Source organism: Hyla sarda, chromosome 3, assembly GCF_029499605.1.
Source record: "Hyla sarda isolate aHylSar1 chromosome 3, aHylSar1.hap1, whole genome shotgun sequence".
Taxonomy (NCBI): Eukaryota; Metazoa; Chordata; class Amphibia; order Anura; family Hylidae; genus Hyla; species Hyla sarda.
Window position 1 is genome coordinate 392,840,258 of NC_079191.1, and position 72,089 is coordinate 392,912,346.

Below are 72,089 nucleotides of genomic sequence, written 5' to 3' on the forward strand. Positions count from 1 at the left end.
AGGAAGCAGGGCTCTGTACGCTGAGGACAAGCGGGGCTCCTGACAACTCCATTTTAGGAACTGTCCAAAGCAGGATGGGTTTGCTATGGGGATTTATTCCTGCTCTGGACTGTTCCTGACATGGACAGAGGTGTCAGCAGAAAGCACTGTGGTCAGACAGAAAATAAATTATAAAAAAGTAAAGAACTTCCTGTGGAGCATACAGCAGCTGATAAGTACTGGAAGGATTAAGATTTTTAAATAGAAGTAATTTACAAACTGCACTGGCCCATATAAATTAGCAGATAGCTGCATTAGGGCCCTATTCTTTTCGGATAGCCTCCCAGTCTCTGGCTGGGAGCACATGGTGAGTGAACTTTTTACATCTGTTCACATTGGTGCGGTGCTGTGCGGCGTCCATTGCTGCCCCAGCGCCGTGTCAGTGGGGAGGAGTTGCCCAGGGACTGGTTTGAGTGGCATTGGAGCTGCTCTGCCAGTGGGTCGAACCTGCTACTTACAGGTGGCCATGACTTAGCTAGCACTTCATGATCATAAAGTACACTAACGACCTGTTTAATAAATGTTGGTGAGAAGCATTAGATCAATGTGCATGTTGCGGATGTGCGGCCATGTCTTTTTTTTTCTCTAGTGGAGTTCACATTTAAAATTGACACAGACAGTATGTTTAACTTTGCAAAGACAAAAGGGAAAAAAAAAAGGGAACACGCGCCCCTAGTGTGATACGTTTATAGACAGTGAATAAGTGCAATAGAGGTCACACTTACCACAATGTGTTGCGCTAAGGGCACAACACCATACAGCGTATTAATCAGGTTAGGTTGTCAGCAGCCACGATCCTCCGGTCTATCCTGGTTCACCGGTCCAAATAGCATCAATGAAAAAATAGCAAACATGGATCTTTGCTGGACAGCAGTGGATAAAAGTTCATGGAGTCTTCAATACATATAGATGTTTATTTTAAGCACATAAAAGCAACGCGTTTCCTGCCCGTAGCGGGCACTTCATCAGGCAAGTGTGCATGTATACAGGTATCAGAGAAAGCACATTTAAATAGAGGGTCCCTACGTACAATCAAAAGGTCAAATCAATTAAGCTATTCTGGACAGGATTACGGAGTCCACGTAACTGTGTTCACCTGGACTCCGTAATCCTGTCCAGAATAGCTTAATTGATTTGACCTTTTGATTGTACGTAGGGACCGTCTATTTAAATGTGCTTTCTCTGATACCTGTATACATGCACACTTACCTGATGAAGTGCCCGCTACAGGCAGGAAACGCGTTGCTTTTATGTGCTTAAAATAAACATCTATATGTATTTAAGACTCCATGAACTTTTATCCACTGCTGTCCATGCGCCTGCAAAGATCCATGTTTGCTATTTTTCATTGATGCTAGTATGTTTAACTTTATCAGTTGATTTAAAAAAATATTTTCCACTGGAGTACCCCTTTAAAAGCAGTTTTCTACTTTTTGGAGGAGGGTGACTTCATTACTTCCCAAGGAACATTATCTGAAATTCTACTCCCTTTCATTTGACTCTCCCTAAGGAGAATCATTATTCCAGGGAGGATATCTTAGTCTCTAAATTGGAGAGCTACATCTGCAACAGCAGATAATGGTCTCCAAGGGGATCATTAACCATTCTTACGCAACCTAAGAAAAAGATGTAGACAAATTGTATGGACACCACATTCTATTGGTAAAGAATTGCAGAACTTCACTTTTAGCCCATAACAGGACCTGTTTAATCCCAATAAGAAGCAGAATTCTGGGAGCCCAGTTGCAGGGGAATTTGATCAAATCTAGCAGGAATCTAGCTGCCAGAGAGTACGTATTTTCGTAGCCGTACACATGTGGCATTACAAGAAATCCATTCAAATTAATGGCTGACCATGAAATATGTAGCCATTTCAGGTCTACACTAGATTTGTCAACCACTCTATGCCATGTCTAATAAATGCTTTGGAAAGAAAGGTGTAGGGAACTCCATATTCCAAGCAGACGACTCAAAAGCCCTTATCAATGAGACAATTCCTTTAAAGCTGCCCATATGCAACCGAATAATGTTGGCAGCATTGACTGACCATGAGCAGGTGAGGGTTGAGTGAGATTTCATCCAACTCTACCCTGATTGCAGATGTTGAGAAAATAAGGATTGGGTGCTTAGGTTTTAACATACAGACTAAAAGTTCTCAGGGGAGATAAGCTGTCACCATACAGAACACATACATGCACATCTTAGAATGCAAGTGTATAGAGGGTGTTGGAAGAAACTACAATCTGATAGCTATTGGAAGTATATGGACATCCTAAAGTGCACCTGTCAACAAAAACTTTATATACAATGTAGATAATACCATTATATGTATATTTGTAATATACATTGGTTTAAAAATGTGGACAAGCAGGGCTCTGTGCACTGAGGCTCTATGACATGTTTATGGCTCATACATCAGGATGATTGACAGGCCAGGAGCCTGCACAGAGCCTTGTGTGTCCTGCCCTAACTTCCTGCTTTTGGACTCCTCAGAGACACACACAGACAATAGCTGCAGGGACAGCTTGTTTTCACCCAAAAATATACCCAATTTATAACCAATGTATATTACAAATAAACATAATGGTATTATCTACATTATATAAAAAAAAAAAGTGTATTTGTTGATGACAGGTACACTTTAAGATACAAATAGATACAAGTGCTGGTACACAAAGGGTTACTTGGCTAAACACCACTGTGAGGCAATGACCCGAGCCCCGGTCAGTCGAGCTTTTCTTCCTGGTGCTGGGGGTCAAAGACTCTGGAACACAGCCAGTAACTGGCCGCAGTGGTGTCCTGCCTCAGCCAGTGGTTGCGCAGCACTGTGAGATCGGCCCCCAGCACCAGGAAAAGGGAAGTACAGTAACCAGTGATACAGAGGTGGGATGGGGGAATTGTCAAGCAGAGGGAGGTATGTACTCCTCCCCCCCCCCCCCCCCCCACCCCCCAAAGTCCCACAGGATGGGCTTATTTGTCACACCCCCTGATGAAGGAGAACGCGAAACATACGTTGGGGTTGGAGGCAGTAGGTTGGCAGCACACACTGTAGGATGTCTTATGGAGTTTGTCATTTTTTTGGGGTAGTTCGTGCTTCCCCCCCAATGTGATTTTCTACTGTTTTATACACTGTGGCTTATTTCTATGTTGGCTACTAGAATAGTGTTTTTACCAGTGACATCCTTGAGTAAGGTGCCTGCTGGACTCTCTCCTGTATTTCTCTGTACCCTGTATTCCATGTGTATGTGCTTGTCCCACCATCTCCACTTTTCTGTATTGTCACATCAGTGCCTTAGTTTTAACATCTTATTTTTACATATCTGTCTTGTACTTTTTTTTTTTATATATGTTTATTAAACTTAATATTTAAAACTTTTGGTTCTTTTTGTTGGTGCATATCTTTGAAGTCAACCAACTGTGGTATATTTATCATTGGCTGCTGCTATCTGATGGAGGTATAATGGGCACATTTCCAGAGTAACCATTTAAAGGGGTACTCCGGTGCTTACACATCTTATCCCCTATCCAAAGGATAGGGGATAAGATGCCTGATCGCAGGAGTCCCGCAGCTGGGGACGCCCGGGATTATGCACACAGCACCCCATTTGTAATCAGTCAGGTGTCCTCTCCCTGAGGAAAGTACTGACCCCATTTAAAGCCACAGGCCTCTCACCACAGCCAAGCCAGATCACCCTGCTCTGTACTGACGAGGGGCAAACACCCCGAAACAGCTGTCTGTCTGCAGATGGGTGCTCTTTCCTTCTGGAGAGAGTTCTGGCTTGGCATAAATCCCAATCAGTTCTGAGACTTCTTAAATGGAGCCCGAGCTGTTTTGAAGGACACACTACCTGTGAAGGTGGTGTGGTGAGCTAATTTAAATATATATATCCTCATTAAAGAAGTTTATATTTTTTAAAGCTTTTATTGACCACATGAGTATATACAGATCGTAAGGAATCCTGAACACACTCCACTCTAGACAGTCATTCCTTTTTGTCCAAGTCTAAAAATACAAGAACAAAGGTTTCTCAGTGACGAATTCGATAATTTTTATTAACTGTTTCCAATTTAGTTTACAGGCCATAGAAAAGTCGTGCTTTCTAAATATTAAAACATTGGGTACAAATTGTATGCAATAGACTGTATAAGGAACAGTTCTGGTTCATAGACTAAAAATAAATAAAAACAGGCACTAGGAAGACAAGGGGAGTCGAAATTGTGAATAGTTTTTAATAATCACTGGGAGACAGAAGCTGCGGGAGGAACCCCAAATCCTTCAAGTTTCATAACTTTTTTACAAAACACCTAGGAATGTGGAAGAAAAAAAAAATAGGAACAAATTATTAAAGTAGCAAGATGCAGCCTGTAAATCTATATGAACAAGAAACTATAACTCAGATTACCAGCTCAGTAGTCACTAATAAAAATGAGGCACACAATGAGAACAAAGAAGAACAAAAAACAAAAAAAATAAAAATAAAAAAAACACATGGTCGCTACAGACAAAAAGGTGCGATTCGGAAGCTCCATAACAAAAAAGGCTGACTTTCTTGCAAATGGATAAAATAGAAAAAAAAAAAAATAATTTATAAAAAAAAACAAAAGTATATAAAGCTTATACACTAATAACCTGACAACAGATGGAAGGGCATAGAAGATTTTTGGGTGATATTTAATAAACTGATTTAGTGAAGAAAAAAATAAAATAAAAAATATACTATATATAATATATATTTAAATATATATTTATTATTATTATATTTAAATATATATTTATTACATTTATATATTTTATATATTAAAGAACTAAACTTGGACATATTTGACCAGAGTTAAAAAATGGTCATAACAGTAAAATGTTAGATGAGCAGTAATCCCCACCCCTCTGTTGTGTTGTCTGTCATACAGCAAAGAAGCCTATTGGACCATCCTATAGATATGTTCACATCAGATTACATAGAGGGATATGGAGTCGGATTATGCATTAACAAAGCGGAAAAATAAATAAACTTAAAAAACTGGCATGCTTTATCTGTTGGCATACTACAAAGTACTGCCCTGTAGTACCATCCTAAATGGACCCATTAATTGGCAGCACAAAATAAAGTGCCTACATGGCTCTGTGGTGCATTTTATCTTCCTTTTTTTGCTGCGATCGGTTTCAGTTTTTGCAAACAAAATATGGAGAAAAATACTGCAAAGACCACCACGATAAGTCGCCACAAAATAAAAAAATTTAATATTTCAGGAAATAAATATTCACTATTAAAACTGCAATAAATCTGTCTCCGCATAGAACAACATTACGGCAGGCTGAATTTTGAATTGAGATCTTTTACACAAGATGCCGTATTGCTAGGGTCCCATAGATTATTATTTCTGCAGCTCCTTAAATATATTTGCCGCATCCAGCCATTTAGTTGTATGTAGCCAGTCGGTGGCTGGAAGTGGCACTAAGCGGGAAGGGGGTTTTCCATCAAGCTAGTGATAAATAAATCTCATTTAGTAGCTTATAGTTTAAGTGCTTGCTTTGATGCATACCTCAGATCAGGAGTTTCCCCCAACCAATGTGACCCCACCCCAGCTGTTGCAAAACTACAACCCCCAGCATGCCTGGACAGCCTTCCCTCCTAAATGAGGTGGTAGATTCACCCCAACCGAGATTTCTAGGTCAATGTGGGTCTTAGGTAGTGTTTTCAAACCAGGGTGCCTCCAGCTGTTGCAAAACCAACTCCTAGCATGCCCGGACAGCCGAAGGCTGTCTGGGCATGCTGGGGATTGTAGTTTTGCAACAGCTGGAGGCACCCTGGTCGGAAAACACTGATCAATAGTTTAAGGATCTATTCACTTTTGCAACCAATGTTTTATTGCTTTAATGCAGCATGGAAACTGATGGGGAATAAAAACCTACTGCTCTTTGGTCCATACAGCTCCTACACATGCTCCTATTGGTTTGTTTTAATTCTCCTACTTTTCTGTAGAACAAGTGGCACCAGGTGGAAGAAAGCACAAGACAACAAGATCAGACTACCCGGAGGTTGTTTGTAGTCTGTAACCATGGAGATGCAAAGGGCTGTGTAGGAGTTTTATACACAAAATAGTAGGACATTTTTTTCAAAAAAAAAAAATTTATATATATTTTTTTTATTATTTTTTTATATTTTTCTTTTAAACCAACACTGCTTACTATTAAGTTACTCTGTTGCTTCATTTTATGTTATGAGCAGTTACATTTATTAAACGTATTATATACCAGGAAGAAAAAAAAAACTGCTACATAAAGACTTCTTATAAGTGATTATCATATGGATTAACGCAAGACTACAGCATGTTTCACGTCAGTTTGGAATTCGAGATCTCTGCTGCCTGGAGACACTTGCGTGTCCTTACATATGCACTTCATCTATGGATGCACTGCATGCTTAGTGTACATAACTGGCCCATGAAGTGAGCTGTATGCATGTGCAAACCATGAGGTTTCTGCATTTAGTGAGAAGCCCAAAAGACGGACAAACCTTTAGAGGCTATGGGGGAGATTTATCAAAGCCTGTGCAGCGGAAGAGTTGCCCATAGTAACCAATCAGATCGCTTATTTCCTTTTTAACAAGGCCTATGCAAAATAGAAGAAGCGATCTAATTAGTTGCAATGGGCAACATTTCCTTTGCACAGATGTTGATAAATCTCCCCCTAAATCTCCCCCTATGTCCTTGCTCAACCACATGTAAAAATAGTGTCTTCTAGTTCTCATGCAGATTTCTCATATCTTCAGAGAGTCTCCTTGGTATATATCAAGTATTATTAGTAGTAAGTGTCAGATAAAAGTTAGAAAATTGACTGCAGGAACAGACTACACAGGGGTTGTTTGTAGTCTGTAACCATGGGAACAGTTAGGTCTACATACAAGCTGTACACAAAATGGTTGTAGATTTCTTAAAAGCAAGACTGTTTGCAATGTTTATTAAGTATTGCTGAACCCATGGGGAAAAAAAAACGCTACTTGATTGCAAAGGTGAACATGGCATATAAAAACAAGACACAAACCTACTAAATTTCAAAACTTGCACAAAGTGTTCCCTTAAATGGGCACGGTCATTAAAATTTTATTCAAATGATACAGCAGGTAAAAATTAACATTTGTAAATTTTATCCCTGTAAAATAATATAAATATATTATATATATATATATATATATATATATATATATATATATATATATATATAAAAAAAATGTTTAGGTCGCTTTCATGGCCTTATAAATCTGCCCACTAGGGGTCTCCTTTCTGGTTCAGACTGCATTCTATCAGCTCAAAAGCACAGACTTTGGTCTCCTGGCAGGAGACCAAACTCCAGAAGTGCTGTCTGGCCGCATAGGCAGTAAATAGCACTGGCTCTCTGCCCACGTATGAAACCGAGCAAGCGAGTCCTATTCACTGCCTATGGCCAGAAAGCACTTCCTGAATTTGGGAGACCCCTAGTGGCCAGATTTATAGGGCCATGAAAGTGACAAGACTTATGTGTATATATATATATATATATATATATATATATATATTTTTTTTTTTTTTTTTTTTTTTTTACAGGGAGTGAATTACAAATGTTATTTATTTTACCTGCTGTATATTTTGCAAACAGAGCCCATTTAACCATTTGTTTTTTACTCTAAAATGGACCCCTCTTTGTAAGAATGTAGGGAAGGAAAATGCCCAAGATTTTGTTTAAATTAAAAAAAAAAAGATAATTGCCAATAATCTCGACTCCGCTATGCAAGAGTTGTTACTATCATATAGCACAGTGAAAACTTTTCATAAAGAGTAGACCCCACACAGACCCATTATCATGCTACAACTGACAGTGTTTCTATATGTAATATGACCTGTAAAAATACTGTATCTAGGAAATTTCCAAAAAAAAAGGAAAAAAGTAGATGGCTTAACAACGACACAACAGCACACAGTCATTTGGCTATAAAAAGCAAGGATCGCTTCTGCCCACTAGCATATACGCCAGGCAGGTAACTAGATTATATTGATATGTTGTAACACTTCCCACTGAACATTTGGACACAGATACTTCTAAAGGCCACTAGTGACACGGATTCACGTGATCATGTGATCATGCTACAAGTGTGGTAAAAACCTTTTCCTTCACTTTGCAGACAACATGCATGCTTCAGGCAAAATCCCTTAATCAACCCCTCCCCCTGTACCATGGAAAGCCTAACTCCACTCAGAACTACTCTGTTTGGTCACATTTATGCACAGTTTGCTATTTAGTTATAAACATGGGATTGTGGGGCTGCCTACAGGCATTGACCAGACAGAGGAAATATTGTAATCACCAGGGGTATTCCGGTGGGGAAAATAAAAAAAAGTTTTCAACTCAACTGGTGCCAGGAAGTTAAACAGATTTGTAATTTACTTCCAGTGCTGTGGAGTCGGATTCGGACGAAATTTTGGGTACCTGGAGTCAGAGTTGGCAAACATTGCACCGTCTACTACTACTAAATTTAGATTGGAATAAAAAATAAATAAAAAAATAAAAAAAAAAGTTTAAATATTCCAATTCACAAAAATGTATAATTAATGACTTCTCTACTGTAAGAATAAAGACCAATGCATGAAGTGCCTCAGGTAACCGCAAAACAAACACGTTAAGTGACCGTGAACAAGCTTTTCATGTGCTTCACTATATGGCACACAACGCACAATTAGGAGCGGCAATACTTATACTTTCCATAGTGTTGTGTTCTGCTGTTACAGGGAACCCATGGGTAACCTAGCCTCTCACTGATAAGGGGTTAAGTAAATATGTTTTTTGCAGGAGTAGAGACTTGTATAAGTGAAGGGAATGGAGGGTCAATAGTTCAAGACTGAAGCTGTAAACCATTGGAAAAACTGCTGTCATTCAGCTAAGGCTATAAAAACTTGTAAACTCTGTTAGCTTAAACTTTAAACATGACTATGGGATTCTACTAGGGAAATCATGTTTTATAATAAATGCCCCTTCCTGGATCCTCCCACTGCCCTATCTTCAGCAGCAGATCAGCACACAAAAAGGAGAAGGCAGCAGCTTCTGCCCAACTACCTCTCTGCTAGAAGAGCTTAGAAGAACTTTGTGGAACAGCTTTTTGGATTCAACTGTAAGTGTTTATAAATGCAATTGCATATTAATACAGAGGAGTCATAGTCTGAAGTAGAAAAACTGCGGAGTCGGAAAATGTATCTACCGACTCCACAGCCCTGATTACTTCCATTTAAAAATCTTAACCCCTCCAGTACTTAGCTGCCGTATACTACAGAGAAATTTGTGAAGTTCTTTCCAGCCTGACCACAGTGCTCTCTGCTGACCCCCCTGTCCTTGTCAGGAACTGTCCAGAGCAGGAGACGTTTTTCTATGGGGATATGCTTCTAATCTTGACTGTTCCTGACCTGGACAGAGGTGTCAGCAGAGAGCACTGTTCAACTGAAAAGAACTACACAATTTTCTCTGTAGCATACAGTAGCTGATCAGTACCGGAAGGATTAAGATTTTGAAATAGAAGTAACTTACAAATATAACTTTATGGCACCAGCTGATTTAAAAAACATTTGTTTTCCACTTGTTACCACCGGAGTTCCCCTTTAAGGACTCCTTATCTATCCATAGGATCCATTAAATAGTAACACCAACCATGTTCCTGACAGCAAGGATATGTCTGAAAATATCAGGGTTCGCTTCTGATCCAGTGACTTGCTTGCAAACTATCAGGATCTGGAGACAGGGTTGCGCCATCTCCAGATCACGACAGTCTACAAGCAAGTCATTGGATCAGAAGTGTCCCAATTTTTTTTTTTTTGTAACATTCTGCCTCCGGAGGCACGAATAGAGACTCCTTTTAAAAGGTTTCCATCTTTTTTTCCTTCCAATGATGCAGAACGCTATACTGTTCTGGCTGTGAACTAGCAGCCCTGAGTTAAACACCTTTACCGATTACCACAATGCTTCCTCAACAAGTCAATGCAATAGACACAGTGGCAGCTATAAAAATTAACTCTTCTGAGAACTTTACAAATAGTAAATTAAGGTCCCATACACATTATAAATAAAAAAAAAAGCAGTCTGGACTGGCTGATCACTAACATGTATGGAGGCTGATCGAGGGAAAGACAGACAAGGCATCTTGGATTTCACTTGCCCAATTCTTCGGTTTGAAAAAGAAGCCACCACCAGAATTGTCTAGTGATGCCTTACCCCCTCCTCTCTCCATTCAAAACACACAAACATTCATGTGTAGAGAGGGTTCGGGAGAGATAGCCATCATATGTGTATGGATACCTATATGTGTATGGATGCCTCAAAGTCCTCGGAAGGACTTTGAGGCATTGTGCTTTAAAGAACCATGCCAAAAACCACACAGCGAACTGATGCCAAATTAAAACACAAAAAAGGAAATTCCTTTTCAAAGCAGCAGATGTCATCGCAAAGGGAAGGAAGATGTTTTAGCAACCAAAAGCTTTCACACATCTTAGCAAGACCAAGGTTTACATGAGAGGGCCACTTTTAATAAATACATATAGTCAACAATTTTAGTACAGAAATGACTTCCACACCTAGGATGATAGAACCATCTGATAAGTATGGATTTCACAACCATGTGATCCCAAAAGAAAAAAAAAAAAGGGAACACGCGATATGTTTTAAAAAAAAACACAAAAACGTCCGTGGTTAAAAAAAAAAAAAAAAAAAATCTGCTCAAACAATTGGTTTCCATAAATTAAGACCAACTACTTTAGACAAAAACTGGAAAAAACATGTGGAAACAAATAAAAACAAAATATATAGATATACAGCCTTCTGGGTACGCAAAGTCTTTGGAAACATTCAGTGTGATAAGACATGTACTGTCCGCACAGGTCCTCACGTTATAAGCAGTGCAAATCAGAAATCCTTCCGCAGGGCGTAGACCTGTGTTCTCAAACTGTGGCCCTCCAGGTGTTGCAAAACTCCAACTCCCAGCATGCTGGGAGTTGAAGTTTTGCAAAATCTTGAGGGCCACAGTTTAAGACCACTGGCGTAGACCATGCACTTCCGTCTTAACAGTTCAAACTAGAGTCTTGCAACTTGGACCAAATCTTAATCATTTCTTGGGGTTTCCTAGGATGGACCAAAATTAAGTTGGAATAGGTACAAATGTTATTTTTTTGTTTCTCCTCTATATCAAAAGTCTTGAACCCCTTGTGTTTCTCTGGAGCAAGACCAAGCTTTTCAAGGCACATTCCAGTATATACATCATCAATAGGATACAAGAGAACTCTAGATGTTGCATTGTAAAGTCTTAAAGCAAGACTGCCCGAATAAAGGAAACCTCCGCCCCCAGCATAGGGTGGGTAGGAACCTTCAAACAGGCTCTCAGGAATATAGTACTTCAGCTTTTTGTCCCTATGAGGTCCAGCATCCTTGATCACATCTCCAACGAAGAGATCTTTGGCCTTTTCTGTGGACAACGTCTTCAAGTAATCCAGGATCTGATGGGTATTTACAAAGACATCGTCGTCACCTTTAAAGATGAACTGGACATCTGGACAGGAATGGCTTACCCACTTCAGAAAGAGCACTTCTTTAAGAGTTAAGTTAAAGAAAGTGTCCTTGTAATTCCAAAGGAGGATGTCCTTATACTTGTCACTTTCATATTTTACTAGACCGGAAAGGTCAGGATTATCATCTTCGGGAGGAGTATCTCCAAGGAGGAACACCCTGACAACAGTCATGTTGTTGACTTTCAGTTCTTTGCCCCAAGACTCCCGTATAGCTTGTCTTCTATCGAACTGCGGTGTAAGGGACTTTATGGCCAGCAGCAAGAAAGGTTTATCTTTACACTTATTTGGCTGGTCCAACACCAGAGAATAGTTCTTACATCTTAAATAATAAAGGAAGTCCTTGAATCTGACTGGCAAGTTCTCAAAGTCCTTTATTTCAGACTGAATATTTGTATCCATATCGCAGGAATTTAATAGACTCGCGTTGGAAGCCACCATCTCTTCCACGGTGACGTTATTTAGCAAGTTTAGAATTGGATTGTACAATCGGTCAAGCTTTTGTTGCTCTCTATTCCAATAAGCACCGCTGGATGCACGTTTCCTCCAGAACTTGCCAGTGGGTAACAGAACCTGGCGTTTTTCATTATCAACGTCACTGCCACTCTTCGATACTTCGACAATGACATAGATGAGAAAGTTTATCATCATTAGGATCCCCACCAATCTTAATCTTCTCCTTCCAACACTCATTTCTCATACCTGAAAGAAGAAAAGAGAAATCAGGTGATGTGCACAACACATAGGGGGAGATGTATTGAAACCTGTCCACAGGAAAAGTTGCAGAGTTGCCCACAGCAACCAGATGATCAAAAATGATAGAAGCGATCTGATTGGTTGCTATGGGCAACTCCGCAACTTTTCCTGTGGACAGGTTTTGATAAATCTCCCCATAAATATCTCTTTATAGGAGTAAGCTTTTCATCATTAAAGGGGTAGTCAGTACCTAGACATCTTATCCAAAAGGGACCCCCAAGATCTCTGTGCAGTACCTGATATTTGTTTAGAACGTTTGGAGTGGGCAGCGGGGTCTTGAAAGTCACTGTCACGCCCCTTGTGAAGTCACGCCCCCTCAATGCAAGTCTAAGGGAGGTGGCGTGGCAGCTGCCACGCCCCCTCCCATAGACTTGCATTGAGGTGGCACGGCAGTGACGTCAAGACCCCCGCCGCCTGCTTTAAGCATTTGGAACAATGATATTTTATCATCTTCCTTGAGGTGAAAAGGTCAGGACACATCAAGTTTTTAAGGCTAGGGCAACAAAGACATTGTGGTACGTACTGATTGTTGACTATACAGCTACTGTCCGAATACATACGTTGAGGCTTTGCTTACGCGTTTTGGAATATCCGCAAATAGCGGCACAAACTTTTTGCAACACCTGAAGATTCAGCTTTACGTAAACAACAGCTCCCAAGGCTACGAGTTCTTAGCCTAAATTGAAGATGGCCCAGCCACCAGCTTATCAATACAAGTCTAAATTAAGGAGTATTACACATACTGGCCATTCCAGTTTATTATATCAGAGTCCAGAGGAGACAGCCTTATAATCCATAAGGGCATTTAAAAAGGGTTTTAAAAATGGTCAGTGTTGCTCTAAAAAAAAATTCCTCCGTTTGATAGCCTAGATGATTTCTTACAAACTTTTAAGTCAATTTACCAAAAAGAACTAGTTACCATAGAAAAAAAAAAGCCCTTGGTCACTTGGAGGGAGATTCATCAAAACCTGTGCAAAGGAAACATTGCCCATAGCAACCAATCAGATCGCTTCTTTCCTTTTGCAAAGGCCTTGTTAAAAATGAAAGGCAAGCCGATTGGTTGCTATAGGCAACTGGGGAACTTTTCCTGTGCACAGGTTTTGTTAAATCTCCCCCCAGGTGTCTCACTTCCCTAGAATCTGCTGTTTACAGAACAACCGGCAATCTCTAGTAAGAGGCACCAAAACTGAACACAGGAAGTAGGGGTGAGGTATAGCTAGTGCAATGCACAAGGAAAGGAGACCACCAAAAATCGGTGAGCCTGTCTGCATTTTCCTGAGGATCTATGCTGTAAGTAAAAAAGGTAATCCAAGGCTTCCCTCTCCTCTTAACATAAAGGTCTGGCCAACTTATGTTTTAATAGTATGTGCATATTGTAAATACATCGCTTTGTCATCTGAATTTATTCTCCCCCTCCCTTTAGCCTGCAAGCTTATAAGTATCATCAGCAGCTCCATACTTCTGTAAACCCGGCGCACCAGTAACCCCCTCCTCCACTAACATGCCGACTATAGTAGTGTTCTGTGCAAGTAATTTTCCAGCACACTGTCAGTCTGTTCAGTCCTGTGTACTTTTATCAGCACTATTTCATAGCAAAGCAGAGAGGATGGTCATAAAGTACAGATCTGCTTGGGGAAAATCCCTCTAGAAGATTTGATTTCTACTGCACTTAAAGGGGTACTCGGGTGGATTTTTTTTTTTCTTTTTTAAATCAACTGATGCCAGAAAGTTAAACAAACAGATTTGAAATTATGGCAGACCAAAGATAAAGGATCCGGCACTGCTGAATCTATGGCAAGTAGGCAGTCACAGGTGTATATATGAAGCAAAATAAATTCGTAAGGTACTCAGTCCAGAAACATCAGATAAATCCAAATGAACGAAATATAGATTAGTGGACGGCACTCGCCCAGGTAGAAGCTTCAATTAATCCTTTATTAAAGGGACACCGCCACTCTGTCTAATAAAGGATTCATTGAAGCTTCTACCTGGGTGAGTGCCGCCCACTATTCTATATTTCGTTCATTTAGATTTGTAAATTACTTATATTAAAAAAATCCTTAATCCTTCCTGTACTTATTAGTTGCTGAATACTACAGAAGAAATTCTTTTCTTTTGGGATTTCTTTTCTGTCACGGCCACAGTGCTCTCTGCTGACACCTTTGTCTATTTTAGGAACTGTCCAGAACAGCATATGTTTGCTATGGGGATTTTCTCCGGCTCTGGACAGTTCCTGACATAGACAGAGGTGTCAGCTGAGAGCACTGTGGTCATGACAAAAGAAATCCAAAAAGAAAAGAATTTCCTCTGTAGTATACAGATGCTAATAAGTACTGGAAGGATTAAAAGGGGTATTCCAGGCAAAACCTTTTTTTTATGTATCTCAACTGGCTCCAGAAAGTTAAACAGATTTGTAAATTACTTCTATTAAAAAATCTTAATCCTTCCAATAGTTATTAGCTTCTGAAGTTTTCTGTCTAACTGCTCAATGATGATGTCACGTCCCGGGAGCTGTGCATGATGGGAGAATATCCCCATAGGAACTGCACAGCTCCCAGAACACAACAACTCAACTTCAGAAGCTAATAACTAGTGTAAGGATTAAGATTTTTTAATAGAAGTAATTTACAAAATCTGTTTAACTTTCTGGAGCCAGTTGAGATATAAAAAAAAGTTTGGGCCTGGAATACCCCTTTAAGATTATTTTTTTATAGAAGTAATGTACAAGTCTAACTTTCTGGCACCAGTAAAAAAAGAAATAAATAAAAAAAAAACACACGTTTTCAACCGGAGTACCCCTTTAAGGTCCTTTTATACTGATTTATCGACCCCTAAATTAGTATTCATAGTAATATTCTTAATGGCCAAGTAAAAGACCAGCAGTCAGTCTTGCCAATTGGCTGAATGCATTTTTATACAGGCTTAAAAATAGTTACATCTTCCGGTGTAAATGGGATATATACTGCCTAGAAGCGACTGTACAGGCATTTACTCCTGACACCGCCCTTTGTAAACTGTCCTTTCAGTGAGCACTCAGACTCACATCTAGTCAAATGGCAATCTTATCAGGCCATTGTTGGCCCCTTCTAAAGGGGACCTTAAAATGTGCATGTAGATTAGTCCTATTCTAGAGCAAGAGGGCTATTCCTTTCTTAGGTGTGGAATATTTCTGGAACATGGGACTAGGGCAAAAAATAACCTATTCACATGTATTGCTGACATTATTCTAGCACCGTGGTCTCCAACCTGCGGACCTCCAGATGTTGCAAAACTACAACTCCCAGCATGCCCGGACAGCCAACGGCTGTCCGGGCATGCTGGGAGTTGTAGTTTTGCAACATCTGGAGGTCCGCAGGTTGGAGACCACCGTGCTAGCAGATTGTTAGGACCTAGGTACAGAATTTGTGCCTATATCAAAGAATCCCAAAAAGGGAGTTCTCTGCTTTGAATAATCATTTCTAGTTGCAGTGACCCCCCAAGAGACTAAGACTGCAGCTGTTATCTGTCAGAAAACCAGACTGTTACATTTCCCTACAGCTCCTCCACAGGGAAAATTAAGCATTACACATTCAAAATAAAATCATGTAGGACAGTATAGGTCTTTCAAACCGATAGACACAAAGATAAAGGCTGGCGTTTTAAAGGGGTTATCCAGGAAAAAATTTTTTTTTATATATCAACTGGCTCCAGAAAGTTAAACAGATTTGTAAGTTACTTGTATTAGAAAATCTTAATCCTTTCAGTACTTATGAGCTGCTGAAGTTAATGTTGTTCTTTTCTGCCTAAGTGCTCTCTGATGACACCTGTCTCGGGAACTGCCCAGTTTAGAAGCAAATTCCCATAACAAACCTTCTAAACTGGGCGGTTCCCGAGACACGTGTCATCAGAGAGCACTTAGACAGAAAAGAACAACCTTAACTTCAGAAGCTCATAAGTACTGAAAGGATTAAGATTATTTTTATAGAAGTGATTTACAAATCTGTTTAACTTTCTGGAGCCAGTTGATCTATTAAAAATTTTTTTTTCCTGGATAACCCCTTTAAGTAGGAGTGCCCCTGAAAGCGGTTGTCCAAGATTAGAAAGACAGGGCAGTTTCTTTAAAAAAATAAAAAAAAAAAACAGCACTATTCTTGTTCTCAGGTTGTGTGTGGTATTGCAACTCTGTTCAACTGAAGTGAATGAAGTAATACCACACACAACCTGATGACAGGTGTTTTTTTTTTTTAAGAAATTAGCTCTGTCTGTTCTATTTCTGGACAACACCTTTAACTTTGCTATTATCATGGGATAACCCATTTGTCACCTAGTGTCAGAACAGAGGTCAGTTATATTTGGAAGCCAAAGTGGGAACAATTGTCCCCCCATTTTCAGGATCGATATGGGTCCCTGAGGTCAGACCTCCACTGATCAGCTACTTCTTCCCTTTCCTGTGGATAGGGGGTAACTTTGGACCTTGGGATAACCCCTTTGAACGTGCGAACAACCAAAAACCATGTTCTTGCCTCATTTATCGTGTTGTCAAGGCAACTAAAGAGAAATTTAGGTCACTAAATTCAACAATATCCACCTATGTATTTGGCACAGGTCTCCATGACAACACTGCACAGTCTAGGTCATGTGGTCATCTGAATCTCCCGGTAGTGAAGCTTCAGGCTTTAGGCCTGTAACCCCAAATGTCTCAGAAATACATAAATACATCATAAACATAAGACATTATGAAGAACTTTTTTTTTTTTTTTAAGGCCTCTGCAGTCATTGGCGGAGTTAAAACAATGTTTCAGGTCTACTTTATATATAAAAAATAGCTTATACTGGAGGCCATAATCTGCTCAGAATAATAAGGGGAGAGAGCTGGGCCAAAAAGGGTCAAACATGCCAGGAATGTATTACATCAGTACACTAGCTGCCGATCCTAATCCACCAGACTGCAGGCAGCATCCATTACGCTTTTCCTCACATTTGTCCTGCAGGTCACCTTCAGCTCTGGCTCACAACCGGTATGGAAACTGCCGGAATGGACCGTATCACTGTTGTCCACAATAACCAGACTGCAGTTTATTTTTTTATAAACTGGTTGCTAGGGGCGACACTAACAGTATCCATGGGGATTGGCGCTATTGAAATCCAATGGAGGCAATATGCCAGCGTTTTCCAACCAGGGTGCCTCCAGCTGTTGCAAAACTACAACTCCCAGCATGCCCGGACAGCCGAAGGCTGTCCGGGCATGCTGGGAGTTGTAGTTTTGCAACAGCTGGAGGCACCCTGGTTGGAAAAAAACACTGCCTAAGACCCACATTGACCTAGAAATCTGGGGTGGGGTGAATCTACCACCACATTTAGGAGGGAAGGAAAATGAGGCTTAAAATAACCCATGAAAAATCACAGTTGTCTGTCGAGCTCCTTCCAAAGCAGGTGGTATGCAAATATTCAGACACGAACCAGGTTATCACTGTCAGGGCTGCAGACATTGGGCACAAACACTAGCAAATGAAGGAATGTAAACTGGGTTTTTAGGATCCTCTCAGGCATTGAAAAAACATCTATTCGCAGAACTAAACCAGCTTTTCCCATGGCTTGGGGGGGGGGGAAAGTGATCTGAATGTTCTGGCACCAGATATGGAAATAACACAAGATTCAAGATCGCCTAGTAATATTATAAGTAGTTGTCCTTTGACCCAGGCTCTAAGACTATGTTCCCACAGCATTTCATGGGGGGAACCTGAGCTGTTTGCCGGACACACTACCTGTGAAGGTGGTGTGAGGAGCTGATTTGCATATTTTTTTTACCCAGGAGCCCGTGGAGTGCTATATGGCCTACTTGAATCTCCGTTTTACACCAGAAGTGGTGTCCTCTCCTGAGGAAAGTACTGAAAATATATTTAAAAAAATTATTAAATTTTTTTATTCATCATTAAATTTTTTCTCATATATATTATATATATATATACACATACATACATAAACATGCATTACACATGTTCTTCCGTGTGTGTGTGTATATATATGACCGTGTACACAGTGAACTGAATTGTTTTACGTGTACTTCAATTTTCGGCGGGGCAGGGTATTCTGTGTGAAAATAACATGGTTAAAGCTGGAGGCGGATTTACCTCAATGAATGGGGTTCAACTTGTCCCTGTCCTTTAGAAAAAGTTAAAGGGGTACTCCTCCCCTTTAATCTTGAAAGATTGGGAATGGGGCCAAAACCCTTTTATTTTCAACTTGTGGCAAGGGTTCGTATTAATAGAGCTCTGACAAAAAGTTTTCAATTCCATAAAGAAACAAGACAGGGATTACTACCACCAAAACTACAACAACCACCAACACAAGACAGGGATTACTACTACTAATACAACAACAACAACCACCACTACCACCAAAACTACAACAACCACCAACACAAGACAGGGATTACTACTACTAATACAACAACAACAACCACCACTACCACCAAAACTACAACAACCACCAACACAAGACAGGGATTACTACTACTAGTAATACAACAACAACCCCCACTACCACCAAAACTACAACAACCACCAACACAAGACAGGGATTACTACTACTACTAACACAACAACAACCACCACTACCACCAAAACTACAACAACCACCAAAACTACAACAACTACTAATATTCTTATTACTATTACTACTATTACTATTATTATTATTACCTCTAGTACTTTTGTTGAAAGATATATAGTTCCCTATGAGGGATTTGGAGTAAAAAATATTTCCCAAAAAGTTCTTGCTTACGCAGATGACATTTTTCATTGTCAAAAACCTGCACAATAATCTCATTTCAGTTATAGCAGCAATTGAAGGGTTTGACAGGGTCTCAGGAATGGTAATCAACTGGAATAAATCAAATTTACTTCCCCCCCCCCCCCCCCCCTTGAGAATGAGATAAGGGAAGGCTTTGGCCCTCCATAGTTCCATAGCTCCATAGTATAGAGTACTTGGGTGTGAAGATCTCCTCTAATCATGGATTACTATTGACTTAATTTAAAACCAGCTATGTTGGTATATATGGAAGGGGAAATAAAATCAATAAATAGAGGTATGGTTAAAGATTCCATTTTCTATGGCTGATAGAATAGCATTATCTCATATTCTCAATCAAGAAGTTGGAGAGGGAGAGGGAGCCCGAGAGAGAGAGAGGCGCAGGCAGAGAGGGCCAGAGAGAGAGGTGCAGGCAGAGAGGGCCCGAGAGAGAGAGACGCAGGCAGAGAGGGCCCGAGAGAGAGGGACGCAGGCAGAGAGGGCCCGAGAGAGAGGGAGGCGCAGGCAGAGAGCGAGCAAAATATCTCCAAAACCCAATTCAGTTGCACCTGCCTAACTTCACCCTCTGACAAAATCCCTCTTGACCCATACAGAAAGTATCACAAACATGACATTGCTGTATTTCTGGTTAAACTAGTTTTCTCTTATGGGCGATCGTTCATCTTCCCTAAACAATCTCAAATAGGAGTGGTAGGGAGGGAATGTGCCCAAAAATTAAAATTACAAGATACAAGACAAAACATGTTTGACCAACAAAATTAAAGGTGTTCCAACACTTGGGCAACAATGTGATGCAAAATAAACCACTTGCATAGCTCTACGTGGAAGAAACCCAGCATCATGTGTAAAACGCTGGGCCAAGTGAAAATGACTATTTGTTCAGCTGTGAGCCTGTTCTTTTCGTCACAATCCCCATTATTGCAGATTGAAAATATCAGGATATGAAAACTTCAAGATTTCTTATTTTAGTATCGCTATGATGGAGATGGATATCAGAAAGATGGAGTCTATAGTCTGAACTGTCCTTTCATCACATGTTAAAGGGGTTTGCAGAAGTGGTCACATGAATGATGTACAAGAGTGAAGGCATCGCTGTAGGATTGGGAGGTGGTGTTTGGGTTTATGACTGTGTGATGGTTATTTCTACATCTCACATCATTTTCTGCTGTTAGGCAACCTTCTAAAAAAAAAAACAGGGAACCCGTGATCACATTCATGGTACCTAAACCAGGAAGTGTTGGGGACTTGACAGATTGATCTCTACCTGTTTGAATACAGGCAGTTAGAATGTACTTCATCTTTATAGTCTAATTATAGAAGCTATGAAGCTTTGCAACCTATATATTTACAATGATACCATTGACATATTAGTGACATACCTCTAAAAGCCCTTTTTAGGAGATTTCTACTTCATAATAGGATCACGCCACTTTTTATTTTTAGTGTCAGTACTAAGGCTAAGTTTCGACTTGCTTTTTGTGGCCCAAAAAAAATAAAATAAAAGAAATAAAGAAAATGCAAGAAACTGTTTGGAGTTTTTTTTCTTGCGTTTTTTGCCTTTGAGCAGAAATTGCATTTTTTATGGCCCCTTTGATGTTTTTGCTAAAATTGTTGGGTACCAAAAGGATGCAGTAGTGATAGAAAAAATTAACTTAACGAAATTTTTATTTTTTATAACGAATTTTAATTAATTTTTAAACAGGGATAAATTTATGTGGGTGGGCAGGGCACTAAATGTAGTCTACAATTAACACTGTTCCATGATGGGAGTAGTAGTTCCTGTACTAATAGACAGATGGCCCTGGGTGTCACTCCTGACACCCAATGCGATCATCCATAATATTGCAGAGAATCGGAGCAGCTCTATACAGCGCTCGCATCTCTGCACTGTACTCCGGGCCGGCCATTGATGTGAATAGAAGTTCACTCATTCATATTTTACGCCCGGAGTGGGGATTGGCCAGATGGTAGCAGCCAATCCCCACTCTCAGCGGGAAATATGAATGGCGGGTGGCTGGCCGGAGTACAGAGCAGTGATAAGAGCGCAGGAGAAAGCCACTCCACATCTCCGGGATGAAGGATGATTGCAGTGGGTGTCAGGAGTGAAACCCGCTGTGATCTGTCCTTAACTGCAGGTACTACTACTTCCAACATGGAGCACACACACACACTTTTCCATGCTGGGAGTTGTAGTGCCCGCATTAATAGACAGAACGCAGCTAGTGTCACTCCTGACACCAGCTGTGATCCTCCTGTATAAATGTGGCCAGACACTCTATAGTCCCCTGCACTGACGTATATACCCCCAATTCATATTTCCCACAGAGATGTGATTGGCTGGAACAATCTGGCCAATCACAGCTCTCTGAAGTAGGAAATATGGAATATGTGTATATATACACACACATCAGTGCAGGGGACCATAGAAGAGCAGCCGGCCGCATCTATACATTATACAGGAGGATCGCAATGTGTGTCAGAAGTGACACCCAGGGCGCTCTGTCAATTAGTACAGGTACTACTACTCCCATCATGGATCAGTGCGTTCCATGCTGGGAGTAGTAGTACAACCTATTAAAAAAAAAATATATATATATAATTATATATTATATAATATATATATATATATATATTAAAAAGACACACGTACACTACAAATTCCATAGATTCTATATGTTGCAAAACTGGCAAAGAGCAAAAAAAAGCCAAACTGAATAACACAAAGTGGAAAACTAATTTTGTGATTTTTCATTGATTTACAGCCAACATCTGGCTGCAGCATGAAAACTTTAAAAACGCCATGGGGACTTTTTTTTTAGGGGGGGGGGGGGGGGGGGAGGGTTCTTGCAACTTTCTGCTTTGTGGCTTTACATTTTTTGTACCTGTCATCAACAAAAACTTTTAATATGTTGTTCATAATCATTAATGAAGAGATATTGTAATATATCTTCATTAAAAAATATTAATATTTATACCAGTTTTTTCATTTTATACTTTTGGCCACTAGGGGTCACTCTTCTATGCCTGGTCTGCAAGCAGCATCCTATGCTTTTCATAGTATGTGTACAGCTTTTAGGACTAATGCTGAAAGGGCTCTGGTCCTTCCACCGGAAGTTCAGTACTCTCAGCTCACTGTGAGCTACAAGCCTGCACATGTCTCTCATATAACAGTCAGTCACCTCCCCCCTGCTCTGTGTTCTCTCTGCCTCTCACCACACGTTATCTCTCACTGCACTCCCTGCTCTGTGCCCCATACCCCCCCCCCCCCCCCCAGTTGCAAAACTACAACTCCCAGCATGTCTGGACAGCTGTTGGCTGTCTGGGCATGCTGGGAGTTGTAGTTTTGCAACAGCTGGAGGTACCCTGGTTGGGAAACACTGCTGCAGAGGGAGAGCAGCATACAGGAAGACTGGCAGAAGCAGAGTCCCAGCCAAGCTTCATGTGACATCATGCCTGCCGGGACCCGCCTCCTTCCACCCCTCAGAAAGACAGTGTTCCTGAGCTAATGAAGAGGGATAAAAAAAAAAAAAAAAAAAAAGGTTTTTCCACAGTGTTTTAAACCTCAATAAACACAGGGATAGGCATAGTTAGAGAAAGGGACAGATGGGAAGGGGGGATCAGGGAAAGTTTAGATGATGACGGGTACTCTTTAAGAACTTTTAGTTTGGCCCCAATGAGTCAACAACCCATGAGTCATAACGCATCCTACTTATATTATTCAGAGATCCGGGTGTATATACACTTTACACACAACTGTATACTACAGCTACATAATAGAAAAAAAAATTATATATATATATATATATATATATATTATATATACAGTTTTTTTCTCTTTTCCAGTCCCCCTAGGGAACTTGAGATTCCTTGAAAGGTTATACCATTACACCATACTCTGCAATACTTTTCTATGGCGGCATATTTGGTTCTATTGGTATCCCCATCATACCCTGTCCATCACATGACACAGATGTTCATGTTCTTTCCAAGCATCTAGACCAGTGTTTCCAAACCAGTGTGCCTCCAATTGTTGCAAAAATACCCGGACAGTGTCTGGCTAAACAAGTCCGAGGTACTGTTGCAAATTCCTTTCTATCTAACATTCCTGGTATAGATGTACAGCCACGAGATGGAATAAGTATAAAAATCATATACATAGGCTTCAATCTGCAATAAAATACAAAAGGAAGAGAACACCAAAGTATTTTATGACAATAAAATGATAAACGTGTCCTATGAGATATCTATCTCAATGAGGGACATTTATCAATGTTTGCTTATTTTTTTGCAATTTTTTCCTTACTTTTTTGCTTATGTGTGACTTATTTATCAACTGCTTTCAGCCTGTTGATAATTTTCTTTCACGTAAGCAATTTTTCCTTTTTTTTTTACTTTGGTAGTAGCTTTTTCTGCTCCATGTTTCAGCTGGAGTAAATTTAGTAAATTTTTAACCCTGTTGCGACTTTTTTTTAGCGCAGTTGCGACTGTCGCAGTTAATAAATACCTGACTACCCGTAGTCCATTTTAAAATTACTACGTAGTTAATTTTTGGAAAACTTGCTTTTCTCGCTTTCCAGTCAAAATGTCGCACGAAAAATCGCGGAGTCGCAGTTGCGACAATTTTGCAACAATTATAGTAAAGAAAACCTGACTAAACCCATTGATAAATGTCCATAAATATCTCTACACACAGCAAATATAGAGAAAAGGATTTTGAAGCTTTCTCATGCTTCACTCCACCCTATGCCTGTACTGGAAAGCAAAGTCATCCACCTGTCCAAAAAATAGCAAAATCCTGGAACCTGAAACTCAACAGGACCAGCAAAACAGGTTCTATGCGGTCCTTGTGCATCTGTACAGAAAAGCGGCCTCCCACTGTAACCTTACCCAGCACCATTCAGGGTGGTCCACAAGTCTCAGAGTGTGACATAAGCAGAACAGATCCAAGGGGCCCTTGTTCTGTCCCACAGTTTTGCTAACGTCATCTGGCATGGAGCAGACTGCTTTAATCCACCGAAGGCTCATTAGAAAGATGCTTATTTGGCAACCTACTAAAAAAATACAACAAAAAACGAATTCCTTCCAGTTGGCACCACAATGTACAATCTCATACAGCCTCTACTAAACAGATCTCCATTGAGGATCACCAGGACTAGTCAGATTTACATTTTCCATTGCAAAGCCAGAAATTCGATCTCAAAAAGCAGCAAATCCTTTATTATATACTAGCTGAATACCCGGCGTTGCCCGGTTTTTCCTTCCTAATCCTTGTTGGGGAGGAAAATAAACATAGGAGTAAGCTTTTGACTTCATATCCAGTCCTCATATATTGTTGTCACATCCCGACCTCCCATCCCGTCCCGTAATATGTGTACCAGGTATTGAAATATCTCCAGCCGTATGGAAGTTATAGGGGAACATACATTTCCCATTGATTTGCATGGGACTTTAACCCCTTAAGGACCAAGGACGTACCGGTACGTCCTTGGTCCTGCTCTTCTGATATAACGCGGGGTTACACAGTAACCCTGCGTCATATCATGGCGGGCCCGGCGTCATAGTGAAGCCGGGACCTGCCTCTAATAGCGCGCAGCGCCGATCGCGGCGCCGCGCGCTATTAACCCTTTAGCCGCGCGCTCAAAGCTGAGCCGCGCGGCTAAAAGTGAAAGTGAAAGTTCCCGGCTAGCTCAGTCGGGCTGTTCGGGATAGCCGCGGCTAATCGCAGCATCCCAAACAGCTGACAGGACAGCGGGAGGGCCCCTTCCTGCCTCCTCGCTGTCCGATCGCCGAATGACTGCTCAGTGCCTGAGATCCAGGCATGAGCAGTCATCCGGCAGAATCGTTGATCACTGGTTTCTTATGAGAAACCAGTGATCAACATAGAAGATCAGTGTGTGCAGTGTTATAGGTCCCTATGGGACCTATAACACTGCAAAAAAAAAGTGGAAAAAAAAAGTGAATAAAGATCATTTAACTCCTCCCCTATTAAAAGTTTGAATCACCCCCTTTTCCAATAAAAAAAAAAAACAGTGTAAATAAAAATAAAAATAAACATGTGGTATCACCGCGTGCGGAAATGTCCGAATTATAAAAATATATCATTAATTAAACCGCTCGGTCAATGGCGTGCGCGCAAAAAAATTCCAAAGTCCAAAATAGTGCATTTTTGGTCACTTTTTATATCATTTAAAAATGAATAAAAAGTGATCAATAAGTCCTATCAATGCAAAAATGGTACCGTTAAAAACTTCAGATCACGGCGCAAAAAATGAGCCCTCATACCGCCCCATACACGGAAAAATAAAAAGTTATAGGGGTCAGAAGATGACAATTTTAAACGTATTAATTTTCCTGCATGTAGTTATGATTTTTTCCAGAAGTCCGAAAAAATCAAACCTATATAAGTAGGGTATCATTTTAATCGTATGGACCTACAGAATACATATCAGGTGTCATTTTTACCGAAAAATGTACTACATAGAAACGGAAGCCCCCAAAAGTTACAAAACAGCGTTTTTTTTTCAATTTTGTCGCACAATGATTTTTTTTCCCGCTTCACCATAGATTTTTGGGCAAAATGACTGACGTCATTACAAAGTAGAATAGGTTGCGCAAAAAAAATTTTTAGGTGTAAATTTGAAAGAGTTATGATTTTTTAAAGGCAAGGAGCAAAAAACGAAAATGCAAAAACGGAAAAACCTCCGGTCCTTAAGGGGTTAAACAAAAACCCCGACCCTCACAAATGGGGGTAGTTAAGGGTTAAATTAACTATCCTATATTTTACATGGACATATAAGTAACATGTGACCAAGTATTATCGAAATATCTCCAGCCGTTTGGAAGTTATGCAATAACATATATTTCCCATTGACTTGTATGAGACTTTAAACATAAACCCCGCCCCTGGCAAATGGGGGTGAGTAAGGGTTAAATCACCTATCCTATGTTTGTTGTTGACATATAAGTAACATGTGTACCAAGTTTCATGTTAATATCTTTAGCTGTTTGGACGTTTTTGTGGAACATACATACACGTTGAGTTTTTATACTATAAAAAAAAAAAAAAAAAAAAATTATATTATATATATATATATATATATATATATATATATATATATATATATATATATATATATATACACACACACATATATATACATTTAGATTTTTATTATATCCTTTATTTTTTTTCAATATAAATTTAAGGCTTTTTTAGAAGATAAGAATGCTATACATCCAGTGCACGCCTTTAGGGGCGAGACAAGGTGACCATGGAATATCTTTATTTAAAAAGGGGGACTTTGGTGGAAATCCATTTTTTTCTAATGAACTGGTGGCAGAAAGTTAAACATATTTGTAAATTACTTATATATAAAAATCTTAACCCTTCCAGTACTTCCAGCTGCTGTATACTGCAGAAAGTTGTATAGTTCTTTTCAGCCTGACCACAGTGCTCTCTGCTGACACCTCTGTCCGTGTCAGGAACTGTCCAGAGCAGGAGCAAATCCCCATAGCAAACCTCTCCTGCTCTGGACAGTTCCTGACACGGACAGAGGTGTCAGCAGAGAGCACTGTGGTCAGACAGAAAATAACTATTCAGCTTCCTCTGGACCATACTGCAGCTGTTAAGACATTTTTAAAGAGAAGCAATTTACAAATCTGTGTTACTTTCTGGCACCAGTTGATTCAAATTTTTTTTTTTTTTTTTTTTTATCGGAGTACCCCTTTAAAGCATACCTTTTATTACAGATGACTTTCCAGGAAAAGCTGCACTGTGTTTGTGGGTACATAAGGATCAGCATCATTTATGGACATTTTATAAGTTGTATATGGTATTTTTCTACAGATTGCTGCTCTGCAGGCTCTCTCTAATTTGCAGTTCTCCCAGATCTGGTCGACAGTGCTCCCCTCTCCCTCCTCCATAGACTTGTATTGCAGACAGGACAAAGCTGAGCCGAGTTTCAGTCAAGAAGGTTTAAGATCTATTGCAAAATGTATTATTCTTTTCGCTTGTACTGTTGATCTATGCAAAGTTTGTTCAAATGACAATTCTATTAAGCGGATACTACGTAGCTTTTAGAATTATCCTCCTTGGAACCACACTCTAAAGCCTTAACCCTTTCCTGACCCATGACATACACGTACGTCATGGGTCAGCTCCCATTCTATAACACGGGGCCACGACATAGCGGGTCGGGCCCGGCACCTAGCAACAGCCTGGACCCGTGCGCTGTCGCGCTCTAACCCTTTAGCTGCGTCGTTCAAAGTTGATTGCCGCATCTAAAGTTAAAAGTTAATAAATGCAGGTTAGCTCAGGGAGCTGTTTGGGATCTCTGCGGTGAAATCCCCTATGGAGGCTATAACATTGCAAAAAAGAAAAGTGAAAAAATAAAGTTAAGATCATTTAACCTCTTCCCTAATAAAAGAATCACCCCCCTTTTCCCAATAAAAAAAAAAAAAAAAAAAAAAAAACATATGTGGTATCGCTGCGTGCGAAAAATTCCAAAGTCCAAAAAAAAGCGTATTTTTGGTCATTTATATCATGAAAAAAAAAAAAATCAATCAAAAGCATTTAAAATGGTCAGATCAATATAAATATGTTACCACTAAAAACTTCAGATCACCCTCCCTCTCATAGACTTGCATTGAGGGGCCGTGGCCTTGACATCACAAGGGGCGAGGCCGACCCCTCGCAGTGTGAAAACAGCGTTCGGAATATTTAATTTCAAACAGTGGCCAGTGGAGTACCCCTTTAAAGAGCCACTTAAAAAGTAAAAAAAATAAAATAAAGGCAGTGGTCGTGGAGTTTACTGACTGGTGTCACAGCTAAAGTAGGACACGGTCTACTAATCTATAGCCAGCGTCTGTGTGGACAGGTATGACCGCTGTCAGGGTTCAGTGACCTCCATGACAATCTGCTGGTGGTTCCCATACATACGGCTCTTATCAGTGAAACTGCTGTCAACTTCTTTGTGTGCACCTGCTCAAGGTCCAAAAAGTCAAGCCTTACCCATTCAGTACACGGTTGTAGGCTCCGAGCAATCACACTCCTTTTCTTGCTGCCTGAATGACAGGATTTTCATTCTGCCTGGACTACAGAATATCAGGGTGGTCCCTGGAGGCTTCTTCTTCAATCCCCGCCATCAGTGAATGATAGACCTCTCCCTACATCCAAACAGGAAGAGATCTATCAAGGATGGCGGGGCAGGAAGACGCCACCAAGCACTGCCATGACTCACCTGTGTACTCACCTGCTGCCAATCCTCCGCTGTGCCATTCCAACATTGCCTTCACGGTTATAAATTCCTTTTGGCTTCCTGACAGCATTGCCGACATGGCACAGTCAGAGGACTGGAAGCAGGAGAGTATAGTTTTTTGTTTTTATTCCCCACCCTGAGCAGTTTAAAGCTTAGAAATAATAGGGTATGTTCACTTGTCTGGATCTATTGTGGATTTTCCCAATTTACGTTAATAGGGAAGTTAAAATTTGAAGCAAATCAACATGTGTGACCATAGCTTTAAAAATGAGTTTTCCTGTATTATGTATGTAAACGTCAGAAAGGCTCTCATCATATGTGCAACTTTATTAATTGCAATAATCAGAAACAGACCAGAATGGAACCATGGGGAAAAAAAACATTGCAAGCTATATATTAAGAAAAAAAACAAACAAAAAAACAAAACTAGATAAATGTTTGACTACTACTATGGCGGTCACTATATTGGCCACTGTCATTGTTCACTGTCTCCGTCTTCATTTTAGCCGCTAGCTTTCAAATCTACCAGCCATTTATACTAGGGATCGACCGATATTTTTTTAGGGCCGATACCGATAATCGGTGGAGGTTAGGGCCGATAGCCGATAACTTATACCGATATTCCGGTATAAGTTATCGGCTATTTATCCCCCCGCGACACTGCTGCGGATCATTGATATAAAGCGGTGGCTTTTGCGGTGCCATAGGCCGCCGCCGCCACCCACTTCTCTCCCCCTGCCTGTCCGGGGGTCCTGAAACCTATCACCGCCACGCCGCACCGCACCCGCCCCATTGCCTCCCCCAACCATGGTTTTATAATTACCTGTTCCCGGGGTCCACTCCACATCTGGCTCCGGTGGCGTCCTCCTGAACTGTCACTGTGCGCACTGACGGTGACGTCACGCACGTCACTCGTCATTGCGCACAGTGTAACGCAGGACGCAGCAGGAGCAAGAAGTATCGTGGGCTCCGGGGACAGGTAATTATAAAACCGGGGATGGGGAAGGCAATGGGGCCAGGGCGGTGGGGTAGTGCTGGGAGATATGACCAAAAATGAGTATCACGGTATTTTTCTAAAGTATCACGGTATTTCACAGTATTTTTTTTTACATTGAGGCTTGCATTAAGGTGGCGTAGCGGAACTAAATGGGATTTTGGAACTAAATGATCTGAACACTGGGGCAGTGGAGTACCCTTTTAAATAGATGTAACAAACAACCCTACAGCCTCCAGCTGTTGCAAAACTACAACTCCAGCATGTTGGACTTATAGTAGTCTATAGTATAGGTCAGTGTTTCCCAACTAGGGGTGCCTCCAGCTATTGCAAAACTACTACTCCCAGCATGCTGGGAGTTGTAGTTTTGCAACAGCTGGAGGGCCTCAACAGCTGGAGGGCCTACTGTAGGTATAGTATATTATACAGACCCCTGTCCATCCCAGAACCCTGACCCACCTTCCCAGTTGCTGCAGGGACCGTCCAGGGAGGGTGGTCCGGGCCATCCATCCTTCCTGTAGTGTCCGGTGGCATTCAGGGTGGAGGGTGAACCGGTCCGGGCTGTCCTTCGGGGATCCTCTTCTCCACTCCGGGCAGGCTCCGGCCTAGTAACGCTGCATAGACGCCGCTGCGCAGCGACGCCCGTGCGCAGCGACGCACCTGACGTCACGGACGTAGCAGCGTCTATGCAGCGTTACCGGAGTGAAGAAGAGGACCCCCGGAGGAGAAGGAAAGCCCGGATCGGTTCACCCTCCACCCGGAATGCCGACGGACACTACAGGAAGGATTGATGGCCTGGACCACCCCCATTACGGGTAAGTTTAATTTTTTTTATTGACTCAGAGGGTGGGGGAGGGGCCCGACCAGTATAGCGGTATGGGCAAAAATCCATACCGTGGGAGAAAAAAAAAAATATTATATATATATATCTCTAATCTCTAATCGATTAGAGGCTAGAGGCTAGAGGCTAGAGGCTAGAGGCTAGATAGATAGATAGGTATATATATAAAAACGGTATCCGGTTCATACCGGTATACCGCCCAGCACTACGGTGGGGGGTGCGACGTGGTGCGGTGGGTCGGGGTTGCGGTCACGGTACGGTGGGGGCGGTGCATTATCCGCTTATCGTCAAGGTAATTGCCGATACCGATAATGCCCAAAATCGTGATTATCGGCTGATAATATCGGCCATACCGATAATCGGTCGATCCCTAATTAAATACCTCACCAAGATTCTATCCACATCACTCTTCCATCACCCATGTGCAGCTCACATACACCTTATTCTCTTAGTGACCTTAAGGCTGAGGACACATGGTGGTTTCTGGAAGATTGTCAGTAATTTTTTGGGATTAGGCTAAAAACAAAACCTAAATTAGGAAGCAACACAAAATGTTCAACATTCTTCCAAAAAAGGAGGTAACTAACCCAACCAAACGAGTTTTCACACCTAAGACTTCGTTTGGTTGGGTTAGTGTGCCTGGATGGCAGATTGTACCTTTTTAGGGTAGGGTCACACACAGTGCATCCGCATCGTATTTGACGTCACACACAGTGCATCCGCATCGTATTTGACGCTGCAGATGCACACTGGCAGGCAGTGTGACTGCAGAGTGAGCTCCCTGTAGCTCAGGGTGTCCGCTCATAGTGGCAGATCTCCTGCCAGAAGTCACAAGCTGACACACAGAGCTACCCGGCAGCAGTAGGGAGTTTGCTGCGCAGTTGCTCTGTGACTGCTGGCAAAGCATCTGCAGTGTCAAATACGCGGCGAATGCGCTGTATTCCTACCCTTAATATGTAGACTTATGCAAAGAAAAGGTCAGCTTTAATTGACATCCAGAGGTAACTTGCTATCACGGCAGGCATCAGCTGCAATCTCAACTTTTGGCATGTGGCTGTCAGAGCAACATGTCAAAAGTTGTTTTAAAGGGTACCTCTCATCAAGTAAACTTTTGATATATTTTAGATTAATGAATGTTGAATAACTTTCCAATAGCATGTTAATGAAAAATATGCTTCTTTCTATTGAATTTTTCCCGATCAGTCCTGGCAGCAACCATTTCTGACTCATGCTGGAGTCCTAAACACTCAGAGCTGCCAGCCTGCTTTGTTCACAGCCAAACAGGCTGTGAACAAAGCAGGCTGGCAGCTCTGAGTGTTCTCCTTTGTGAACAAAGCAGACTGGCAGCTTGTAGTGTTTAGGACTCCAGCATGAGTCTGAAATGCTTGCTGCCAGGACTGGTAGGGAGACCCCTAGTGGTCATTTCTTCAAAGTGGAAAATTAAATAGAAAGAAGCATATTTTTTAATAACATGCAATTATAAAGTTATTCTGCATACATTAATCTATAATATATCAAAAGTTTTTTTGACGAGAGGTACCCTTTAAATAACAGCAAAACTAATAATATAGTGACCGGAATTCACAACTTGTCTCAGACTCCCTTAACCCATCAGGCTCTCACAAATAACAGTCTGGTATCACTTTACCGATTGTGGTCTACAGTTCTTATACCCACAGACCTGATAATAGGCTGGATGGAGGAGTCACACATCATTCAAGAACCTTCTCCGCGTGTCCTCACTCACACTTTCATTTTGGAGGTCCACAATCTCAGACTCTCCTTATGACAGGTGGTTGTTCCCACAGCCCCCATGAATTGTGGTATCTTTGCCACTCGCTCCCATAGAGAATGCATGGAACATTTAGCGACACATGCACAGGGAGAGCTGGGGCCCCTAGTCTGAAGATAAGGGGTCTCAGTGGTCAGACCCCCAGCTATCAGAAAACTATTCTCTCGCCTGTCTAACTATAAACAGGAAAGTGTTGAATTAAACTATACAAAAAACAACTCCCCTTTCTCGTTGCCCCATCACCGCCAGAATCAGAGAGCTCCCATCACTGCAGCACTTTAGAGTTTGTAAACATGACATCACAGGCCCACCCAACCTATTAGTGGCTGAGGCTGAACACCGCTGCAACCACTGATTGGCTGATAAGCTTATGACATCAAGTCTACAAGCCCAGAAGCACTGCGTACAGAGACTGGAGCGGGGAAGTGTGAAAAGGGCAATCAGCTTTTCTTTTTATGTATATTTATTTAACTTATTTAAGAATAGTAACAAAGGGCAGTATGCAGATCCAGTAGTCAGTATTTATATTCATCCGGAGTCCTTGTCAGTAACCGTGATTGGCGCTACTTAAATAGTATCAAACACTACAGCCTTATAAAAGACAGAGGGGGACATTTATCATTAGGTGTCTATTGTAGACAGTCCTACCCCTTTACACAGCTTGTCTAATTTGCGCACCCTTTGAAAAATTTTGCACAAATATAGAAACATACCTCCCCCCCCCCCCCCCTCACTCTACCGTGCACTCCTTCTCTACCTCACACTTCAGAGCTGCACCATTTTCCTGAGATACACTGCTCACATAGCTAGAAGTGCCGGAGCAGCAGTGTGTGCCGAACACACAGAATGTCTGGGTTTAAAAAAATATGTAATTTTGCTAAACAATCTGTCCCCTTACCTCTATATCAGTGTTTACCAACAAGAATGCCTCCAAGTCTTGCAAATCTTGGCATGCTGGGAGTTGCAGTTTTGCAACAGCTGGAGGCACCCTGGTTGGTAAACACTGTGTACATGTACCAGAGTTGAATGTGTGATTATGTGTATGCATGACCACGCACACTCAGCTCTGCCGCATACACCCACGTTCACACACTCAGCTCTGCCGCATACACACAATCACATATATCCATAGAACAAGCTGTATCTCCTTCTCCCTCCCTACACATACAGTGGTATTCTTAACTGTACGGTCACCATGGTTACACTGCACAGGTACAATCTCCTGCACTCATCAACAGTGGGAGTTAGAATTTTACACGGTTCTCCAGATCGGAGTATAATCTAAATATGTATTACATATTGCTGGACATAGACTTATTCTTATAACATTTTAAGTGTCCTCCTTGATGGTGTACATTAGCGCAAAAAAATTAGGACACAGTTGATAAATTGATGTCCACCACATAATCCGCTCTACCGTACACGGATTTAGAATGCCACTTGTAAAGTGTAAACTATATATTTTATATTTATATTTTTTTGTAGTATGAAACCTACAAGGAGGACGTCTCAAGGGTTTGGAGCCACAATCCACAAAATTCACTAACTAAAAGCCTAAATTTTCACATAAAACATGTACAACTCAATCTTAGCAGAACAAATGTGCTTTAATATATCAGTTTTATAAATATTAGGCTTTATTGTTAGTTAAAATAGTTTTTTTTCTATTGGTTTTGATTTGCAATTTGTTAATTGTAATAATGTTTTCATTTTCTTCATTATTATAATAAACATTAGAAATATTTAACTAATGTTCGGATGGAAAGCAAAACATCCATTTGTGTTTTTTTTTAGTTTTTTTTTTTTATCTGCAAGGGGAAAAAGGAAAAAAGGAGGATGGTCCTGGTTAACATGGGGGACCTGGCTAGTAGACATTATGTACTGGGTGGATATGTATAGTGTGGTAATCCCCTACAAGCGAGGAAGGGGGGGGGGGTGTAGGGGATCTGACAAAAACTATTTACATAATATGAGTTATGTGCCTTTAGAGGGGATATTGCAAATAAAGGACATTAACTACAGGGAGCACTAACCTAATGGAAGAAACTACTCACAGTGGGTAGCCAAGAGTAGAAGTTACCAACAGGGGTAACCCGCTCAGCATATGATGAAAACTACCTAAAGGCACCTAATAAAGAAACCTATCAAATGTGGATTGACATCTTTGGGGAAATGCTGTTTCAAAAACTCCTGAAAGAGACTTAAAATTGAATGTCTTTGTGACCTCTGTCATGTCTTCACTGTCCTTTGGTGACTACATGTCCTGTTAGAGAAGGGGGTTGGTTCACATCACCCCTTTTCAATGCATGATCAGTTTTTTTTTTTTTTTTTTGAGTGCTGCACCACAATTGTACTAACAATTGCGCCACATGAATAAATTCACAGGGAATGACTACAGTTTGCTCGAAAGCACAAAAATAAAACAAAAGGCAGTCTTATGACTCAATTTCTACCATTGACCATAAAGCAGTGATCATAAGGGGCAGAGGTCAATAATTCCACTAAGAAAATGGATAAGTGCCAGTTTGCCAGGAAATAAAGAGGGTTTTGGATATCATTAAACCATTGAAAATGCTAAACCATATCCAAAGTAGGGCTGCAATGATCAAGCAACATAACTGATTAAGAAATTATAATGGGGGTGTGGCCTCGATCGTTAGAGGGTGTGTCCTAGCAACTAATCGTATACATAATATTGTTACCCCTTTCCCTGCTTCTTAGCCAGTCACCCTCTACTCTCCAGTGCCTCCGAAGCCTTTGTGAAGTGGGCGCCGCATCCTTCATTTCCTATCACAACAAACTTTCAGTCTTGCCGGAGTAGCCCAGTTCCAGCACCTGCCAGAGGCTCCATTGCAGTGACAGAACTTCCTGGTGCAGGGAGGATGTCATCCCTAAGGTTGGATCACATGGTATACTTAAAGGGGTCCCCGGGAGATAACTCAGTTGTGAAGCAATAACTTTCCGGGCAGTTCATACCTCAGTAGACCTCATCAATCTTTTATATACTGCTATAGTTTAAGCAGCCTACGCTGAATTATACTCCAGTTACTTCTGTGTTGCGCCTGTCAGTGTGAGGTGACCAAAGATTAATGACTCACACATTTTTACCAGATAAGAGAAACATTTTAGAGACTTCCTCTAATTCACTTCCAGTTCCAGTTGCACTCTATGGCTCGGCGCCAATAGTGATGACACTTTCACGCACAGTAGTCACAAGTCACCAGATGAACAGTAGCCACCGCCATAGTCTTCCACAATCCTAGCAGGGATCATTATTAATACAGCATAAGACTTCCAGTTATTAAAAAATTAGTCAACTGTGTTTATGAAACAAGAATACTGGTCAAGTAGAATATTACCACACCACGGCATCCAAAAAAAACCACTGCTAACATTGTGTGTCTCTGTGGCACAGATATGTCGAGAAACTGTCAAAATGACATGCGGACGTATTCAATGGCCAATGTTGTGGTCACTTTCTGAGTGTATAAAAGTTTTGGCTCGAACTAAGAAGCCTGGTTTGCAGTACCTTTAAAGGGGTACTCTGGTGAAAACCTTTTTTCTTTTAAATCAACTGGTGGCAGAAAGTTAAACATATTTGTAAATTACTTCTATTAAAAAAATCTTAATCCTTCCTGTACTTATTAGCTGCTGAATGCTACAGAGGAAATTCCTTTCTTTTTGGAACACTGATGACATCACGAGCACAGTGCTCTCTGCTGACATCTCTGTCCATTTTGGCAACCATGCATAGCAGATGTATGCTAAGGGCAGCATGGTGGCTCAGTGGTTAGCACTGCTGCCTTGCAGTGCTGGGGACTTGGGTTCAAATCCCACTAAGGACAACAATAAATAAAGCGCATTATTTATTATTATTATTAATATTATTAATAATAATAATAACAACACACTATTTATTGTTGTCCTTAGTGGGATTTGAACCCAAGTCCCCAGCACTGCAAGGCAACAGTGCTAACCACTGAGCCACCATGCTGCCCTTAGTATACATCTGCTATGCATGGTTGCTAAAATGGACAGAGATGTCAGCAGAGAGCACTGTGCTCATGATGTCATCAGTGTTCCAAAAAGAAAGGCATTTCCTCTGTAGCATTCAGCAGCTAATAAGTACAGGAAGGATTAAGATTTTTTTAATAGAAGTAATTTACAAATATGTTTAACTTTCTGCCACCAGTTGATTTAAAAGAAAAAAAGGTTTTGACCGGAGTACCCCTTTAAGTCCGAGCCAAGACTTTTATATGTGCGGGGAAAAAAGGACCTGAACATTTGCCACTGGATGGATGGGGATCCTGTCAGAGCACGGATAAGTCTGCTCGTCATTTTGACCATTTCCTGACAAAGCCGTGCCTCCGAGGGAAAAATCATGATGTGAACCATGCCTATGATATTTTTGATATTACAGATTTGCCCCATTTAAAGAGGGTCTTTCTGGAAAATCCAGTTGTTGCAACCACAGAGGAGAGCAGAGGAGCCAGACATCAGAAGCAAAAAGATCACAGCAGCAGAGACCTGAAGATCTGACTGCAGCACTGGAGGAGTAGGGGAGGAAAGTATGGCAGCTTTTGTTGTTTTAATGCACAGACAGGCAGATACTTAACCATAAGGTTTTGGTAAAAAAAAAAAAAAAAAAGACACTGGGGTAGATTCATCAAAACCTGTCCAGAGGAAAGTTGCTGAGTTGCCCATAGCAACCAATCAGATCGCTTCTTTCATTTTTCAGAGGCTTTTTAAAATGAAAGCAGCAATCTGATTGTTTGCTATGGGCAACTAAGCAAATTTTCCTCTGGACAGGATTTGATATATCTCTATTGTCTATATCCAGATATAAGTGGTACTGTTTCTAGAATGTAGTAGGCTATACATTCTGTTCACCGCACCTGCTCTGAGGCACAGGCACCAATGCTTCAATATACAGTGGCACTCATTTATGCCACAGTGATAAATGTGCCCGTGCCATCACCAGCAGGTATACAGCAAGGTTATTATAGCCAAGACCAGAGGCAATAGAAGCCTCTGATAAAAGGTTATCCCTCATTCACTGGGTAGGGGTCTGACCGCTGACCATGGTCGACATGTGACTGCCAATCCTTTGAGATCTTGTAAGTTTCATGCTGCCAAAGCACCGGCAGCATGAAAATGGAAAGGGAATGGGGTGGTCACAGCTGAATCTATAGCAGAACAAAAAAGGTGAAACTTTAAAATTACCAAATTACCCATGCCTGGTAAAGGAGGTGCTAATGAGACACACACACACACCCTCTTTTTTAAAATAGGCCTAGGAGCTGGAAAACAGTCTGGCACTGGCACCGAGCTTCTTGTGCTTCTATAGATTAGGCAGTAACACCACATAACACTAGAGGTTATGCAAGACACAACCACCCAACCCTTTTTATATGTACAGAGCAAATATAGCAAAGAAAGCTTTGCCAATCGTGCGCAAAAACCTGACACAAAATGACTTGTGAATATATCCTAAAGACTCCATTTGTCCTATTAAATCATATGGCCATCCTCTACTCTAGAACCCTCTCTAAGAGAAAGACCATCTGAGTGGCCCTTCAGCTGTTCACACGCCAGATTTTATGTATGTAATGCCCTATAAAAAATCAGCATGAATGTATAGCCAATATACTGTAATGTGATTCCACTGCCCCATCACAAAGCAGAATTTCAGCTGTAGAATTCCATTGAAGTGAATGGGCAATTTCTGCAGAATTTACTGCAAAACTTTCATGCAGCATTCCACACATAAATGGTGCCGTGTGAACATAGCCTTACTCTAGTGAACTGGCATTGTGATGCGGCTGTAAAAGAAATATTCAGGATGGTCACCATTTAATGCTACTTTAAAATGAAGAAAAAAAATCCCCTGCTGACCTCTGCTGTCCATAGCAGCATATATGTTTGCTATGGGGATTTTCTCCTGCTCTGAACAGTTCCTGAAATGGACAGCAGAGGTCAGCAGAGAGCACTGTGGTCATGACATCAGAGGAAATGCATTTCTTTTTAGTATACAGCCCCTAAAAAGTACTGGAAGGATTAAGATTTTTTTTTTACTAGAAGTGATTTACAAATCTGTTTAACTTTCTGGCACCAGTTGATTTAAAAAAATAAAAAATAAATAAGTTTTCCACAGGAGTACCCCTTTAATGCAGGTACTACAGCTCCCAGCATGGAGCTGCTCCATGTTGGGAGTAGTAGTACCTGCAGATCAAAGCCAGCCGAAGATTTCCAAAGCTAGAGTTGGGGCAGAGCGAAGGCAGAGCAGGGGCAGAGAGGAGTACATGGCCCCCCTCATCTCCCCTCTCCCTTCGGAGGATGTAGGTCTGTACAGGAGAAAACACAGAGCAGGGGAGAGAGTATGTACACGTTTCCCTCTTCTCCTCCCCTCCCCCTGCTCTACCTGTGTTCACTGAACGGAACGCAAGGATGACAAAGTGAACGGGCTGGGGATTTATAGACTGCAGGGGCTGGGGAGTAAATTTCGGGCCGGCAATGATTTCTATGTAGGGGTGGGTGGGGGGGGGGGGGGGGGGGGGAGGGTAATGGGACTCCTGAATGACATGCTGGGAGTTGTAGTCCCTGTTATGTGAGTGTATGCTAGTGTTTCCCAACCAGGGCTGAGTTATATAAGTGAGTATAACGCAGGTTTCCACCTCACACCGGACAGTGTTATGAATAGAACATCACTCATACACATTCATATTTCCCTCTGAGAGCAGTGATTGGCTGTAACCATCCGGCCAATCCCTACTCTGAGCAGAAAATATGAATGAGTGATGTTCTATTAACATCACTGGCTGGATTACAGTGCAGAAATGTGAGCGATGTATAGAGCCGCTCTGCATCTCCGCTATATTATGGACGATAACATCGGGTGTCAGAAGTAACACCCGGGGCAAGATGTCTATTAGTACAGGTACTACTACTCCCATCATAGAACAGTCTGTTCAATGCTGGGATTAGTAGTGCTACCAAAAAAAATTAAAATTTAAAAAAATAAATAAAGGCAAATTCCACACACAAAAAGGTAAAAACACCAGAAGGCAGGGGGAAAAAAAACAGTGGCAGTTTTTCAGGTGTTTTTTGAGCCAAAAAAATAAAAAAAATAAATAAAAAGTGCAAAACCTCAGTGAAATCCTAGCCTTAGGCTAAGTTCACACTGTGGAATCTCCGGGCAGAAAGTTTCCTCCTGGAGATTCCAAGTGCGGCCAGCACCGCCTGAATCAGTAGGCACTAGAACCGCACGGACACTGCAATCTCCAATAGACTGCGATGTGTTACAAGAGCATTTCCACCTGAAGAATGAGCACCGCCATTCTTCAGGCGGAAATATCCAAGTGGATTTTCCCTTCACAAATTCCGAAGTGTGAACAGAAACCCATTTACTATACAGTACATTTTAGTAAGCAGAATTTCTGCCTGCAATTTCAAAGTGTAATTGCAGGCGGAAATTCCGTAGTGCGAACCTAGCCCTAGGGTCTATTCACATGGTGGAATTTCCGCTTGCAGAATTCCGCCTTAAATTAAAGCCCATAGACTACTATGGGATTCTGCACTCCCGTAGTGTGAATGGGAGTGCGGAATCCCATAGTAGTCTATGGGCATTAATTTATTCACATAAAAAAAAAAAAAATTTAAAAACGCTTTTTAACTTTTTCTGTGATATTATAAAAATGTACAGTTTTTTTTTTTTTTTTTTTTTTTACATCATTTACCGTACAGGATACATAATGTTATATTTTTATATAGGACAAAAGAAAAACAGTAGAAAAAAATACTAGCAGCAGAAGGTATCTATGATTTAGGTTCCTTTTAGCATTTTTTCTTCCTTCTGCTGCTAGTACGTTTATGTAAAGGTATTCACTTATAGCATCAAGAAAAATTTATTTTTGTTGTATTTTTCCTTTTTTTTCTGTTTCTTTCTGTGACACCGCACTTTGGATCATGTGACCACTCATCTGCACTATATAATTGCACGGCGCGATGACGCCAACGAGGCCGGCAGTCGCCTCTGAGCACCCCACACTATCTTTGCTTGACATGCCGGATTTGCCAGCCCGAGATGGGGGCTGTATTAGCAGAATTTTGACGGTGAGTGCAGGACGCCCGTTTTTCTTTTGTCCTATACTTGCATTCACTAGGTCTCCTATTGTCCTAGCACCCCCGTCAGCTGATTCGATCTGGTTTTGTGCCCGAGTTTTATACTATCCATCTAGTGGAGCTGAATTCACACAGGTACCAGTGCCACCACATTTGTTTATTTTTTTGTGGAGTTATACTTTTATAGTTTGTACAATTGCGCACACAGAGATACTAAATATGTTTATTATTACTATTGTTTTTTTTATATAGGTAAAGGGGGCGATTTGAACTTTTAACATGGAAGCTGGTTAGTAGACTTCTGGAGGAATCTTTAGATTCCTCATACAGGTCAATAGAGCCTAGTCCAGCCAGGATCTATCAATGACAGAGCCACGGATACCAGGGAGCAGCGGTAAGCCCTCCGGCTACCTCTATATTGGATTGCCCCCTTGCGATCACGCTCTTTGGGGGGGGGGGGGGTGATCCACCCCACCAGGGAGCCTTCACATGTCCCTTTTGACGCCACCAAAAATTTACCTGCCCGGCTCCTGGAACTGCATGTCCTGGGCGTCTGGTGATAGGCATTCCACATCCCTGCACTCCGATTCACACTTCGGAATTTCCACATGCTGAATTTCTGCACCGATTCCGCACACGCCAGAAACCACCCAAGGAAGCGGAATTGGTACGGAAATTCGACCGTGTGAATAGACCCTTAGTGAGCCATAAGACCGGCCAGAACTACACTGACATATTGTAGCACTACAAAACCGGTTTAAAGTGGATCTGTGGGAATAATAAAATAATAAATAGCGTAGTTGTAGTTTTGCCACAGCTGGAGGCACCCTGGTTGGGAAACACTGCTCTAAGTATCAGTAATCTGGGTCAGTGTGTTCCATTGGACAGCTGCTGTATATGCACAGCTAGATCTGGAAGATCTCAGTACAAAAAGTCTGTGTCTGAACCATGACAAATCTGAATCAGAACCTCTTGATGAAGACTCCGATCATCTGACTCCTCAATAACCCTCTTCACATTTTTCCCCTCCCCGCTCATATGATCGCTGCTAAACATTAAGTTAATTATTGATCAAGTAACTTGAGGTTAAGTGGAAACAGCCTAGAAAATGTAACACCGAAAAGACTTGTTCTCTCTCTGCTGCTATCGCCCAGGAGGCTGGAGCTCAGCGCTATGCAAACAGCTTCCACCATCAGGTGAGGCCTACATGGAAAACGATCGCAGCATGACATTAATGTCACGTGGCCAAAGTCACTGCATAGCCTAAGGAGAGATTTATACAAATCACTTACTGCGGGATGGATAGATGGATAGATGGATAGATGGATAGATGGATAGATGGATAGATGGATAGATGGATAGATGGATAGATGGATAGATGGATAGATGGATAGATGGATAGATGGATAGATGGATAGATGGATAGATGGATAGATATATAGCAGTTTCACAAAAACTAGGGGGGGGGGGGAGGGTAAGAATTAGTGATGAGCGAACTTACAGTAAATTTTATTTGTCACAAACTTCTCGGCTCGGCAGTTGATGACTTATTCTGCAATAATTAGTTCAGCTTTCCGGTGCTCCCGTGGGCTCGAAAAAGTGGATACATTCCTAAGAGACTCTTTCCTAGGACTGTATCCACCTTTTCCAGCCCACCGGAGCACCTGAAGGCTGAACTAATTTACGCAGGATAAGTCATCAACTGCCGAGCCGAGAAGTTCATGACGAATCGAATTTACTGTAAGTTCGCTCATCTCTAATAAGAATCTAAGAAATGTCTGCAGTCTAGAGATCTATTCACACTAAACTGATCAAGTATTTTGCAATAGAAAAATACAATGGTACACATGAAAATACAATGGGCCCCACGTGACTAAGTGCTGAGGGTATATCCAAATAACTGATTACTGTATGGAGAACAAAAAGAGAAATAAAAAATGCAGACACAAAACACATTGAGGCTCCATTCATCGTGCATCAGGCCTCATTGAAAACTGGATGCGGACGTGTTGTATTAGAGGACAGGGGACGGCATTCATTTCAGTGCCCCGAATGGACCCTGTTCGGGCGGTATGCACTATTCAGCAGACTCAAGATCATGGACTGCTACACATTGATGGACCTACTTAGTGACTCTGCTTGGGCCACTGAAATGAATGGTTCCCACTCAACTTCAACGCAGTATACATCACATCCTGTTTGCGGCAGGATGCTGACAGATACATTTAAAGGGGTACTCCACTGCCCCAGCTTTCAGAACATTTTGTTCTAAACACATGGAGCAAGCGGTGGGGGTCGTGACATCATGGCCACGCCCCTCATGAGGTCATGCCATGCCCCCTCAAAGCAAGTTTAAGGGAGGGGGCATGGCAGCGACGTGACATCACGGGGGGGCATAGCCGCAATATCACAACCCCCTACGCCTGCACCCACCTGGCTGCACAGAGATCGGGGGAGTCCCAGCAGCAGGATCCTCTGTGATCAGACATCTTATCCCCTATCCTTTGGATAGAGGATAAGATTAGAGATGAACGAACTTACAGTAAATTCGATTCGTCACGAACTTCTCGGCTCGGCAGTTTATAACTTATCCTGCGTAAAATTAGTTCAGCTTTCAGGTGCTCCGGTGGGCTGGAAAAGGTGGATACATTCCTAGGAAAGAGTCTCCTAGGACTGTATCCACCTTTTCCAGCCCACCGGAGCACCTGAAAGCTGAACTAATTTATGCAGGAAGAGTCATCAACTACCAAGCTGAGAAGATCGTGACGAATCAAATTTACTGTAAGTTCGCTCATCTCTAGATAAGATGTCTAGGAGCAGAGTGCCCCTTTAATGCAAAACGCAGTGTGGATAGAGCCTTAGGCCATGTTCTCATGGTGGAAGCTCTGCCAGAAACTTCCGGTGCTAAGACCACTTGGAAATGCACCATCTTCATAGACAGCAATGCATTTCCAAGCGTATTCTGCTGAAAGAACTGACGTGTCAATTCTTTCGGCGGAGGTCGGAATCTGTATTTCCATGGCAGATGTTTCCACCATGTGCACGGAGCAGCAGAAAGCAATGACATTCTGCTGCAACTATTTCTGGGCAGGATTTTTCCACTGGATTCCGCTTGGAAATTCTGTCGTGTGAACCTGGCCTTACTGTGAATTGTTGTGGTTTTGTAATGTGGTTATTGGCCATGTGTTTTTTTTTTTTTTTTTCAATTTTTTTTTAAATAATCTCTGCTTTTTCTTAGCAGTGAAAAATTTGCCCAATTTGGTGTGGATTTTCTGGCAGATCTCCTTGCGGATTACGGGTGGCATATGGATAAATCAGCAACAATGAGAACACTATGGACCTAAAAAAAAAAAAAAAAAAAAAAAAAAAAACTGCGTTTTGAAAACTCCAACACCTTACATCACGTCCGAAACTAAGGAATGAAAGACTGTTTATAGCAGTGGTCTTCAACCTGTGGTCCTCAAGATGTTGCAAAACTACAACTCCCAGCATGCCCGGACAGCCAACGGCTGTCAGGGCATGCTGGGAGTTGTAGTTTTGCAACATCTGGAGGTCCGCAGGTTGAAGACCACTGGTTTATAGGATACTTTTTGTTAGGAAAGTGAAAAAATTTATTGACATTAGAGATGAGCGAACTTACAGTAAATTCGATTCGGCACCAACTTCTCGGCTCGGCAGTTGATGACTTATCCTGCGTAAAATTAGTTCAGCCTTCAGGTGCTCCGGTGGGCTGGAAAAGGTGGATACAGTCCTAGGAAAGAGTCTCCTAGGACTGTATCCACCTTTTCCAGCCCACCGGAGCACCTGAAAGCTGAACTAATTTATGCAGGAAAAGTCATCAACTGCCGAGCCGAGAAGTTCGTGACGAATTGAATTTACTGTAAGTTCGCTCATCCCTAATTGACATATCCAAGTGTATCCTAGGATTTCATGACTCACATTTGCATCACATGCGGCTTCATCATTTCCTACGGGGATGAGTTGCTGTGACAGCCGATCGCTACGCCCCAGACAACAGTTGCCTAGAACATACATGTAACTCAATTATACATGCTGGGGAAGCTCTACATAGTCCTGGACACACACACACAGTCTGATTGGTAAAAAATGGTGATAAAAGTAAAAAAAAATAAAAAAAAAAATAAAAAAATAAAAAATAAAATAAAATATTCTAATTTTTGGATTGATTTTGCACACAAACAAAAAGAAAAAAAAATAATAATCTTTTGCAATAGATAACAAGCTATTACCTGCTTCAACAATAACAACCATGTTCCCGAGGGTCAGTCCTGGGCCGGTCTGACAGGTCAGTCCTGGGCCGGTCTGACAGGTCAGTCTAGTAAAGCACATAAGCAACACACACACACACACATATACACGCACACATACATATATACACGCACACATACATATATACACGCACACACACACACACACACATATACACACACACACACACACACACACACATATACACACACACACACACACACACACACATATACACACACACACACACACACACATATATACACACACACACACACATATATACACGAGAGATTTCAGAACAAATAAATAAAATAATAGCAAAAGTTGCTTTGGGACTTTCCATAGGCATAAGATTAGTGATAATACTCTGCCCGCAATTACTTAACACTATGAGATTACTGCAGGTAAATAACAGTGTAGAGATCAACAGATGCAACTCTATTGTGCTAGCAACTTGCTATAAACATTAATTCGAGAGACACATGCAGGGTCCCCGGAGAGCTATTCCGAGGAGGCGCCATCCATTATTATCAAACACAGCTAATGAAACCTTACAGTCATACGTAGACCACAATATTCCAGGCCTTTCCGTGAAGCCTTCCAGATATTGCAGCTACAAATCAACTGAACAATGTTGGATTTTTGGTGAACAGTAGAGATGAGCGAACTTACAGTAAATTTGATTCGTCCCGAACTTCTCGGCTCGGCGGTTGCTGACTTTTCCTGCATAAATTAGTTCAGCTTTCCGGTGCTCCCATGGGCTGGAAAAGGTGGATACAGTCCTAGGAGACTCTTTCCTAGGACTGTATCCACCTTTTCCAGCCCACCGGAAAGCTGAACTAATTTATGCAGGAAAAGTCAGCAACCGCCGAACTGAGAAGTTCGTGACGAATCAAATTTACTGTAAGTTCGCTCATCTCTAGTGAACAGGAAAGGTCACATGCACTTTTACAGTCTATAGGGTTTTATAAGAACTTCATGCATTTTAGACAGTTTAACATAGGACTATGTTTCCCAACCAGGGTGCCTCCAGATGTTGCAAAACTACAACTCCCAGCATGCCTGGACAGCCAAAGGCTGTCCAGGCATGTTGGGAGTTGTAGTTTTGCAACATCTGGAGGCACCATGGTTGGGAAACACTAACCTAGGAGGATCCACTGCTAACTTGCCTGTCTTTCAGGCTATGTTACCAACGCTTTTTCTGCCTTTTTTTTTTATCATCATTTTTTACACACTTGTGAAAATTGCTTTTTTGGCAGTTTTTCACTGCTTTCAGAATGACGCGTTTCTATTTCTGTTGAGGATTTAGCAAAATAGGAAGTGATAATGTCAAACCCACAGTATTTTACAAAAAATTTTTTTTACACACACACACACACACACACACACACACACATACATACATACATATATATATATATATCCCATTTTGTTCTTTTTTTAAGCAAATTGTTCCCCCCTCCCCCTTAAAAACTCCAACACACCACAAATGGAAACACAGCCTCAGGGTGCGTTCACACGCTGTTTGTTCTTGCAGGTTTTCCGCTGCGTTCGGTCGGCTCATTTTAGCGCCGCATGCGCTTTCTCCCCGGACCTAAAACTGGTCAACCACGGTTTTCGGTCCGGTTGTAAAAGCGCATACGGTGCAAAAATTAGCCGACCGGACCAAACTTTACACTCCGGCCGGCTCATAGAAAGGCATGCGGGAGCGCGAGGTTTTAGCTCCCCCCTGCCGTATGCGCTCCCGTATGGGAGAAAATGTAATGTGAACCCAGCCTCACTTCGCTCATCTCTACTTATTTGCTTCTTAGCACAAATTAAAAGTTATCCCATATTCCACTAGAGCCCTTTAACACCGCTCTGATTATCCAGGCTTCCTAACAGGGAGCCCTGTCGCACCTTAGGGAGTCCACTCAGACCGAGTTCTAGCAGTAGCACAATTAGACAGTCTCCGTTATCGGGGAGGGAGCACCTGAAAGCTGAACTCATTTATGCAGGCCAAAGTCATCAACTGCCGAGCCGAGAAGTTTGTGACGAATAGAATCACTAAGTTTGCTCATCTCGAATTACTTTGATATCTTTCGGTCACTTCTTGCTATAAAGCCCCTTTCTTAGGGAGATTCTATTTTTTGTTCTATTTTTTTTTCCTATTTTTAATCTATTTTAATTTTTTTTTTTTGTTTATTTGTTTTTTGTTTAACAACCTCCACAACAGTGGTTCTCAACCTAGGGTAAAAGTACCCCTAGGGATACTTCGTTATCCAAGGGGTATTTTGGAAAAAAAATAAATAAATAAATGTAATGGCAGCCACAGCCACTGGTTACTGGTCTGGACCACATTGAAAGAAAGGTTAGTCTGACGTCACTGCACCGAGGAGCGGAGCAGGAGGACAAAGGGGAAGCGCGGGCACTGGGCTGCTGTGGGCAGTAACTACCATCAGCTTTGTTGCTCCACGGCCCCTACAGACCAGGGACCTACTACTATGAGCCAGAACAATAGGTCCCCAGACCAGAGGAGCACCAAAGTGGGACAGTATGGTGGCCTACAGCTATATATGGGGGCAGTTTTGGGGGCCTACAGCTATATTTGGGGGTACAGAGGGGGCCTAACAACTTTATGGGGACGCAAAGCGGGTACTATTACTGTGTGTGACAATAAACATGGGGAGTTTGTAAATAGGTGGGTATTGTACTGCAGAAAAGAGCCTAAATATGTTTGGCTGTTTCTTTTGTATGGGAGAAATCTTAACGACGGTCTAGGCCAGATAGTGAAGAAAAGTAATCAACTCCAGTTAGAGAAGACGTCACCTGTAAATCGGGGGACTGGGGAGATAAGGAGAGGAACAGGGGGGCTGTTATAGAGGAAAGTAAAGCATATGAATTATACTATAATCACTACAAAAGGTCTCTAATATGGGGGTACAATTTTTTGGGGAATGGGCTGTCAAGGGGTACTCGGGCAAAAAAGGTTGAGAACCACTTCTCTACAAGGTAAAAAGCTCAGTGATCCATATCTGTACACATTGTTCTACTTTTGAAAGGAAATCCTTTAATAATACACTACAGATAGTGACAAAACACAGAGGTTGATTTCATAACACGTTATAACAAGTGCCCTGTCTACAGTATATTGTGCAACGATTTTAACATTGCAGAAATAATGGACATTACGGAGTATCCAACAACCAAACGTAAGACACAGGAAGGGACCTGGCATTGTCCAAGCTACTTGTGTTTTGCTTTGTCAGGTTCAATTGACTTAACCCCTTCTGAACACGCCGCGCCCTCCTCCTCACATAACATTTCGGGTTGGCACAGCTTTGTTGTCTTGATTCATTTCCAGAAGGAAATACACAGCCTGCACTCACTAGTTATTGAGCAGACAGTGGCACAGACGGCTGTACCCACTTTGCCTCTGCCAAACTGTTCAGGCTCCGGTTTCATACAGATTTCACAGACTCACCAGCTGTTCGCACATCGTAGAACACTGCCCTAAGGGGGCATACGAGAAAAAAACTCACAGGATACCAGATAAAGCCAGAAAAGCCATAGGAATACAGATCTGATCAATAGTCCTGTGCAACTTTTACAATCACTAATTCTATATATGCATAGTCCTCTCATTTCTAATACCCAACAGAACAAACTGCTAAGACATTGGGGGGACATCAAAATCTGTGTAGAGGAAAAGTGGTGCAGTTGCCCACAGCAACCAGATGGCTTCATTCATTTTTAAAATTAAAAATAAAATAAATTGAAAGAAGCGATCTGATTAGTCGCTATTGGCAACTGCACCACTCTTCCTCTATACAGGTTTTGATAAATCTCCCCCATTTTATACTAAGGCGTTAAAGGGGCGGCATATGGACCCGTCATGGGTCAGGGCCCATGCACACTATGGATATTGCGCTTAGAATTAATTAGGAACAGCTGACAACAGAATCACATTTATCTCACACTACGCAAGTTTTAATGCAGATTCGCCCGAAAGAATAAATATGATCTTTTTTTCCCGCATCATTCGTTTGATTTTGGCGCATGGTTCCATGGCATTTCCGCAAGAAAATTCCTCGTTGCATTTTGTCAGTGCGCATGGGTCCTAAGAAGTCCGTGTACTAATCTGAACTCTCTTTTTGCCCCCTTGCTTTTCATAGCGCACAGTTTTCCCAAACAGTGTGTCTCCAGCTGTTGCAAAACTACAACTCCCAGCATGCCCGGACAGCCTTTGGCTGTCCGGGCATGCTGGGAGTTGTAGTTTTGCAACATCTAAAAGCACGTTGGTTGAGAAACACTGGTGTAGGGATTGTATACCCACAAACAGATGTGCTGTGGCTAGAGACGAGCGAACTTACAGTAAATTTGATTCGTCACGAACTTCTCGGCTCGGCAGTTGATGACTTATCCTGCATAAATTAGTTCAGCTTCCAGGTGCTCCGGTGGGCTGGAAAAGGTGGATACAGTCCTAGGAGACTCTTTCCTAGGACTGTATCCACCTTTTCCAGCCCACGGGAGCACCGGAAAGCTGAACTAATTTATGCAGGATAAGTCATCAACTGCCGAGCCGAGAAGTTCGTGACGAATCGAATTTACTGTAAGTTCGCTCATCTCTAGCTGTGGCCCAAAGCGGATTCTAATACAGTAAGGCCCCTTTCACACTATAAAAATTAATCCGTAATGAATGTCCGTCATTAGAAAATCCCATTATAGTCTATGGGATTTTTCTAATAGCTGTTTTAACCCGTTATTTTGTGATGGCCGGGAGTAACGGGAGAAGTAGTGCATGCACTATTTTCTTCCGTTCATTCGCCCGTCACAAAATAACGGGTGATAACTGGTTAAAAACGGCTATTAGAAAAATCCTATAGACTATAATGGGATTTTCTAATGGCCGATTTTCAAGATTTTTATGACGGACGTTCATTACGGATGAATTTTTATAGTGGGAAAGGGGCCTAATCGTATTGAATCCCTGCGGTAACTTTACAGTCCTTTATGGAAATTATTATGGGTATATAATTCTATTAATCCAACTCCTATCTGATATGAATATGTGAGTACTTACATTTGTTCATACACTGGATCTCTAATACTACGCACACACAGGCCCTGATTTATCAAACTGTGCGAGAAGGACTGGAGTGATCTGTTGACATCAGCCAATCACAGCTCGGCTTTCACTTTACCAGAGATAAGATATGAAAGCGGAGCTGTCAATGATTGTTATGGGCAAAACACTCCGATCTAGATTCATCAAAACCTGTCCAGTGGAAACGTTGCCGAGTTGCCCATAGCAACCAATCAGATCGCTTCTTTCATTTTTCACCGGCCTTTTCAAAAATGAAAGCAGCAACCTGATTGGTTGCTATGGGCAACTCAGCAACTTCTCCTCTGGACTGGTTTTGATTAGTCTCCCCCTCCATCTTTCCTTCTACACATTTTGATATATCAGATTTACTGAAGAATTTGTAAATAAAGATTTTTATTTTTTATTTGTTTTGCTTTTTATCATTCAATTGCAGTATTAAAGGGGTACTCCGCCCCTAGACATCATATCCCCTATTCAGGGTGTGTTCAGTGAGTTTCCCGCTGCGAGTTAGGCTAGGTTCACACTACGGTATCTCTGGGCAGAATTTCTGCCGGAGATTTAGCCGGCGGCACTAAGAACGCACGGACTGCATTGCCGTCCCCATAGACGGCAATGCATTTCTGGGTGGATCTTTTGGGAGATCTGCTCAGAAATGCATTGACCTCTATGGGGACGGCAATGCAGTCCGTGCGGTCCTAGTGCCGCCGGCTTGATCTTCCCCAGAAATTCCACAGCGTGAACCCAGCCTTACGCTACCATTGATTTGAATGGGTCCACAGACAGTCCGCAATAGTGTCAGACTTGCAGACTGTCCGCAGACCCATTTAAATCAATGGTAGCGTAACTCGCAGCGGGAAACTCACTACTAGCGTGTGAACGCACCCTTAAAGGACGGCTGTGCCGCCACGCCCCCTCCCATAGACATGAATAGTGGGGGTGTGGTGTGGCGTGACGTCACGGACACGTAAGACACATGTTTCATTGGATAGGGGATAAGATGCAAACAAATAGATTGGGAAGGCTCACAAACCAAAGATATATCTGTACCCGAGCTAACCAAACACCTATACCCCCGATGTCTCAGTACAGATAAAGGACACTACAAAAGAAGATTATTGGTGTGCAAGGATTCCGGACCCATTCACCTAAAAATTATACCAAAAATATTCATAACTATAGCTTACATATTATTACTAATAAAAATACTATTGCAGTATATTGCAAAATTGTGGTACTAGACAGATCTAGCAGAGCTGAGTGTTATTTAGCACATTGACTAATATCGTGTTGCCTAATAAGTCGTTTTACACAAGCAGCCAGGTGGCCCCATAGCAGTTGCTCAGTAACGGAACATCATTGCCAAGCGGATATTGGGCCCCATAAGCGTTCAGCCTTTACACCCATGCTGCAGGTGCACCAGTGGTCTCCAACCTGCGGACCTCCAGATGTTGCAAAACTACAATTTCCAGCATGCCCGGACAGCCGTTGGCTGTCCGGGCATGCTGGGAGTTGTAGTTTTGCAACATCTGGAGGTCCGCAGGTTGGAGACCACTGATTTACACGCAATCACTCCACAACAAATTAGGCTCTGCTACATCTGTATATACAGTGGTCACTCAAGTTAAAATATTAATCGGTTCCAGGACGACCATTGTATGTTGAGACCAGAACTCTATGGAAACCTGGTAATTGGTTCTGAAGCCCCCAAAATGTCATCCAAAAATGGGAAAAAGTGAGGATTAAAGAAAAATAAGTAGATAACTAATATAGATAAAGCAAGTCCTTATATATAAAAGTAATAAAGATCTGCTGGGAGCTGTAATCACTGTCTATGTCAGTGTTTTCCAACCAGGGTGCCTCCAGCTGTTGCAAAACTACAACTCCCAACAGCTGGAGGCACCCTGGTTGGGAAACAATGGTTTATGTAGAGGACAGACGCTTCTTCGGGGTCCTATACAGTACACACAGTGTCCAAAATGGAGCCGCCCTTACTTGGTGTCCAAAGGAGCAGCTAACCCTGGCACAGGTAAGGAGTGGTACAGAACTTGTAGTTCCTCCCTGTACTGTAGGGGGCGCTACCAGACAGCCAGTCAGTGCTTGTACTTCAGTAATAGAGGAGATTTACCAGTAAAATGCCAGTTGTGACACATTTCACAGATCTGGACTGTCTGCAGCATTGTATGTTGAGTCTGGTTTCAAGTTACAATGGCCCAGAAAAGACCATTGTATGTTGAGGCCATTGTAAGTTGAGGGATCACTATAATGTAACCAGGGACTGACAAATCACCTGGAAAAAAAAAGCATCCACAGAGCTAATAAGATGAATTGGGTTTCACATTACTGCAGCTTTAGCCAAGGCAGAATGTATTTTTAGGTCGCTATTGTACACACAATATCAACTATACCAGACTGAAATAATACATAAGACTGTCTAGCTGCTCAAAAAAAATAAAAAAAAAATAAAAAAACATAAGCTCCATACATACAAAAAGGGAGGGCAATTTTTCGGTGTGTATATACACAAGGGTTCTGCACTGCAAGGACTATTGGGATGTCACTTCATGTTGGAGGTCCTGTGGGATCGATAAGCTGTTATTTAAAGGAGTACTACAGCGCAAAATAGCTTATCCCCTATCCAAAGGATAGGGGATAAGTTATAGATCTCGGGGGGTCCGAGCGCTGGGGCCCCCTGGGATCTCCTGGACGGGGCCGCGGCAGTCTGCCGGAAGTGAAGTTTGGTCCCCAGCAGAAAGCCGTGGCAGACACTCCCCCCTCCATGTATCTCTATGGGATTCATGGAGGGGGCGTGTTGGCCGCTGCGTCATGCGGTGACGGAACGCCCCCTTTCCTGTACAGAAGATCGCGGGGGGGGGGGGGCCAGCGCTCGGACCCCCCGCGATCTATAACTTATCCCCTATCCTTCGGATAGGGGATAAGTTATTTTGGACTATAGATGTCCTTTAATGGGTGGAGTTAGCAGGATTACTACAGCTAGTCTAACACGGGAAGGAAGAACTTTCAAAGCCACCCTACTTAAAGGGTTACTCTGGCGAAAAACATCTTATCCAGGGATAAGATGTCTGATCGCAGGGGTCCAACTGCTGGGGACCCCGCAATCTCTGGGTTGGAGCTTACGTGTTCAGGACGTCACACCACGCCCCCTCTATTCATGTCTAAGGCCCCTTGCATAAACATGAATGGAGGGGGCATGGTGGTTGTAGTTGCCAGTCATCCCGCACAGAGTGGAGTTCGCTCTGTGCACAGATGACCAGGGTGCCGCACCGGAGATCGTGGGGGTCCCCAGATCAGACATCTTATCCCCTATCCTTTGGATAGAGGATGAGATGTTTTTCGCCAAAGTACCCCTTTAAAAATGAAAAGGGTCAATTGTAGGAGTACTGCCCACCAAACAAAACCTGGAATCAATAAGTAGTCATAGATGATAGCAGGGGTGTAGGTATAGGCGGGTGCAGAGATAGAAGTTGCACTGGGGCCCTGGTGCCTAAGGAGGCCCCATAGCACATCTGCCCCATAAGAGACCAGTATTATTATAATAGGCATAAAAGGGCCCTGTTGCAGATTTTGCACCGGGGCCTGAAGCTACAAGTTACGCCTCTGAATGGTAGGTATGCTAGAGGATGGGGAAGGAGCTCCCAACTGAGAAATCTTTTACCACAGCAGTGATCCCCAACCTGCGGCTCCCTGGCTGTTGTAAGACTACAACTCGTGTACCTGTCCAGGAATGATGAGAGTTGTAGTTTTGCAACAACTGTAGACGCACTGTTTGGGAAAACTACAGTAGAGAAAGGTCCCCTAAGGGAAACCTCCTCCCCCATCTGTCATTGGTCTCCACTCCCATCATGCCCTGTAAGCAACCTAAAATTGTGGGGGGGGGGGGGGGGGGTTAAAACCACAACTCTCAGAATGCCTTGTTAAGCTATAAAAACCTCAATTGGAAAGCGTTGTCTGATTTTTATCAGTAAATTTGCATTTATTACTACTTTTTTCTGTTTCTAATGATTCCAAGGCTCTTTTTTTGGCCCTTACTGGAAGGTACTAACAATTTTGTCCACACACACAGCGCTCCTGCAGAACTACAACCCCCAGCATGCCATAGCTATGGTTACAGTTATCAATCCAGCTGGAAGGTCACAGGAATCACTTATAGGACGACTCCCCTGAAGCCCCTTTCAGACGGCAGAATTTCCGTGTGGAATTCCACCAAAATGTACTTTAATGGTGGTCTGCTGTCCCACGCAGCGGAAATTCCGTAAAAGATCAGTCCTTAAATTTTGCAGAACTCTGTGGAAGTCAATGGGGCTCTGAATTGCAGTGGAATTCTGTTTTGAGAACATAGAACTCCACAATGCCCTTCAGCAACATTTGTGGAACAGAAATTGCACAGAACTGCAGAAATTCTGCCATTTGAACATTGCCTTATATTGGAAAGAGGAAGGGGGGGGGTGTCTATGGCTACATACCGCTTTATACATACCCCCCGTGTACAAGCCCTGCAGAGATACAATGTATCAGACCCTGTTGCACTTTAATCGGCACCACGTGACCCGCTGAGCAGTGATACATTGTATCAGACCCAGCACTTTCATCTGCACCACGTGACCCCCAGCTCAGCAGGGATACATTATAAACAAGTCCGGTGCTGCTGCCAAACGCTGCAGAGTCCCGAGCGGCCAAACTCCTGCCCCCACCCGGCAGACTACGGGGGCACACCTCGGTACAAGATCCTTACCAGACATCCGGCTCTCCCAAGAAACTAGTGAAGAGGGCGGGTGTGCGGAGTAAAGTCCGTGATAAAGTCTACGAGGTGCGGTAGTAATGTCTCCGCCGCATCACTTGCTGTCACAGCTGCCTCGTCCGCACAGACTTGTAGTTGTTACCTTGGGCGGGACGGTTCCTCAGGAGTGAGTGCTGCCAGGGTCTGATCATCCTCTCTGCTGCCTCATCTCCCCGCAGCGGTACCGCATCCACCGGAGGGGGGGGAACGCACCGGGTGCGCGGTCCATACACAGCCGCAGCCCTGCCTGGACTCTCCGTACGCGGAGCAGCGTGATTGTACCTTCACAGCAGGACTCCGTGTGTCACACACAGCCAGAGACGGGGGGGCGGAGCTGTAGAAAGGGAGGGGGATGGACTCTATTCCTATTTGTCCAATAGGAGCGATGGGGCGGGGATTCAGGCCGAGGATGTCTCTAGAAATCACCCTGGCCCCGCCCTCCTCATACTAACACGCTACAGTATGAAAACTTGGTAGCGCGCAAAAAAAACAAAAAAAAGGGTTTGAAGTCATTGCCTATGGCAACCAATAGGATTGCGTGAAACGTGGACGGTGGATTCTGATTGGCTGCTTGAGGACACTGGTTCGCCTCGTAAAAATCCCATTCCAAACGGGATGCTGACCTGTACTGGAGCAAGCAGTGCATGCACAATTCTTTCCCCACCGGATCCCATTGTCGGGGCCGGCAGTGTCCGTTGCGCTCCGACTTTAAACAGGAGGGATGCATACGGCAATGTGAACCTAGCCAAACCTAATAGACTGCAATCTGCAGTGTTTCCAACCAGGTTTCCTCCAGTTTTTGCAGGACTACAACTCCCAGCATGCCCAGACAGCCGAACGTTGCCAAAGTCAACCAACATTTATGTAATGCAGTGTTTCCCAACCAGGGTGCCTCCAGCTGTTGCAAAACTATTACTCTCAGCATGCCCGGACAGCCTTTGGCTGTCCGGGCATGCTGAGAGTTATAGTTTAGCAACAGCTGGAGGCACCCTGGTTGGGAAACACTGATCTGGGCATAGTGTTTATCATATGTGTAGTGTAGAAAAAGTTAGGATATAGCCTTTGGATGTACAGGCATGCTGGGGCTTTTAGTTTTGCAACAGCTGGAGGCACCCTGATTGGGAAACAGTGGCACGATGCAAAAAATGTGCAAAAAGAAAACCAGGAAAGTGGGGGATATTTGTGTTTGCTTCTTAAAGGGGTACTCTGGTGGAAAACTTTTTTCTTTAAATCAACTGGTGCCAGAAAGTTAAACAGATTTGCAAATTACTTCTATTAAAAAAAAATCTTAATCCTTCCAGTACTTATTAGCTGCTGAATAGTACAGAAGAAATTATTTTCTTTTTGGAACGCAGAGCTCTCGGCTGACATCACGAGCACAGTGCTCTCTGTTGACATGTCTGTCCAATTTAGGAACTGTCCAGAGCAGCATATATTTTCTATGGGGATTTTCTCCTACTCTGGACAGTTCTTAAAATGGACAGAGATGTCAGCAGAGAGCACTGTGGTCTTGATGTCAGCTGAGAGCTCTGTGTTCCAAAAAGAAAAGAATTTCCTCTGTAGTATTCAGCAGCTAATAAGTACTGGAAGGATTAAGATTTTTTTAATAGAAGTAATTTACAAATCTGTTTAACTTTCTGGCACCAGTTGATAAAAAAAAAAAAAAAAAAAAGTTTTCCACCGGAGTACCCCTTTAATTGTAAGCGTGTCCTAAGGATGCGCATACAACTGAATACACCATCGCGGAATGATTACTTTCCATTTGCGGTGTCACCTATTTTGGGGTTGCTGAACTCCTGGAGGACACAGCCTATTTTATTTTGGCATATTCTACGAGCCATAACTCTTCTATATTTCCATCCACAGACCCATACCTTGTTTTTTGTGTGACCAATTGTACTTTTTAATGACATCACTCAAACAGATTTATAAATTAGAGTATACAAAAAAAGAAGGTTGGAGCAGCACACTTGGTCAAAAAATGGAGGCTCTTAAAGCACTTTTTGATCAAAACAGGTCCCCCAATCCACCACGCAGAAGTGGCCTCATTTCGGATGGGACCCTAACACCCATTCTGAGCCTAACACTCATAACACTCACCTCTGCTGGGCAACCTTCTTTTTTTGGATACTCTCTATTTGCCACAGCAGCGTGCACCCGTGTAATGGGTAGTTGTGCTGGCTATTTTTGTTTTAGATTTGTAAATTACTTTTATTAAAAAATCTTAATCCTTCCAGTACTTATCAGCTGCTATAAGCTCCACAGGAAGTTCTTTTCTTTTTCAATTTCCTTTCTGTCTGACCACAGTGCTCTCTGCTGACACCTCTGTCCATGTCAGGAACTGTCCAGAGGAGGATCAAATCCCCATATCAAGTCATTTACAAATCTGGACTTTCTGACACCAGTTGATTTAAAAAAAAAAATGTTTTCCACCAGAGTACCCCTTTAAGCTCAAACTTTTTTTTGTTACAAAAAATGTTTAACCTCTTAATGACAATGGCCGTACATTTACGTCCATTGCCGCCTCCTGTTATATGAAGCGCCCTTATGCACTGAGCGTGCTACATACCAGGTGGGTCCCGGTTGCTATCAGCAAAAGGTCCTGCGGCTAATACCAGACATCAGCCTGATCGGTGATGTCCGGTATTAACCGCAGGACCTGTTGCTGATAGTAACCGGGACCCTCCAGGTATGTAGCATGCTCAGCGCATGAGGGCGCTTCATATAACTGGAGTCGGCAATGGACGTAAATGTCCCTTTAGATGCCACAATCAAAGTTGATAAAAAAAAATAATTAGTAAAAAGCGATCAAAAGTCCTATCACAACAAAAATGGTACTGATAAAAACTACAGATCACAGTTCAAAAAATTAGCCTTCATACAGCCCCATATACGGAAAAATTAAAAAGTTAAAGGGGTCAGAAGAAGACAATTTTAAGCTTTTTGTTATACACTGCGCGCCGGCCGCAAGCACCGGCCGGGAGCGCAGTGTCCCCGACTGCCGGTGGGGCCTGGATTCGCATTGAGGGGTGCGAATCCCGGCCTGTCACTCACCTAGTCCCGCTCCTGCAGCTCCCTCACTCTCTCAGCTCCAGCAGGCCCGTCCCCGTCCCTTAGGGCGTGCGCGCCGGAGCTTTGAAATTTAAAGGGCCAGTATGCCCTTAATTAGTAAACGCACCTGACAGCACATTATAAGTTGTTGCCCCTTCCACACACCCCTGCCGGATCTTCAGTGCTCCCTGACCTTCCTGCTACGTTTTTTTGACTCTGAACCTTTGCCGCCTGCCTAGACCTTCTGCTACGTTGACTACGCCTCTGCCTCATCCTCCGGTACCTCACCTTCCCAGTTGCCTGTGTGGTCGAGCCGTGTCGGGGGAAGCGACCTGGGTGTCGCCTGCCGCAGCAAATCCATCCTGCTTTGTGGCGGGCTCTGGTGAAGACCAGGGGCACCTTAGACTCCGCTCTCCAATATGGTCCGAGTCATCAGCCACACAGGTAGAGAGGATCCACATCCAGTTTTGTGACAGCCCGCATTCAGGTGCGTGACACTTTACTTGTACAAAAAGTTATAATTTTTTAAAAGTAGTAAAATAAAACAAAACATATAAAAATTGGGTATTATTTTAATTGTATGTTGTACCTACAGAATAAAGATAATGTGTAATGTTTACAGAAAAGTGCACTGTGTATAAACAGAAGCCCCCAAAAGTTTCAAAATAGTGTTTTGTTTTAAAGGGTGCCTCTCATCAAAAAAACTTTTGATATAGTCTAGATTAATGTATGCAGAATAACTTTACAATTGCATGTTATTAAAAAATATGCTTCTTTCTATTTAATTTTCCACTTTGAAGAAATGACCACTAGGGGTCTCCCTACCAGTCCTGGCAGCAAGCATTTCAGACTCATGCTGGAGTCCTAAACACTACGAGCTGCCAGTCTGCTTTGTTCACAAAGGAGAACACTCAGAGCTGCCAGCCTGCTTTGTTCACAGCCTGTTTGGCTGTGAACAAAGCAGGCTGGCAGCTCTGAGTGTTTAGGACTCCAGCACGAGTCAGAAATGGTTGCTGCCAGGACTGATCAGGAAAAATACAATAGAAAGAAGCAGATTTTTCATTAACATGCTATTGGAAAGTTATTCAACATTCATTAATCTAAAATATATCAAAAGTTTATTTGATGAGAGGTACCCTTTAAATTTTGCCCCACAAATATATTTTTTCTCTGTTTTACTGTAGATTTTGGGGTAAAATGTCATTACAAATATGGGGCTGTATGAGAGCTCATTTTTTTGCACCATAATCTTTAGGATTTTTTTTCGTAACACTATTGCATGTATGTGACTTTTTTTTATCGCTTTTGATATATTTTTCTTGGGGAATGTGATGTGATCAAAAAGCACAAATTTTAAACTTTTTATGTTTACACCGTTCACCATACGGGATCATTAACATTATATATAGTTTGGACATTTAGGCAAGCACCAAAGCCAAATATGTTTATTAAGGAGAAATGCAACGGAAAACGTTTAACATCTCCTGTGCCTGGGCTGCAAAAACAAAACAAACAAACTTTAAGTCAGTTGTGAGCTAAAGGCAGGGCCTGGACTTGTTAATATAGACTAGGACTACACAGCGACTTTGGTGGTGCCTTGTAATGTTAGTGAATGACTGTCTCTGCAACGTGACAGTCTCAAAAAGTCCACATTAATTATTTTTGCTCAAAGATTGCAGGTCGCACCCAACTTTCCCACCATTTACTGCAATGGAAGTTGCGACTTACTTGCAACTTCTCTGTGACATTTTGTTAATAGCCAATTCGCAGCTGTAATAAAGTTACACAACAGCAAGTTGATGCACGACTTAGATGCAATTTGTTGTAATGCGACCAAAGTGGCTGCTCCATGATGATCATTAAATCTCACGTTACGATCGCCCTTAGGCCGGGTTCACACAATTAATAATAATTACAATGGGAAATACCGGCTATGGCTTCATCTCCCTTTACACATTTAAAAAGAGGAAGTGTTTATTCTTTCCTGTCTGTGTGTAACACATGCGAGAATAGTGAGATAATATTATATTACTAAAGATAAAGCACAATGCAAACCACTGTGGGAACATCTGCCAAGGTGCAAAAGTGCATTATTAAAGGGGTATTCCAGGCAAAACCTATATATATATATATATATATATATATATATATATATATATATATATATATATATCAACTGGCTCCGGAAAGTTAAACAGATTTGTAAATTACTTCTATTAAAAAATCTTAATCCTTCCAATAGTTATTAGCTTCTGAAGTTTTCTGTCTAACTGCTCAATGATGATGACGTCCCGGGAGCTGTGCATGATGGGAGAATATCCCCATAGGAACTACACAGCTCCCGGGACATGAGTCATCAGAGAGCAGTTAGACAGAAAACAACAACTCAACTTCAGAAGCTAATAACTATTGGAAGGATTAAGATTTTTTAATAGAAGTAATTTACAAATCTGTTTAACTTTCCGGAGCCAGTTGATATATAAAAAAAAGTTTTGGCCTGCAATACCCCTTTAAGTTCCCAAAAATAGGTAGGATTACATCAATGTAGGTAGATCTGCAAATCTGAAAAATAATAGTCAAATCTATGAGCCTAATAAAAGGGAAGTTCACCTAATCCTCATATAACAGAAATATAACAGAGAAGGGCACTTATTATTGTTGGGATATCCATAAAACATAGTACTTCCCATTACATCTCATATATGACCAATATTATTTATTCAGGTAAAATAATTACTAAAAATAAGACTAAGAAGCATAATATTCCCCTGTAAACTATATTGTTGAATTGTGGTTTATTCTATTGCTATAATGGGAAAAAAAACATAGCGTTTTTCCGTTTTTACACTTTCGTTTTTCCCTCCTCACCTTTTAAAAATCATAACCCTTTCAATTTTGCACCTAAAAATCCACATGACGGCTTATTTTTTGCACCACCAATTCTACTTTGTAACGACATCAGTCATTTTACCCAAAAATCTACGGCGAAATGGAAAAAAAAATCATTGTGCGACAAAATGAAAGAAAAAATAATTTTTAAAAAAATTTGGCGGGTTTCCGTTTCTACGCAGTGCATTTTTCAGTAAAAATGACACCTGATCTTTATTCTGTAGGTCCATATGATAAAAATTATACTCTACCTATAGGTAGAGTATAATTATATTATAGGTTTGATTTTGTCGGACTATATAGGTTTGATTTTGTCGGACTTCTGAAAAAAATCATAACTATATGCAGGAAAATGTATATGTTTAAAATTGTCCTCTTCTGATCCCTACAACTTTAAAAATTTTCCATGTATGGGGTGGTTTGAGGGCTCATTTTTGGCACGGTGATCGGAAGTTTTCATAGGTACCATTTTTGTTTTGATCAGACTTATTGATCGCTTTTTATTCATTTTTTTATGGTATATAAAGTGACCAAAAATACATTATTTTGGACTTTGGAATTTTTTTGCACGTACGCGATTGACCGTGCGGTTTAATTAATGATATATTTTTATATTTCGGACGTTTCCGCACGTGGCGATACCATATATGTTTATTTTTATTTACACAGTTTTTTTTTTTTATGGGGAAATGGGGGTGATTCAAACTTTTATTAGGGAAGGGGTTAAATCATCTTTATGAACTTTTTTTTCACTTTTTTTTTTTTTGCAATGTTATAGCTCCCATAGGGGGCTATAACATGCAGTACATTGATTCAATACACTGATCAATGCCATTGCATTGCAATGCATTGATCAGTGTTATCGGCGGTTGATTGCTCTAGCCTGGATTTCAGGCTTGGAGCAATCAATCGCCGATCGGACGTGCAGGAGGCAGGTAAGGCACCCTCGTGATGCATCCTAGTTGATCGGGACATCGCGATTTTACAGCAATGGTCCCGATCAGCCCAACTGAGCTGCCGGGAAGCTTTCACTTTCGACGCGGCGATCCTGAGCTCCCTTCATAACCCTCCCGTGCCACAGTGCCGTTTAGAAACGGTGTTTTACGGCAAGGGGTTAAAAAGGCCTCTGAAAATTGAAAGAAGCGATCTGATTGGTTGCTATGGGCAACAGGGAAATTTTTCCTCTGCACAGGTTTTCATAAATCTCCCCCATAGAGTTTAGTAAACCAAATGTGTTCCACCTGTGACCATGTTTTGTTCTGTTTTAAAGGGGTGCTCCGGTGGAAAACTTTTTTTTTTTTTTTTTAAATCAATTTTCTTTTTGGAACACAGAGCTCTCTGCTGACATCATGACCACAGTGCTCTCTGCTGATATCCCTGTCCATTTTAGGAACTGTCCAGAGCAGCATATGTTTGCTATGGGGATTTTCTTCTACTCTGGACAGTTCTTAAAATAAGTTCGTCTGTAGTATTCAGCAGCTAATAAGTACTAGAAGGATTAAGATTTTTTTAATAGAAGTAATTTACAAATCTGTTTAATTTTCTGGCACCAGTTGATTTAAAAAAAAAAAAAAAAGTTTTCCACCGGAGTACCCCTTTAAGCTGGTTTATGTTTTATTGGTGGCACATGACTGCATTGTCTACCATGCTTTTTTGTCCCACAAATAAAATAACATTTTTAAATTTTAGAAGGTATTGAATAAACCTTATGTTTTAATAAATTCTAGTGCTATTTCCCTGTGATATTATATCTGGTACTACGTCTTAGTTTGAAGTAATGGGTTTACTATATAGCAGTGTTTCCCAACAAGTGTGCCTCCAGCTGTTGCAAAACTACAACTCCCAGCATGCCCGGACAGCCGACGTTTGTCTATATAGCAGTGTTTCCCAACAAGTTGGCCTCCAGCTGTTGCAAAACTACAACTCCCAGCATGTCCAGACAGCCTTTGGCTGTCTGGGCATACTGGGAGTTGTAGTTTTGCAACAGCTGGAGGTGCATTGTTTGGGAAACACTGTTACTCCTCTGGATGGTAGGTATGCTAGAGGATGGGGAAGGAGCTCCCAACTGGGAAATGTTTCACCACAGCTGTGATCCCCAACCTGCGGCTCCCTGGCTGTTGAAAAACTACAACCCCCATCATGCTCTGACAGCTGGTAACCTGAAATGAATGCAGCAGCTAGATGGCCCTTTTATATGACCTCAGTTCATCATTATGAATACTGTGGTGAATGAGGAGCTCATTGGTACACCCCCCCCCCCCTCCGGTATATACTGGTATCGTCCATTAGCAGGTTATCATTCCTTCAAGGGGTTGTATTCTTGTGAACAAATTTTCTGCTATTTGTGATAATTATACTGTACCTAGTAATAATTGGGCTTGCTGCTGGCTACTGTGGGGTCCCCTTATATGACCTGACACCATTCATTTGCATTTCTTTTGTGTTATAATACCTGTACCCTATAAACTACCCCTGATGAAGTTCTGATGGAACAGAAACGCGTTGGGTTATAAGGAAGGGGTTGGAACTGGTGTTATTTTGAGGTACAGATATAAGGACCTATATGTGAGATAGGGGAGCTGCATCTTTTGCTCCCTCTCTTTTTTATTTATATTTTGGGTTGGTATCACTTTTTATACACCATCCTTTATTATTTTTGGTGAATTTTAAACATTATATTAAAAAGTTATATTTTACGGCACCTACTCAGTTTTTTACAAAGCAGTGTTTTCCCAAACAGTGTGTCACCTGCTGTTGCAAAACTACAACTCCCAGCATGCCCGGACAGCCTTTGGCTGTCCGGGCATGCTGGGAGTTGTAGTTTTGCAACAGCTGGAGGCACACTGGTTGGGAAACAGTGTTATTTAGTGTGATTACTCTTCCTTGCAAATGTTTTCTATACCGTGAAGTGGTTTTACGTGCAGTGGCACTTGTGTTTGCACAAGTTTGAATTCCATTACAATAAAACATTTAAGAGCAATAAGTCTGTCACTCTTGCCTTGTAATATCGTGTCTGCCGCACAAACCGCGCCATTATTATACAAATCTAAAGGAAACAATATCAGTGTAACGACAGGTGGCCAATAAATTTTACATGTCGCTGTAAAACTCTTGTTAGACATAATGCATCGCCATAAAACTGCATTGTCGCCATAACTCCCTGCTTCAGAAACCCCGAAGGCCGCAGTCATACGTTAGCTTTTTTTTTTTTTTTTAATATACTTTGTAATTACGCTACGGTCTAATTATTTCCTTATCTGGAAATCATTACATACACAGTAATTACAGTGCACCTCCGCCCAAAAAAATGTGAATATATTCCAGTCAATAACATGTATCATCTGCTAACATAAGTAGGTGTTTCTCATCCTAGCAATCGGTGAAGGTCCATGTGGTCTTAACCCCTTAGGGTCTATTCACACGTACAGTATTCTGCGCAGATTTGATGCGCAGGATTTCAAGCTGTGTTCAGCTTACGTTGAAATCCGCAGCAGAAAATCATGCGCATCACATCTGCACCGAATACTATACGTGTGAATAGACCCTTAAAGGGGTTATCCAGGAAAAAACTTTTTTTTAAATATATCAACTGGCTCCAGAAAGTTAAACAGATTTGTAAATTACTTCTATTAATAAATCTTAATCCTTTCAGTACTTTTTAGCTGCTGAAGTTGAGTTGTTCTTTTCTGTCTAAGTGCTCTCTGATGACACGTGTCTCGGGAACTGTCCAGAGTAGAAGCAAATCCCCATAGCAAACCTCTTCTACTCTGTGCAGTTCCCGAGACAAGCAGAGACGTCAGCAGAGAGCACTGTTGCCAGACAGAAAAGAACAAGTCAACTTCAGCAGCTGATAATTATTGGAAGGATTCATATTTTTTAATAGAAGTAATTTACAAATCTGTTTAACTTTCTGGAGCCATTTGAGATATATATATATATATATATATATATATATATATATATATATATATATATATCTATGTATATACGTGTCATCAGAGAACACTTAGACAGAAAAGAACAACTCAACTTCAGCAGCTAAAAAGTACTGAAAGGATTAAGATTTTTTAATAAAAGTAATTTACAAATCTGTTTAACTTTCTGGAGCCAGTTGATGTATATAAAAAAAAGTTTTTTCCTGGAATACCCCTTTAATTGTAAATTACTTCTATTTAAAATACTTATTCCTTCCAATACTTATCAGCTGCAGTTTTCTACACAGGAAGTTCTTTGTGGTTCTTTCCAGTCTGACCACAGTGCTCTCTGTGTGGGGTGTTCATGGTATGCAGTGGTTAGTAGTACCTACCAAGGGTACAACTGATAAACTGGTGACGGAGCAATAGGTTCCCAAGACTTATTAATAGAAGCAGTGGATCATGGAGCAATGGAAAAATAGTGGCCTGGTCTGCTGATTCTTGTTTTCTCCTACATAATGTGGACAGCTTGGTTGGTATACCTTGCTTACCTGGGTAAGAAATGGCACCAGGATGCAAACAAGGTAAGCTGGGGAAAAGCACTGTTCTGCTAGGAAACCTTGGGTCCTAGCATTCATTCTGATATTACTTTGACATACATCACCTATGTACACATTATAAAGATCAAGTCCCACAGCCAGAAAAATAAAACAACAGAAGAAACACACATTACAATTGTGTTTTTTCCCTTGTGTGTTTTTTAAATTTTTTTTTACATTTTTTCCCCCTATAGTGGTCTATGGGGGGAAAAATGTCTAAAACTTGGTAAGTTTTGGAAAAAGTGCCGCTTACCCACAAAAATATCACTTAAAGGGGAACTTGGCCCCTAGACATCTTATCTCCTATCCAAAGGCGTTCGTTTAGCGCGTCTGGTTCAGCGCCAGAGGCTTGTGACGTCACGGCCACGCCCCCTCAATGCAAGTCTAAGGGAGGGGGTGTGATGGCAGTCACGCCCCCTCCCATATACTTGCATTGAGAGGGCGTGGCCGTGACGTCATGAGCGGGGCGTGACCATGAGATCACAAGCCTCCACCCCACATTGCCAGTCATCCGGCACGGAGGGAAGTTCGCTCCGTGCACCTGATGACTGCAGTGCCGCAGCCAAGATTGTGGGGGTCCCCAGCCACGGGACCCCCGCGAGCAGACATCTTATCCCCTATCCTTAGATAGGGGATAAGATGTCTAGGGGCGGAGTACCCCTTTAAGAGAAAAAAAATATAATAATAAAAAAAAAATCATTCTAGGTATGCGGTTTTATTTTTCCCTATTGACTCCCAGCTAATATCTGGACAAAACATTTTTTCTAGTGGTGTCTTTTCCAGCATTTTTTCACAAAAACGCCTTGTATGAAACCATTCGTAAGTTGCTTTCACACGAGCAGCTATACAATGCAGTGTAGTAGAATCTTTCCTATATACTTTTCCTCCCTTTACCATCCGCTCCTGGCATTAGCTTCAAAAACTGCATTAAAAAGGCTCTTGTGAAACTACCCTAAGGCTTTTGGAAAGTTTTTATAGATTTTCCATTAGCATTTTTCCCTCCTACAATGACTAATACTCTTGATCCACATTGTCATCATTTGTCATTATGTCCCAAAAGACCTGATGATGTAGCTCTGCACTTGTGTTACTATGGCATTTATATATGTGTTTATAAGTTACATGTATGCGACCCATCTCACTTTCTATAGACATTACACATCTAAGATATTATGGGAAACATGTTTAAAGGGGTACTCTACCCCTAGACATCTTATCCTCTATCCAAAGGATAGGGGATAAGATGTCTGATGGCGGGGGTCCCGCCGCTGGGGACCCCCGCATTTTACCATGTGGCACCCACCTGTAACGGCTTCTGGAACCGCTGGAGGCTCTCAGGCTAATACCATCCCGACCACGAGAACGGAAGATCGCAACGCCATGACCCCGCCCCCGTGTGATGTCACACCCGCCCCCCCTCAATGCAAGTCTATGGGAGGGGGCGTGACAGCTGTCACGCCCCCTCCCATAGACTTGCATTGAGGGGGCGGGTGTGACGTCACACTGGGGCGGAGTCGTGATGTCACGATCTTCCAGAAGCTGTTACAGGTGGGTGCCGCGTGGTAGAATGCGGGGGTCCCCAGCGGCAGGACCCCCGCCATCAGACATCTTATTCCCTATCCTTTGGATAGGGTATAAGATGTCTAGGGGTGAAGTACCCCTTTAACCCTATATAGAATCAAGAAGAACATCTTTCCAAAATGAATATTTATTGTGAACAACAAAAATTATAATATGTGACAAGTAAACAGACAATACAGTCCATAATGTAAGGGACCCTAGTCATGCCCATACCTATAGCGCCCTGCCTAATAATAGTAGGTCCCCTGTCCTTGTGAACTGAGCCTACATCGGAACCTCCTTACTGGTCCTTCGCTAAAGTGGGGATAATACAAAGTGATACACCAGCTTAGCAAGATCAAGTAAAGGAGTACACATACAGATAAGTATACCCAGGCAGGTAGGTAACAATATCACCATTTTAGACAGTGTCTCTAGGTCTGTAATGGATAGGTACTGTTGTGATGAATGTCAAATCAATATGTTATCTCAACTTCTACACACACCGTATAATATTCAAGATCAAGATAAGTGTACATCAAGGTAAATCCGAGAGTATTTCCCTACAGGTACAGGAGAGTATTCACTATTTAGATAAAAATAAATCCAATGCTATACTGTAACAGACAGCTCTTCAGGGATTAGATAGGAACACGTTCTAGGTATTGTGTGAGAACTCAGTATATAGGACGTATATTAAGGTGTAGACAATGGAGGCTAATGACCAAGAACTTGCAGAAAGGATATACGTGATGCTTGATTAGAGTATCCCTGGATAGTCAGGACAGAAACCTGTCTGGATGGACTACTCCCAGAATAAAAATAAAGATAGAGGGATACAGTGGGTTAAAAAAAAGTATTTAGTCAGCCACAAATTGTACAAGTTCTCCCACTTGAAAAGATGAGAGGCCTGTAATTTTCATCATAGGTATACCTCAACTATGAGAGACATAATGAGAGAAAAAAAATCCATAAAATCACATTGATTTTTAAAGAATTTATTTGCAAATTATGGTGGAAAATAAGTATTTGGTCACCTACAAACAAGCAAGATTTCTGGCTCTCACAGACCTGTAACTTCTTCTTTAAGAGTCTCCTCTGTCCTCCACTTGTTACCTGTAATAATGACACCTGTTTGAACTTGTTATCAGTATAAAAGACACCTGTCCACAACCTCAAACAGTCACACTCCAAACTCCACTATGGCCAAGACCAAAGAGCTGTCGAAGGACACCAGAAACAAAATTGTAGACCTGCACCAGACTGGGAAGACTGAATCTGCAATAGGCAAGCAGCTTGGTGTGAAGAAATCAACTGTGGGAGGAATTATTAGAAAATGGAAGACATACAAGACCACTGATAATCTCCCTCGATCTGGGGCTCCACGCAAGATCTAACCCCGAGGTGTCAAAATGATCACAAGAACAGTGAGCAAAAAATCCCAGAATTACAGGGGGGACCTAGTGAATGTCCAGGCCCATCTGAAGTTGGCTAGAGAGCATTTGGATGATCCAGAAGAGTCTTGGGAGAATGTCATATGGTCAGATGAAACCAAAGAAGAACTTTTTGGTAAAAACTCAACTCGTCATGCTTGGAGGAGAATGTCTAATTGTATCCAAAGAACACCATACCTACTGTGAAGCATGGGGGTGGAAACATCATGCTTTGGGGCTGTTTTCTGCAATGGGACCAGGACGACTGATCCGTGTAAAGGAAAGAATGAATGGGACCATGTATAGTGAGATTTTGAGTGAAAACCTCCTTCCATTAGCAAGGGCATTGAAGATGAAATGTGGGTCTTTCAGCATGACAATGATCCTAAACACACCGCACGGGCAATGAAGGAGTGGCTTCAGAAGAAGCATTTCAAGGTCCTGGAGTGGTCTAGCCCGTCTTCATATCACAACCCCATTGAAAACCTTTGGAGGGAGTTGAAAGTCTGTGTTGCCCAGCAACAGCCCCAAAAAATCCCTGCTCTAGATGAGATCTGCATGGGGGAATGGGCCAAAAGAAAACGTTTGACCTCTGTCATTGCCAACAAAGTGTATATAACAAAGTATGGAGACAAACATTTTATTGACCAAATATTTATTTTCCACCATAATTTACAAAAAAATTCTTTAAAAATAAGATAATGTGATTTTATGGATTTTTTTTCTCTTCATTATGTCTCTCATAGTTGAGGTATACCTATGATGAAAATTACAGGCCTCTCTCATCTTTTTAAGTGGAAGAACATGCACAATTGGTGGCTGACTAAATACTTTTTTGACCCACCAAATGTGGTGATAGCCTGATATATGGGTATAGGTTAGGAATCCCCACTGGCCAATTTGCGCAAGATGATCTCATTGGGAGGTGTCATATAGCCCAGTGCCGCTATAGTTAAAGGAGTAGTCCAGTGCAGAATATGTACAGGGCCCGGCTCGCTGACCAGAGACCGCTTGCCAACCACTGCACAAAGCGCCAGCCGACACGCCCCCCTCAATACAGCGCTGTGGCAGAGCCGGAGATTGCCAGTGAGCCGGGGCCCCGTACGGGAGATTGCGGGGGCCCCAGTGGTCGGACCCCCCCCCCGATGATCTGAAACGTATCCTCTATTCTTAGGATAGGGGATAAGTTGTTCTACACTGGACTACTCATTTAAGATGATTGGGATGAGGACATCAATAAGGCCATGTTCATGAATTGGATAAATAGGCTCTTAGGGGGAGATTTAGCTAAACCTGTCCAGAGGAAAAGTTGATGAGTTGCCCATAGCAACCAATCAGATCGCTTCTTTCATTTTGCAGAGGCCTTGTTAAAAAGGAAAGAAGCGATCTGATTGGCTGCTATGTTACTCAGCAACTTTTCCTCTGGACAGGTTTTGTTAACTCTCCCCCTAATTAGAGTCTTTACATATTATCTGCAATAATGCATGACATCGTATTTCCAAGTAAATAGAAACTTAGAAGTGATGATAAAAATAGAATGTGATGTACTTTAGGTTCCTGCTAAGACAAGTGCCTGCTACTTAGTTCAGTGTTTCTAAGGAATCTTGTGGTTTTGGAACTGAACCATCTCTGGACCCAATCGTAGACGTAGGGAAAGAATCTCAACCTTCCAGCCACTTATACCGCTTTAGTTTCCAAGGAGAAAAACATATGTTAAGAAAGGATGTGGTAATATATATCGTAAAAAGACATGGGAAGGAGAAAGGTTTTGTTTCCTTCTATAGCGGAATCAGATGAATGTGGTTTCTTTTCTCAGAATGAACCGTCATTGCTGTTGGTAGGAAAATAACTTGGGGGCACAGGTGTTACTTGGTTTTGGTTTTTACAGATGGGCTCTGTTTGATGCAAACAATAAGAGAATGAGGTGGCATACTAAATGGAGTGCTGGGGTGAAGAATCGTGGGTCTCATGGGTGGGGCTGCGCAATTTGGGGTTTTACATTCAGTTGGGTAAAGAGAGTATGCATTTTCCATGACAGAGGCACTAAAATACTTTACACTTGTTGCATATTTAGTATGGTGGAAAAAAGACACATGTCCATTCAAATTCAGCCAAGGAGGTAAAGAGAACTGCATGTGCCACCGTACAGTACTTCATTCTGAGAATGAAGTTACTACAAGAAAAAATGCTTCTAGGGGAGAAAATCACTGGATATGTAACAATATTAGTTGGTCACTAGTGAGCAGAACTGAGGTTTACCTTAAATCCTTACTGTGGCTCCCAATACACAGATACCCCCAGGACTTAAAGTAGAGTCAAATAATCGAACAAGCTGGCAGCTGCAAGAAAATTTATACCAAACACACATCAATACTGGCAGGTGACAAGAAAAAAATTGCAAATCGATAACAGGAAATGGAGATGATGGAATATTTGATGGTACATACCACTCGTTAAAACTAAGCAATTCAGCTCTCCCATTTTTGTTGTGTTCCTTGAGTCCATCTTGGGCACCTCTTCTTGTTCGGGTTGGTAAGTACTTCAAACAGTATTGTACGGTGAGTCTTTGGTTATAATTGTAACTTCTTCATTAGTTAGAGTACAAAGTAGCATTAGATTCATGGCGGATGGTTGTTGTGCTGCTAAAGAAATAGAGATCTATGTTTTTTAATCTTTGGAAAAAAACTAAAGAAGTTTCCATTACAGTGGGGATCAAAAGTTTGGGCACCCCAGGTAAAAATTTGTATTAATGTGCATAAAGAAGCCAAGGAAAGATGGAAAAATCTCCAAAAGGCATCAAATTACAGATTAAACATTCTTAGATTAGACAAATGACAGATTAGAGATTCTTATAATATGTCAACAAAAGTTAGATTTTATTTCCATCATTTACACTTTGAAAATAACAGAAAACAAAAAAATGGCATCTGCAAAAGTTTGGGAACCCTGCAGAATTTATAGCATGCATTGCCCCCTTTGCAAAGCTGAGACCTGCCAGTGTCATGGATTGTTCTCAATCATCATCTGGGAAGACCAGGTGATATCAATCTCAAAGGTTTTAAATGCCCAGACTCATCTGACCTTGCCCCAACAATCAGCACCATGGGGTCTTCTAAGCAGTTGTCTAGAAATCTGAAACTGAAAATAGTTGACGCTCACAAAGCTGGAGAAGGCTATAAGAAGATAGCAAAACATTTTCAGATGTCAATATCCTCTGTTCGGAATCTAATTAAGAAATTGCAGTCATCAGGAACAGTGGAAGTTAAGGCAAGATCTGGAAGGCCAAGAAAAATATCAGACAGAACAGCTCGCAGGATTGTGAGAAAAACAATTCAAATCCAATGTTTGACTGCACAATCCCTCCAGAAAGATTTGGTAGACACTGGAGTTGTAGTACACTATTCCACTATAAAGAGATACTTGTACAAATATGGTCTTCATGGAAGAGTCATCAGAAGAAAACCTCTTCTACATCCTCACCATAAAAATCAACGTTTGAACTTTGCAAATGAACATGTAGACAAGCCTGATGCATTTTGGAAACAAGTTCTGTGGACCGATGAGGTTAAAATTGAACTTTTTGGCCGGAATGAGCAAAGGTACGTTTGGAGAAGAAGGGGAACAGAATTTAATGAAAAGAACCTCAGTCCAACTGTTAAGCATGGGGGTGGATCAATCATGCTTTGGGGTTGTATTGCAGCCAGTGGCACGGGGAACATCTCACGAGTAGAAGGAAAAATGTATTCAATAAAATTTTAGCAAATTTTGGATGCTAACTTGATGCCATCTGTGAAAAAACTGAAGTTAAAGAGAGTATGGCTTCTACAAATGGATAATGATCCTAAACACACCTCGAAAACCATGGGGGATTACATCAAGAGGCATAAACTAAAGGTTTTGCCATGGCCTTCCCAATCTCCTGACCTCAACATAATTGAAAATCTATGGATAGACCTTAAAAGAGTAGTGCGTGACAGACAGCCCAGAAATCTCAAAGAACTGGAAGACTTTTGTAAGGAAGATACCTCAAACAAGAATTGAAAGACTCTTGGCTGGCTACAAAAAGCGTTTACAAGCTGTGATACTTCCCAAAGGGGGCAGTACAAGATTTTAACTCTGCAGGGTGCCCAAACTTATGCAGATGCCATTTTTTTGTTTTCTGTTATTTTGAAAGTGTAAATGATGGAAATAAAATCTAACTTTTGTTGACATATTATAAGAATGTCTAATCTGTAATTTGATGCCTTTTGGAGATTTTTCCATCTTTCCTTGGCTTCTTTATGCACATTAATACAAATCTTTACCTGGGGTGCCAAAACTTTTGATC

The 72,089-nt window shown here is 41.8% G+C and overlaps 1 protein-coding gene across 5 annotated transcripts; it reads right to left on the reverse strand.

Annotated features, from left to right (window-relative positions):
• Positions 1 to 9,862: 9,862 nt before the first annotated feature.
• On the reverse strand, positions 9,863 to 54,774 carry B3GNT2 (UDP-GlcNAc:betaGal beta-1,3-N-acetylglucosaminyltransferase 2). 5 transcript variants are annotated; one of them, XM_056568017.1, is made up of 3 exons: positions 54,420 to 54,774; positions 44,103 to 44,185; positions 9,863 to 12,315 (listed from the first exon to the last, which is right to left on the reverse strand). In XM_056568017.1, exon 3 carries the CDS (start codon positions 12,304 to 12,306, stop codon positions 11,113 to 11,115), a length of 1,194 nt encoding a protein of 397 aa, XP_056423992.1. In that variant the 5' UTR covers positions 12,307 to 12,315; positions 44,103 to 44,185; positions 54,420 to 54,774; the 3' UTR covers positions 9,863 to 11,112. The 5 variants fall into 5 exon arrangements, with proteins under 5 accessions (XP_056423992.1, XP_056423991.1, XP_056423990.1 ...); XM_056568016.1 differs by lacking the exon at positions 54,420 to 54,774 and adding an exon at positions 49,498 to 49,730; XM_056568015.1 differs by lacking the exon at positions 44,103 to 44,185.
• Positions 54,775 to 72,089: the final 17,315 nt, after the last annotated feature.

Excerpts from the sequence above, each read along its gene's own strand:
- B3GNT2 (XM_056568015.1), bottom strand. The coding sequence starts at position 12,306 with ATGAGTGTTGGAAGGAGAAGATTAAGATTGGTGGGGATCCTAATGATG.